Below are 72,089 nucleotides of genomic sequence, written 5' to 3' on the forward strand. Positions count from 1 at the left end.
AAGGGTTCCCTTCTTGGGGACAATAATAGACTCCTTAGAAATGAGGATTTTTCTGACAGAGGCCAGAAAAACAAAACTTCTAGACTCTTGTCGGATACTTCATTCCGTTCCTCTTCCTTCCATAGCGCAGTGCATGGAAGTGATAGGTTTGATGGTAGCGGCAATGGACATAGTTCCTTTTGCGCGCATTCATCTAAGACCATTACAACTGTGCATGCTCAGTCAGTGGAATGGGGACTATACAAACTTGTCTCCGAGGATACAAGTAAATCAGAGGACCAGAGACTCACTCCGTTGGTGGCTGTCCCTGGACAACCTGTCACAAGGGATGACCTTCCGCAGACCAGAGTGGGTCATTGTCACGACCGACGCCAGTCTGATGGGCTGGGGCGCGGTCTGGGGATCCCTGAAAGCTCAGGGTCTTTGGTCTCGGGAAGAATCTCTTCTACCGATAAATATTCTGGAACTGAGAGCGATATTCAATGCTCTCAAGGCTTGGCCTCAGCTAGCGAGGGCCAAGTTCATACGGTTTCAATCAGACAACATGACAACTGTTGCGTACATCAACCATCAGGGGGGAACAAGGAGTTCCCTGGCGATGGAAGAAGTGACCAAAATCATTCGATGGGCGGAGTCTCACTCCTGCCACCTGTCTGCTATCCACATCCCAGGAGTGGAAAATTGGGAAGCGGATTTTCTGAGTCGTCAGACATTGCATCCGGGGGAGTGGGAACTCCATCCGGAAATCTTTGCCCAAGTCACTCAACTGTGGGGCATTCCAGACATGGATCTGATGGCCTCTCGTCAGAACTTCAAAGTTCCTTGCTACGGGTCCAGATCCAGGGATCCCAAGGCGGCTCTAGTGGATGCACTAGTAGCACCTTGGACCTTCAAACTAGCTTATGTATTCCCGCCGTTTCCTCTCATCCCCAGGCTGGTAGCCAGGATCAATCAGGAAAGGGCGTCGGTGATCTTGATAGCTCCTGCGTGGCCACGCAGGACTTGGTATGCAGATCTGGTGAATATGTCATCGGCTCCACCATGGAAGCTACCTTTGAGACGAGACCTTCTTGTTCAAGGTCCGTTCGAACATCCGAATCTGGTCTCACTCCAGCTGACTGCTTGGAGATTGAACGCTTGATCTTATCGAAGCGAGGGTTCTCAGATTCTGTTATCGATACTCTTGTTCAGGCCAGAAAGCCTGTAACTAGAAAGATTTACCACAAAATTTGGAAAAAATATATCTGTTGGTGTGAATCTAAAGGATTCCCTTGGGACAAGGTTAAGATTCCTAAGATTCTATCCTTCCTTCAAGAAGGATTGGAAAAAGGATTATCTGCAAGTTCCCTGAAGGGACAGATTTCTGCCTTGTCTGTGTTACTTCACAAAAAGCTGGCAGCTGTGCCAGATGTTCAAGCCTTTGTTCAGGCTCTGGTTAGAATCAAGCCTGTTTACAAACCTTTGACTCCTCCTTGGAGTCTCAACTTAGTTCTTTCAGTTCTTCAGGGGGTTCCGTTTGAACCCTTACATTCCGTTGATATTAAGTTATTATCTTGGAAAGTTTTGTTTTTGGTTGCAATTTCTTCTGCTAGAAGAGTTTCAGAATTATCTGCTCTGCAGTGTTCTCCTCCTTATCTGGTGTTCCATGCAGATAAGGTGGTTTTACGTACTAAACCTGGTTTTCTTCCAAAAGTTGTTTCTAACAAAAACATTAACCAGGAGATTATCGTCCCTTCTCTGTGTCCGAAACCAGTTTCGAAGAAGGAACGTCTGTTGCACAATTTGGATGTTGTTCGCGCTCTAAAATTCTATTTAGATGCTACAAAGGATTTTAGACAAACATCTTCCTTGTTTGTTGTTTATTCCGGTAAAAGGAGAGGTCAAAAAGCAACTTCTACCTCTCTCTCTTTTTGGATTAAAAGCATCATCAGATTGGCTTACGAGACTGCCGGACGGCAGCCTCCCGAAAGAATCACAGCTCATTCCACTAGGGCTGTGGCTTCCACATGGGCCTTCAAGAACGAGGCTTCTGTTGATCAGATATGTAGGGCAGCGACTTGGTCTTCACTGCACACTTTTACCAAATTTTACAAGTTTGATACTTTTGCTTCTTCTGAGGCTATTTTTGGGAGAAAGGTTTTGCAAGCCGTGGTGCCTTCCATCTAGGTGACCTGATTTGCTCCCTCCCATCATCCGTGTCCTAAAGCTTTGGTATTGGTTCCCACAAGTAAGGATGACGCCGTGGACCGGACACACCTATGTTGGAGAAAACAGAATTTATGTTTACCTGATAAATTACTTTCTCCACCGGTGTGTCCGGTCCACGGCCCGCCCTGGTTTTTTAATCAGGTCTGATAATTTATTTTCTTTAACTACAGTCACCACGGTATCATATGGTTTCTCCTATGCAAATATTCCTCCTTAACGTCGGTCGAATGACTGGGGTAGGCGGAGCCTAGGAGGGATCATGTGACCAGCTTTGCTGGGCTCTTTGCCATTTCCTGTTGGGGAAGAGAATATCCCACAAGTAAGGATGACGCCGTGGACCGGACACACCGTTGGAGAAAGTAATTTATCAGGTAAACATAAATTCTGTTTTTAAAATTGAAGTGAATTTAAAAGTTTCTTAAAATGACATGCTCTGTCTGAGTCATGCAAGTTTAATTTTGACTTTCCTATCCCTTTTATTGACTTAAAACCATAGACACTTGTGAGCTTGCCTAGGGGCCTTGTTGTAAAGCTCCTGTTTAATGTCTTAGATTCATAGACACTTGTGAGCTTGCCTAGGGGCCTCACTTTAAAGCTCCTGTTTAATGTCTTAGATTCATAGACACTTGTGATCTTGCCTAGGGGCCTTGTTGTAAAGCTCCTGTTTAATGGCTTAGATTCATAGACACTTGTGATCTTGCCTAGGGACCTTGTTGTAAAGCTCTTGTTTAATGACTTAGATTCATAGATACTTGTGAGCTTGCCTAGGGACCTTGTTGTAAAGCTCTTGATTAATGGCTTAGATTCATAGACACTTGTGATCTTGCCTAGGGGCTTTGTTGTAAAGCTCCTGTTTAATGTCTTAGATTCATAGACACTTGTGAGCTTGCCTAGGGGCCCCGTTGTAAAGCTTATGTTTAATGGCTTAGATTCATAGACACTTGTGATCTTGCCTAGGGGCCTTGTTGTAAAGCTCCTGTTTAATGGCTTAGATTCATAGACACTTGTGAGCTTGCCTAGGGGCCTTGTTGTAAAGCTCCTGTTTAATGTCTTAGATTCATAGACACTTGTGAGCTTGCCTAGGGGCTTTGTTGTAAAGCTCCTGTTTAATGTCTTAGATTCATAGACACTTGTGAGCTTGCCTAGGGGCCCCGTTGTAAAGCTTATGTTTAATGGCTTAGATTCATAGACACTTGTGAGATTGCCTAGGGGCCTTGTTGTAAAGCTCCTGTTTAATGGCTTAGATTCATAGACACTTGTGAGCTTGCCTAGGGGCCTTGTTGTAAAGCTCCTGTTTAATGTCTTAGATTCATAGACACTTGTGAGCTTGCCTAGGGGCCTTGTTGTAAAGCTCCTGTTTAATGGCTTAGATTCATAGACACTTGTGAGCTTGCCTATGGGCCTTGTTGTAAAGCTCTTGTTTAATGGCTTAGATTTATAGACACTTGTGAGCTTGCCTAGGGGCCTCATTGTAAAGCTCCTGTTTAATGGCTTAGATTCATAGACACTTGTGAGCTTGCCTAGGGGCCTTGTTGTAAAGCTCTTGTTTAATGGCTTAGATTCATAGACACTTGTGAGCTTGCCTAGGGGCCTTGTTGTAAAGCTCTTGTTTAATGGCTTAGATTCATAGACACTTGTGAGCTTGCCTATGGGCCTTGTTGTAAAGCTCTTGTTTAATGACTTAGATTCATAGACACTTGTGAGCTTGCCTAGGGACCTTGTTGTAAAGCTCTTGATTAATGGCTTAGATTCATAGACACTTGTGATCTTGCCTAGGGGCCTTTTTGTAAAGCTCCTGTTTAATGGCTTAGATTTATAGACACTTGTGAGCTTGCCTAGGGGCCTTGTTGTAAAGCTCCTGTTTAATGGCTTAGATTCATAGACACTTGTGAGCTTGCCTAGGGGCCTTGTTGTAAAGCTCTTGTTTAATGGCTTAGATTTATAGACACTTGTGAGCTTGCCTAGGGGCCTCATTGTAAAGCTCCTGTTTAATGGCTTAGATTCATAGACACTTGTGATCTTGCCTAGGGGCTTTGTTGTAAAGCTCCTGTTTAATGGCTTAGATTCATAGACACTTGTGAGCTTGCCTAGGGGCCTTGTTGTAAAGCTCCTGTTTAATGGCTTAGATTCATAGACACTTGTGAGCTTGCCTAGGGGCCTTGTTGTAAAGCTCCTGTTTAATGGCTTAGATTCATAGACACTTGTGAGCTTGCCTAGGGGCCTTGTTGTAAAGCTCTTGTTTAATGGCTTAGATTCATAGACACTTGTGAGCTTGCCTATGGGCCTTGTTGTAAAGCTCTTGTTTAATGACTTAGATTCATAGACACTTGTGAGCTTGCCTAGGGACCTTGTTGTAAAGCTCTTGATTAATGGCTTAGATTCATAGACACTTGTGATCTTGCCTAGGGGCCTTTTTGTAAAGCTCTTGTTTAATGGCTTAGATTCAGAGACACTTGTGAGATTGCCTAGGGGCCTTGTTGTAAAGCTCCTGTTTAATGGCTTAGATTCATAGACACTTGTGAGCTTGCCTAGGGGCCTTGTTGTAAAGCTCCTGTTTAATGGCTTAGATTCATAGACACTTGTGAGCTTGCCTAGGGGCCTTGTTGTAAAGCTCTTGTTTAATGGCTTAGATTTATAGACACTTGTGAGCTTGCCTAGGGGCCTCATTGTAAAGCTCCTGTTTAATGGCTTAGATTCATAGACACTTGTGAGCTTGCCTAGGGGCCTTGTTGTAAAGCTCCTGTTTAATGGCTTAGATTCATAGACACTTGTGAGCTTGCCTAGGGGCCTTGTTGTAAAGCTCCTGTTTAATGGCTTAGATTCATAGACACTTGTGAGCTTGCCTAGGGGCCTTGTTGTAAAGCTCTTGTTTAATGGCTTAGATTCATAGACACTTGTGAGCTTGCCTAGGGGCCTTGTTGTAAAGCTCCTGTTTAATGGCTTAGATTCATAGACACTTGTGAGCTTGCCTAGGGGCCTTGTTGTAAAGCTCTTGTTTAATGGCTTAGATTCATAGACACTTGTGAGCTTGCCTAGGGGCCTTGTTGTAAAGCTCTTGTTTAATGGATTAGATTAATAGACACTTGTGAGCTTGCCTAGGGGCTTCATTGTAAAGCTTATGTTTAATGACTTAGATTTATAGACACGTGAGCTTGCCTAGGGGCCTTGTTGTAAAGCTCTTGTTTAATGGCTTAGATTCATAGACACTTGTGAGCTTGCCTAGGGGCTTCATTGTAAAGCTTATGTTTAATGGCTTAGATTCATAGAAACTTTTTTTTTATTTTCTGACATTTACTTAGCAGATGTTCCTGACATTTACATCTATAGTTGCATGAGGGGCTTATTACATGACATCACACTCATCAAGTAGTCTAGCTAGGTAGAACAAAAGTTGTCTTTGGGGGCTGCTTGTGGGCATTCCAGGCAGTCTAGATTGTGTGGATTTTTTACATAAACTTATGTCCAAAATTAAGGACTTATTAACACTCCATTGCCCTTTAAAGTGGCTCACCTCGTGGTTGTGTGTCTCTCAAACCCAACAAAGTAATCTTGTTTTTGTTTTTTGTTTTATTTCTTGTTAAAGGGATAGTAAAGTCAAAATTAAACTTTCATGATTCAGATAGAGCATGCAACTTTAAGCAACTTTCTAATTTACTCCCATTATAAATAGTTCTTCGGTCTATTGGTATCTTTATTTGAAATGCAGGAATGTAAGCTTAGGAGCCAGACCATTTTTGGTTAAAATTGCGTGCTCTATCTGAATCATGAAAGAAAAAAATGTGTTTCATATCCCTTTAAGTTTAAATGACTGGATTGAGTATTCAATTTTAAATTACATTTTAAAGGGCCACTAAACCCCAAATTTTTCTTACATGAGTTCAGATAGAGAATACAATTTTAAACAACATTCCAATTCACTTCCATTATCTAATTTGCTGCAATCTTTAGATATCCTTTGTTAAAGAAATAGCAATGCACATTGGTGAGCCAATCACACGAGGCATCTATGTTCAGCCACCAATCAGAAGCTACTGAGCCTATCTAGATATGCTTTTTAGGAAAGAATATCAAGAGAATGAAGCAAATTAGATAATAGAAGTAAATTAGAAAGTTGTTTAAAATGGTATTCTCTATCTGAATCATGAAAGAAAGAATTGGGTTTAATGTCCCTTTAAACTCAAGAACGTGCACGTGTGCCATCTGGCAGCAGTGTTTGCAACATTGTTTATTGCAGTGTTATACACAGTTGCAAACACTGCTGCCATAGACTTCTAAACACACGTGTCTGCTACTATTAGCCTACCAAGCTTCACTCATCAACAAAGAATGCACAGGGAACTAAGCAAATTGGGTAATCAAAGCAAATTGGAAACCTGATTAAATTTGCATTTTCTATCTGAGGTCGCGTTCGCATTGCACCTAACTTGTAATATCAGCACACAATTGCGTGCGCTGGTATTACAAAGTGGAGCGAAAATATAGTTTTAGCGAAAGCAATATTTTGTGCTCCACTTGTAATCTGGCCCTAAATTTGCTGAAATTCTACCTCCCAAATGCAAAAAAATAACCCTTGACCAAACAACCTACTTGGCAGTAAAGAATTATATATTACATTTCAACTGAACACACGTCATGATAAATACATACTGGTATAGTTTGAATCTGCTAGGTCTGCGACAAAAAGAAAAAAAAAGTCTATATAGTTTGTGTAACTTTCTCACTAATAAATATATTCTCAAATTTACGCTCTTACATGTACTTTAGATGCATACAAATATAAACTTGTACACCTAAAAATGCGATCATTCTCACACACCAATATAACATAACACTCATTCACATACAAACATGCAATTGCACATGTGCCAATGTGCACCCGTAGTCGTACACATGTGATTACATAAACATCTACTTGTGAAACAGTAACTTGTTACCAACTTGTGATCTTTAGTGATATTTTTCAAACGTTGCATGAATATACAAAACCAACCTGATACATAAACTGACATGTACCGGTATACATACACTAAATGATCTAATACAAAATAATATTCATACATACTCATATACTTAAATACATACTGGTCACCCCTAAGGCAGAGCCTGCTGTGATCTGAGATGTCATCCCAGAAAATGTAGCATGTGTGCAGAAAGAACATGCAGCTCGTCTCCAAATCAGTCTGTTTTCTTCAAGCAGTGCTGTGCTCTGGTGGCACCAGGTAAGTTTTCCTTAACACAGTGCAGCCAGAGTGAATCACTGTTGGAAGAGAATGGTCAAATATGGATCAAAATTACAAAGCGGCAGCCCACTGATTGATGACTGGCTCACAGGGATTTTTTAAGCTGCCCTCTAGCGTTTTTCAGTCTGCAAAGTTGTGACTCCTGAATGTAAGACGTTCTTGTGAGTAATGAACCTTTTTATTAACTACATTTTGACCTTATAATTATGTGATGTTCGACCAAGAGCAAGGTAAACAAATTTATTCAAGAGACATTTTAAAAACTTTAAAAATGTAATATTGATTTTCGGTTCAAAACGACCTGCAGAAAACTTTTCACCAAAACAAAAAACAACAAACAAAAAAAATCATTGCAGAAAGTGAAAAACAATTCTGCCTCTGGGCTGATCACTGCGTTACATGTGAGTGCAGATTGCTATGATTTGTGAAGGGAGCTATTTTTCTGTGTTTGTCGGTTACTAGGTGTGCAGCAAGGAGACTGAGATAGGGATTATCCCCCAGTTTATGGGCACAGAACAACACCTGTTTATCTATGGGTTCAGATTAGCATCAGATTCTCTGTGCACACTCACATGTAAATGTACATGATGTTTGTTTCTGTTGGCAGAGCGTTTGCTGTGGGCATTGTGTACAGCCCTATTAATAGCCTATATAGGGCCAGATTACAGGTTGAGCGCAAAATATTGCTTCTGCAAAAGTGATATTTGCGCTCAGCTGAGTAATATCAGTACACGCAAATGTGTACTGGTATTACGAGTTAGGTCACGTTCGCATTGCACTCACGAATGGCTGGATATTTATTGAGCGCCCGCAAATGGGCGTATTTGCAGGTGTGGAATATTTTGGGCTCCACTCGTAATCTAGCCCTTAGTGTGTCTCTTTGCAAAGAAGTGCTGTAAAATGTACTGACTATGCACTGAACTCCTGATGTCAAGCATGTACATACCCTCATAAACTTCATTGGAAAAACTGAAAGTCCCTTAAAACATGTCAAACACTGCCATAAAATGCACTATTTGATTTCAATATAAAAATATGTTATAGCAAAACCCTCCTACGTTAAAAATGTACTGATAATTTTTAGTTAAATTAGGTCCTTTACCCCATTGCTTTGTGGGTAGGTACAGCTGGCAAAGAATTCTAAAGGAGCCTTCAATGATTAAGCATTATTTTATGGAGCTGATATTTAGGTAGCGTCTTAATCTTAGTGAATCACCTTCACTGGGTAACATAAGAAGAGTTTTTTTGTTTTACTGCTTCAGCTGTACTAACATTGAAGGACATTTGCAAATAAATGATATTAATAGTGGTCAGTTTTATGAATACTTAGGCAAAGCTAGGTCAGTGTGTTCCCCCATTGAAGTGTTTGTGTGCTTCTTTTCTATTCTGTAGACAGACCACGTGTTACTTGTTCTTTATTGTGTGCCCCATGTGTGTCTACAATTCCATCACATTTTCTCTTTGGGTACAGTCTCTGACCCCTATGTCTCTGTGTGCACGTAGTGCATAGCTAGCAAGGTACATTATAAGCCTGTGACGTTAACACATTACCATGTTCATGGCTAGAAACGGAGCCCCTAGGTGGAGACCCCCTCCCTCAGCCCTTGCTCCTGTACCCATCAGGTGGAGGCAGCCAGCTGCCCAGCCACAGTTAGAGAGGCAGGGAGATGCAGGGGAGGAGTGGTTACTTTCTTATCCTCTCCTTTAATAGCACAGTCCCGCCTTGCAAGTTTGTGAGCTGTTCTTTTTCCTACTCAGAGCATCCCCGGCCAAAGTAATGCCCTCTCCTACCCTGACGTCAAAGAACAGATCACAAGCAAGATTAAGCTTTTTCATTTCTCTTATTGCAGCAATTAGTCGAGGACTGTATAAAAAGGCTTCAGAAATGGGAGGGAAATCTGGGGACAAAAAGAGATAGCTCAGAGAGGCAGAGGGAGAGAGGGACTGAGGGAGCAGAGAGGAGAACAGTGCAATTTGGTTTCCTCCCCTAAAAAAATATTCCACCTGGTCTTTCTGACTAAAGAAACTTTTTACAACTTTTTCACTGGTTCAGCTGCTTATAATGTAGAGCCCTGGCTAACACCTGCCTTTTTAAAAAAAATCTTTTCTAATGCTATTTTACTTTTTTTTTAAAAACAGCATTATTTTATCCTCAATTATTTATCTTATGCTTAAAACTTGTTTTTTTTTTGGTTTTTTTTTTTGTGAATTACTGAATTGATGAGAGGCAGATATTGAAACTTTATGAGAGCAGGTGAACTTAAACTCTGCCGGTATGGGGTTACTGAGCGTGGATTTGCTGATAACCCTTCAGATTTTGCCAGGTTTCTTCTCCAACTGCCTCTTTCTGGCTCTGTATGACTCTGTTGTGTTGGTAAAACACGTGCTTCTACAACTCAACCGTTCCAAATCCAGCCAGAGTCAATGGCGTCGGATGCTGACCCCAGAAGGGATGCGCTGCGTGTGGAACAGCTTCTTATTGGACGCTTACAAGCAGGTATGCCAGGCATGGGATAAGCATTGCTCTTAAAGGCGTCTTCCATTGCTAATACCATCTTAATGGTAGTTTAGTGCTTTCTGCAATGACTGTCACTATGCTTGTTACACTGACAGTTTATAGAGTCAGGAGAACTGGTAAGAGCACAATACTTTTATATTTAACATATCAAAATTACAGATTGCTACAAAATTGTTTTATTTGAAGAGCGAACTTAAATTAGCATCAGATTTATAACTTATCATTATTACTAATTAATATATGGCACTGTATGCCAGCAGTTTGCCTTTTTTTTGCTGTCTCCAGTAGTTCTTACCGTACAAGACAATCTTGATAAATTCCTGCATGAGTTTTTATTTTTTTGCTTTAAGCCTCTGTCTGTTGAAAGTGAAGAATCTGTAAATGTTTAGAAACTTTTCACGTGGTCACTGACAACGAAACATCTGTCGGAGATACATGCTCTGCTCTGTTTAGGTTTCTGAGTCCACACGTGTAGCTAAACATTACACAGCTAAGCCCATGATCTGCTGCAGGGGACACCAGTGAGTGATTTAAACTACAGCTTCAGGAGTGTGCAGCTCTCACACGCTCTAGCAGAGAGCGCGGCTTGCCTAATGTTTGCCAGGGGGAGGAGAGGCACAGACAGCAGGTGATAGTGCTGGGCATTTGTCATAGGGAGATAAATATGGGGATTAAATAACTGTTTTTACTTTGCTTTTACTTATATAAAATCTAGACACAGAGATAAATATGTTACCTAATAAAAATGTTAAACATTTCTTTTTTTTAACTCTCCTTGTTAAATATGCGCTTTGGCACCTTTGTGATGCACAAACATCTGCTTCAGCCTGTGTGTGTGTGTGCATATGTATGGGTGTCCATGTGTATGTGTGCATGCATGTACGTCTGTGTGTGTATGTGTTTGTGCATGTGTGTTTTTGTGTATCGGTGCATGTGTATGTGTGCTTTTGTATATGTGTGCTTTTGTATGTGTGTGTTTATGTGTGTGCCTTTGTATATGTGTGTGTGTGCATGTGTGTGCCTTTGTATATATGTGTGTGTACTTTTGTATATGTGTGTGCATGTGTGCTTTTATGTGTGTGTGCTTTTGTTTATGTATGTGTATGTGTGTATATGTGTGTGTATGTGCATGTGTGCTTTTATGTGTGTGTGCTTTTGTTTATGTATGTGTATGTGTGTGTATGTGCATGTATGTATGTATGTGCATGTATGTATGTATATGTGTGTGTGTGCATGTATGTATGTATATGTGTGTGTGTGTGTGCTTTTGTTTGTGTGTGCATGTGTATGTGTGCTTTTATGTGTGTGTCTGCTTTTGTTTGTGTGCATGTGTATGTGTGCTTTTATGTGTGTGTCTGCTTTTGTTTGTGTGCATGTGTATGTGTGCTTTTATGTGTGTGTGTGCTTTTATTTGTGTGTATGTGTGCTTCTGTGTGTATGTGTGCTTTTATGTGTGTATATGTGCTTATGTATGTGTGCTTTTGTATGTGTATGTATGTGTATGTGTGCTTTTATGTGTGTGTGTGCTTATGTTTATGTGTGTGCATGTGTATGTGTGCTTTTGTATGTGTGTCCCTGTGTGCAGTAAATGAATCCGACTAGTTTGGTTAACATAAATACACCAAGACTTCAGCTGCCAGCAAACCTATTTTGCTCTGTCATCCTGTGTCTCATTCTGTATGACAGGAGTTACAAAGTAACACAAACTTCCTGATGTCGTGCACCTCAGCCTGGTCTTTGTCACCGCCACACGTATTCAGTTCTCATACACAAGACAGTAAGTGGCACTGCCTCCTAATATAAAAATAGTTCAATGCACTTAGTACCAACTCACCTACATCAAGTGCCAGGGGCAAAGTGCCTCAACAGCACTGCCTAGTGGCAGCCCTAATTAATGTCAGTAGCTATAATACCTAACAAATATGTCCTGATTGTGTTTAGCTTCAGTTTAGTAGTATTTATACTTATGAAGCACCATACTAAACAGTCCAGATGAAATCTATAATACATCACAAAATATTTTAATAATGTTACCCAGAATGTTGCATAACATTGAATAGAGTGACTGTATTGCACCGATTTAGATATATGATGTTATGTTATCCTGATATAATAGAATGAGATTGCTATAATTGCAATGTAACCTCAGTGTTTGCAAGCAATATACCAGTAACAGTGCCACCTCAATTGTCATAAATAAAATAGTGTTACCCTTATATAGTATATATTGACATGTAACAATGACAGTTATGTAATATAAAAACATAGTGACAGTTCCCCCTAGTAACGTGACATTGACATGACATCTGTTTCATATCAGTGTGACATTGTTAACCCTATAGTTAAATGGAATAGAACATTCTATAAAAAATTTCAGATTATTATGCAATATGTTAGTGTGACAATTGTAATTCAATTGCTGTATAGTATAGAACAGAGTGACAGCATTATACCCATCGTTATGTAACTTGGAACAAAGTGACAATGTTAAACCGGTTGTTACATCAATGTAAACAGAGTTTCAGAGTTACCCTGACTTACTGTAATGTGTAACAGGACAGCAGTATTACCATGATTGTCCTGTAACGTATAAGAGAGGGAATGCATTACCCCAAATGTTAGAATGTTACATAACAGACTAAAGTGGTAGCGTTTCCCCAGTTGTTACGTAATGTGTAAAAGAGTGACCATGTTACTTCACTGGTTACATAATAAAGCATAATCTGCTGGCATCACCCCAAGTGTTGCATAATATATAACAGAGTGGCTGCTTTAATTTGATTGTTACATTGATATTGTTATAGAACAAACTTACACTATTACCATGACTGTGGCCTCTTATTGAAAGAGCTGGCATTGGTAGAGGGATATTCTAGTGTGTGTAAACATTTAGTCAACAAGTCACAAACAGCACATTCCTGTTGCCTCTCCAAATAAGGGAACGGCCAGTGAGCAAATCAGGGTCAGACATACTTACATATGCTCCAATCACTGGCTGCAGAAGCACATGGGGGTTATACATATAGTAAGAGTTTTGTGAAAAAATAAAATGCCAGGACAGAATGTAGCATTTTACTTTTTCATTAGACTATCTCTTTTCACAGAATATTACATAATATCGAATAAAGAGCCCTTGTTTGTACAGTTGTTACATAATACAGGATAAATTGAGAGTGGGAGCATATTTTCTCCCGGTTAAATAAATATCTGTACGCATCTTAGGACACCAATATAACAGTTACTTATACTAACAACTATATTATAGGCACTTACACACAGATATGCACATATAAATATATATACATGTTTGTAATAGGTTGTGCTGTATAGTGTAAATTCACCCATAGAACTTCTAAACTGACAAAATATACCAGAGGTTTTGACATTTCAAAGCATTACATATCCAGTATTGCAGCCCTCGTGGTAAACTGACAGCTAAATTACGAGTTATGCGCGCTATAGGGAAATTAACAAACGCATTTAACCCCCTATAGCACAGCCATTACGTTACACATTAAGTTTTCAAACAGATGGCTTGTGCGTGCGATATGGGGGTTTTAAGCTCCATACCGCACACAATTTAAGCGCTGTTTTGACGTGCTTGTACACGCTTTCCCCATAGACATCATTGGGGAGAAGGTGATCGCAAAATGAAAAGCTCTGTAACGCAGCCCCATTGATGTCTATGGGGGGAAAAAATAACATTTAATCCTAACATAAACCCTAAGTCTAAACACCCCTAATCTGCTGCCCCCGACATCGCTGACACCTACCTACAATTATTAACCCCTAATCTGCAGCTCCCGATATTGCCACTACTATATTAGTTATTAACCCCTATTCCGCTGCTCCACAACATCGCCGCCACTATATTAAAGTTATTAACACCTATTCTGCCGCACCCCAACATCGTTGCCACTATATTAAAGTTATTAACCCCTATTCCGCCGCACCCCAACATCGCCGCCACTAAACCTCTGTCCTCCCACATCACTACTACTAAATAAACCTATTAACCCCTAAACCGCCAGCCACATCACAACAACCTAAATTAAACTATATTAACCCCTAAACCTAACACCCCCTAACTTTAACATAATTAAGATAGAGCTAAACTAAAGTAACAATTATTAACTAAGTAATACTAAGTAAAACTAAATACTTACCTGTGAAATAAAACCTAAGCTAGCTACAATATAACTAATAGTTATATTGTAGCTAGCTTGAGTTTTATTTTTATTTCACAGGTAAGTTTGTATTTATTTTAACTAGGTAGACTAGTTAGTAAATAGTTATTAACTATTTAATAACTACCTAGTTAAAATAAATACAAACTTACCTGTGAAATAAAACCTAAACTGCCTTACACTAAAACCTAAGCAGGTTATGTTTTATTTCACAGGTAAATAACTATTTACTAACTATCAAGTTAAAATATTTACAAAAAATAAAAAATTACAAAAAATAAAAAAACCTACCATTACAAAAAAATAACAAACAAAATTATACAAAACAATAAAAATTATTCCTATTCTAATACCCTTAAAAAAAAAAACACCCCAAAATAAAAAAAAAACCTAATCTATAATAAACTACCAAGGGCCTTTTGGAGACCTAAAGTTAACAGCTCTTTTGCTACAAAACAAACACACCCTAACAGTATACAAACCCCCAAACCCACAAAATAAAAATAAAGTAAAATTTAATCTACCCATTGCCCTGAAAAGGGCATTTGTATGGGAATTGCCCTTAAAAGGGCATTTAGCTCTTTTGCTGCCCAAGCCCTAATCTAAAAATAAAAACCCACCCCAAAACTAAAAAAATACATTACACAAAATAACATACAAATTATCAAAAATAATAAAAATGATTCCTATTCTAATACCAGTTTAAAAAATAAATAAAAAACCTAATCTAGAATAAACTACCAATATGGTATGTATGACAGGTGTATTAATTTAAATAATCAAATAGAATAAGAGCTGCTTAAATCCTATTGGCTGATTTGAACAGCCAATAGGATTTTAGCAGCTCTAATTCCTATTGGCTGATTAAAAATTTTCAGCCAATGGGAATGCAAGGGACGCCATTTTGAAACGGCTCCCTTGCATTGAAGATTTAGTGTACGGCGGCGACCGTGTGAAGAGGATGCTCCGCGACGGATGTCTTCAGGATGGACCCGCTCCAAGATAGACGATGCCACCTGGATGAAGATAGAAGAGGCCGTCTGGATGAAGACTTCTCGCCTCCTAGCTGAAGATAGAAGAGGCCGTCTGGATGAAGACTTCTCGCCTCCTAGCTGAAGATAGAAGAGGCCGTCTGGATGAAGACTTCTCGCCGCCTGGATGAAGATCATTCAAGCGAGACTTTAAAAACTGTGAATGGATCGTCATGGGTTAGTGTTTAAGGGTTTTTTTTAAGGGTTTTTTGGGTGGTTTTTTTTTTTAAGATTAGGGTTTGGGCAGCAAAAGAGCTAAATGCCCAATACAAATGCCCTTTTCAGTGCAATGGGTAGATTAGGTTTTTCTTTCCTAAGATATGGTGAGTCCACGGAATCATCAATTACTAGTGGGAATATCACTCCTGCCCAGCAGGAGGAGGCAAAGTGCACCACAGCAAAGCTGCTATATATGTCACTTCCCTTACCCATAACTTCCAGTCATTCTCTTTGCCTGTGGTGCAAGGAGGAGGTGAAGTTTTGGTGTCTGATCTACAATCAAGATTTTTTTTATTTTAAAGCAGAGTAGGTTTGCTCTGATCTTTCTAAAGGGTCTAGCCTTAGCCCATGTCAGTCTCTTCAGTACTTGTGGGGAACAATCCTCACTGCGTTTTACCAAAACATTTTGCTGCCCTATTTAGATAGTCTGAGTAAGTTTACTCAGTCTTTCTGTATTTCCACAGGTCCATGTGAGGGATGGCATCCTCTCAAACCAGGTCATCTGTCCTGCTGCCGGAAAGATAAATATTGAGGTAAGTGCCACTTTCATTTTTCTTTGTAGCAGGGAAAAATGTGTCACTTATTCAGCTTATTATTCCTTATTATTCCTGTCAGGGTGCAGTTTTTTATGGCAGTTTTTGCACTGTTAGTGTGAGGAGTTATTAATTTTATTGATGGCTCAGTGAGGATCCGTTTTTAGTAACAGATTATGTACTTTTTTTTTGGGGGGGGGGAGTTTGTTTGTTTTTAAGCCTGTTTTTCAAGAAAGTTGTTGTAAAAAAAAAGGCTTTTTTTTGTCAGCCTTTTAGGGAGGTTCTGATTCTGTGATGTCACTTCCTGTAAGAGTGAGGTGCCCATATTTCAGATGGCTCTGCTGTTTAGAAGGCTTCTTGCTGTTTTTGCTTCTCTGGATTTCCGGGTTGTAAAAGGGATCGTTTTTTTCCTCAGTTTGCTGCGGGTTGCAGGACAGGTAGGGCACCTCAGTAATTCTGCTGAGGTGTAGAGTGTTGCCTGGGGTATGCTTTCTTGATTTGGTAAATTTAAAGGGAACATTTATTTAAGAACATTTTTTTGGTTCTGTATTATATCCTTTGTTAAAAGATGATAAACAAAAAAAAAGTTATTTTATTTTTTTATTTTTTTTATTTGCTTCTTTTTGTATTATGGATCCATTAGTAATTAAGATGATCCGTGGACTTATTGGCCTCTACTTATCAACGTGTCTACTTTACCTGCCTTCGCCGGCCCAATACACCCGCCTAAGCTTGCCTACCATTGCCGCCGCGGAATTGAAAAATCTCGCCAAAGTTATCAATAAATCTGTCAAAAAGCCGCGCACAAAGGATGGGGCGATGAGCAGCGCACTGTGAAAGTTATCACTCATCCGATCTCGCTGCTCTAAGGCTTTTTGACAGCTTTATTGACAAGATGTCACTAAGCACCCACACTAACTACACTATTCTACCCCCTATACCGGCGCCCCCGGAGCCCCCGCAACTAAATAAAGCTGTTCCGATCAGCCAATAGAATGCAAGCTCAATCTGATTGGCTGATTAAATCAGCCAATCAGATTTTTCCTACCTTAATTCCGATTGGCTGATAGAATCCTATCAGCCAATCGGAATTGAAGGGACTCCATCTTGGATGACGTCACTTAAAGGTACCGTTATTTGTCGTTAGTCTTCGGGAAGAAGAGGATGGCTCCGCGTCGGCACGTCTTAAGATGGCTCCGCTCCGGATGGATGAAGATTGAAGATGCCGCTTGGATGAAGACTTCAATCGGATGGAAGAACTCTTCAGCGCCCCTTGGATGATGACTTCTGCCGCTCCGGATCTCTTCTTCAGTTCCATCGGTGGGTCGGCTGGCTGAAGACGGCTAAAGGTAGGATGATCTTCAGGGGGGTAGTGTTAGGTTTATTTAAGGGGGGTTTGGGTTAGAGTAGGGGTATGTGGGTGGTGGGTTTTAATGTTGGGGGGGGTTGTATTTTTATTTTACAGACAAAAGAGCTGTTTTCTTTGGGGCATGCCCCGCAAAAGGCCCTTTTAAGGGCTGGTAAGGTAATAGAGCTGGTAACTTTTTAATGTAGAATAGGGTAGGGAATTTTTTATTTTAAGGGGCTTTGTTATTATATTAGGGGGCTTAGATTAGGTGTAAGTAGCTTAAAATTGTAATATTTTTGAAATGTTTGTAACTTATTTTTTTATTTTTTTGTACTTTAGTTAGTTTATTTAATTGTATTTAATTGTAGTTATTTTTAGGTAATTTATTTAATTAATTTAATGATAGTGTAGTGTTAGGTTTAATTGTAACTTTAAGTTAGGATTTATTTTACAAGTAATTTTGTATTTCTTTTAGCTAGGTAGTTATTAAATGGTTAATAACTATTTAATAACTATTCTAACTAGCTAAAATAAATACAAAGTTACCTGTAAAATAAATATAAATCCTAAAATAGCTACAATGTAATTATTAATTACACTGTAGCTATCTTAGGGTTTATTTTACAGGTAAGTATTTAGTTATAAATAGGAATAATTTATTTAAGTATAGTGTAGTGTTAGGTGTAATTGTAACTTAGTTTAGTTTTTATTTTACAGGTAAATTTCTCTTTATTTTAACTAGGTAGCTATTAAATAGTTAATAACTATTTAATAACTATTGTACCTAGTTAAAATAAATTGAAAGTTGCCTGTAAAATAAAAATAAATCCTAAGATAGCTACAATATAATTATTATTTATATTGTAGCTATATTAGGGTTTATTTTAAAGGTAAGTATTTAGTTTTAAATAGGATTAATTTAGTTAATAAGAGAAATATTATTTAGATTTATTTAATTAATATTTTGCGTTAGGGTTAGTGTTAGACTTAGTTTTAGGGGTTAATAAGTTTATTACAGTGGCGGCGGTGTAGGGGGGGCAGGATAGGGGTTAATAAATTTATTATAGGTGGCGACGGTGTAGTGGGGGCAGATTAGGGGTTAATAAATTTAATATAGGTGGCGGCGGGGTCCGGGAGCGGCGGTTTAGGGGTTAAACAATTTATTTAGTTGCGGCGGGGTCCGGGATCGGCAGGATAGGGGTTAATAACTTTATTATAGGGGGCGACGGTGTAGGGGGGGGCAGGATAGGGTTTAATAGGTATTATGTAGGTGGCAACGGGGTCCGGGAGCGGTGGTTTAGGGGTTAATACATATATTATAGTTGTGGCGGGGACCGGGAGGGGCGGTTTAGGGGTTAACATATTTATTATACTGGCGGTGGGCTCCGGGAGCGGAGGTTTAGGGGTTAATCAGTTTATTATAGTTGCGGCCGGGAGCGGCGGTTTATGGGGTTAATAAGTTTATTAGAGTGGCAGTGGGCTCCGGGAGCGGCGGTTTAGGGGGTAATACATTTATTTAGTTGCGGCAGTGTAGGGGGGGACAGATTAGGGGTGTTTAGACTCGTGGTACATGTTAGGGTGTTAGGTGTAGACATCTCCCATAGGAATCAATGGGATGTCTGGCAGCAGCGAACATGAACTTTCGCTATGGTCAGACTCCCATTGATTCCTATGGGATCCGCCGCCTCCAGGGCGGCGGTTTGAAAACCAGGTACGCTGGGCCGGAAAAGTGCAGAGCGTACCTGCTAGTTTTTTGATAACTAGCAAAAGTAGTCAGATTGTGCCGAACTTGTGTGCGGAACATCTGGAGTGACGTAAGAATCGATCTGTGTCGGACTGAGTCCGGCGGATCGAAGCTTACGTCACTAAATTCTACTTTTGCCGGTGTCTAGGGCTTGATAACTAAGGCGAATCGGCCTCGCCACAAATACGCTGCCGAATTCCAGCGTATTTGAGGTTGACGGCTTGATAATTAGGGGCCATTGTGTCAAAAAAGAAATACATTTATCAGGTAAGCATAAATTTTCTTTTCTCCTGTTAAGTGTAGTCAGTCCACGGGTCATCCATTACTTATGGGATTATATCTCCTCCCTAACAGGAAGTGCAAGAGGATCACCCAAGCAGAGCTGCTATATAGCTCCTCCCCTCTACGTCATACCCAGTCATTCTCTTGCACCTAACTAATAGATAGGACGTGTGAGAGGACTGTGGTTATTAAAATTAGTTTTTATATCTTCAATCAAAAGTTTGTTATTTTAAACAGCACCGGAGTGTGTTGTTTTTTCTCAGGCAGCATTAGAAGAAGAATCTACCTGAGTTTGTGTATGATCTTAGCGGTCGTAACTAAGATCCATTTGCTGTTCTCGGCCATTCTGAGGAGTGAGGTAACTTCAGAACAGGGGACAGCGGGCAGGGTTCACCTGCAAGGAGGTATGTTGCAGTATATTATTTTCTAAGGAATGGAATTGACTGAGAAAATACTGCTAATACCCATATAATGTAAGTGCAGCCTTAAATGCAGTAGTAGCGACTGGTATCAGGCTGAGATGTATGTATGTTACACTGAGGTATTTCTGGGGAATGGAACTTCACTAAGAAAATACTGTATACATTTAACTTATATTTGAGCCCCCACTGCAGTGAAAGCGACTAGCAGCAGGCTTATTAGTATTATTTCATAATTTTATTTTAAAACGTTTTACTGGCATGTTAATCCTTTTTTTCTGAGGTACTTGGTGATAAAAAATTTTGGGCATTATTTTTCCACATGGCTGTCGTTTATTTATGAATAAATTCAGTTTACTGAGCTTCCCCACTGTTATAATATGAGTGGGAGGGGCCTATTTTGGCGCTTTCTTGCGCAGTAAGAATTCAGTCACAGTCTTCCTATTCCTTCCTCCATGATCCAGGACGTCTCTACAGAGCCCAGGGGTCTCCAAAACTAGTTTTGAGGGAGGTAATCACTCACAGCAGACCTGTGAGACTGTGCTTTTGACTGTGATAAAACGTTTATATTCTGTTATCCGTTTTTTGGGTATTAAGGGGTTAATCATCCATTTGCTGGTGGGTGCAATCCTTTGCTAACTTAATGCATTTACTGTGAAAATTTGGTTGCTATAACAAATTTGGTTCATTGTGATTTCAACTGTGACAGTTTATTGGTGCTTCTTAAAGGCACAGTAACGTTTTTTATATTGCTTGTAAATTTATTTCAAAAGTATTTTCCAAGCTTGCTAGTTTCATTGCTAGTCTGTTAAACATGTCTGACACAGAGGAAACTCTTTGTGCAATATGTTTAAAGGCCAATGTGGAGCCCAATAGAAATTTGTGAACTAATTGCATTGATGCTACTTTAAATAAAAGTGTACATGTAAAGAAAATTTCACCAGACAACGAGGGGGAAGTTATGCCGACTAACTCTCCTCACGTGTCAGTACCTTCGTCTCCCGCTCAGGAGGTGCGTGATATTGTGGCGCCAAGTACATCAGGGCGGCCCATACAAATCACTTTGCAAGACATGGCTAATGTTATGACTGAAGTATTATCTAAATTGCCAGAATTTAGGGGTAAACGCGACCACTCTGGGGTGAGAACAGAGTGCGCTGATAATATTAGAGCCATGTCTGATACTGCGTCACAATTTGCAGAACAGGAGGACGGAGAGCTTCATTCTGTGGGTGACGGATCTGATCCAAGTAAACTGGACTCAGACATTTCAAATTTTAAATTTAAGCTTGAGAACCTCCGTGTATTGCTAGGGGAGGTATTAGCGGCTCTGAATGATTGTAACACGGTTGCAATTCCAGAGAAAATGTGTAGGCTGGATAAATATTTTGCGGTACCGACGTGTACTGACGTTTTTCCTATTCCTAAAAGGCTTACAGAAATTATTAACAAGGAGTGGGATAGACCTGGTGTGCCCTTTTCTCCCCCTCCTATATTTAGAAAAATGTTTCCAATAGACGCCACCACACGGGACTTATGGCAGACGGTCCCTAAGGTGGAGGGAGCAGTTTCTACTCTGGCTAAGCGCACCACTATCCCGGTGGAGGATAGCTGTGCTTTTTCAGATCCAATGGATAAAAAGTTAGAGGGTTACCTTAAGAAAATGTTTGTTCAACAAGGTTTTATATTACAACCCCTTGCATGCATTGCGCCTGTCACGGCTGCGGCGGCATTCTGGTTTGAGTCTCTGGAAGAGACCATTAACTCAGTTACATTGGATGAGATTACAGACAAGCTTAGAGTCCTTAAGCTAGCTAATTCATTTATTTCCGATGCCGTAGTACACTTAACTAAACTTATGGCTAAGAATTCAGGATTCGCCATTCAAGCGCGCAGAGCGCTGTGGCTTAAATCTTGGTCAGCCGATGTGACTTCTAAATCTAAATTGCTTAACATACCTTTCAAAGGGCAGACATTATTCGGGCCCGGTTTGAAAGAAATTATCGCTGACATTACTGGAGGTAAGGGCCATGCCCTGCCTCAAGACAGAGCCAAACCAAGGGCTAGACAGTCTAATTTTCGTGCCTTTCGTAACTTCAAGGCAGGAGCAGCATCAACTTCCTCAGCTCCAAAACAGGAAGGAACTGTTGCTCGCTACAGACAGGGCTGGAAACCTAACCAGTCCTGGAACAAGGGCAAGCAGGCCAGAAAACCTGCTGCTGCCCCTAAGACAGCATGAAGTGAGGGCCCCCGATCCGGAAACGGATCTAGTGGGGGGCAGACTTTCTCTCTTCGCCCAGGCTTGGGCAAGAGATGTCCAGGATCCCTGGGTGTTAGAGATCATATCTCAGGGATATCTTCTGGACTTCAAAGCTTCTCCTCCAAAAGGGAGATTTCATCTTTCAAGGTTGTCAGCAAACCAGTTAAAGAGAGAAGCGTTTCTACGCTGTGTACAAGACCTTTTACTAATGGGAGTGATCCATCCAGTTCCGCGGTCGGAACACGGACAAGGGTTTTACTCAAATCTGTTTGTGGTTCCCAAAAAAGAGGGAACCTTCAGACCAATTTTGGACTTAAAGATCCTAAACAAATTCCTAAGAGTTCCATCGTTCAAAATGGAAACTATTCGGACAATCTTACCTATGATCCAAAGGGGTCAATACATGACCACAGTGGATTTAAAGGATGCCTACCTTCACATACCGATTCACAAGGATCATTATCGGTACCTAAGGTTTGCCTTCCTGAACAGGCATTACCAGTTTGTAGCTCTTCCCTTCGGGTTAGCCACGGCTCCAAGAATCTTTACAAAGGTTCTGGGCTCTCTTCTGGCGGTACTAAGACCGCGAGGAATTTCGGTAGCTCCGTACCTAGACGACATTCTGATACAAGCGTCAAGTTTCCAGACTGCCAAGTCTCATACAGAGTTGGTTCTGGCATTTCTAAGGTCGCATGGGTGGAAGGTGAACGTAGAAAAGAGTTCTCTATTGCCACTCACAAGAGTTCCCTTCTTGGGGACTCTTATAGATTCTGTAGAAATGAAAATTTACCTGACAGAAGACAGGTTAACGAAACTTCTAAATGCTTGCCGTGTCCTTCATTCCATTCAACACCCGTCAGTGGCTCAATGCATGGAGGTAATCGGCTTAATGGTAGCGGCAATGGACATAGTACCTTTTGCACGCCTGCATCTCAGACCACTACAATTGTGCATGCTAAGTCAGTGGAATGGGGTTTACTCAGATTTGTCCCCTATGCTGAATCTAGAACAAGAGACCAGAGATTCTCTTCTATGGTGGCTTTCTCGGCCACATCTGTCCAGGGGGATGCCCTTCAGCAGGCCAGACTGGACAATTGTAACAACAGACGCCAGCCTACTAGGTTGGGCGCTGTCTGGAATTCCCTGAAGGCTCAGGGATCATGGTCTCAGGAGGAGAGTCTCCTTCCAATAAACATTCTGGAATTAAGAGCAGTTCTCAATGCTCTTCTGGCTTGGCCTCAGCTAGCAACTCTGAGGTTCATCAGGTTCCAGTCGGACAACATCACGACTGTGGCTTACATCAACCATCAGGGAGGGACAAGGAGTTCCCTAGCGATGATGGAAGTCTCAAAGATAATTCGCTGGGCAGAGTCTCACTCTTGCCACCTGTCAGCGATCCACATCCCAGGCGTGGAGAACTGGGAGGCGGATTTCCTAAGTCGCCAGACTTTTCATCCGGGGGAGTGGGAACTTCACCCGGAGGTAATTGCACAACTGCTTCGGCGTTGGGGCAAACCAGATCTGGATCTCATGGCGTCTCGCCAGAACGCCAAGTTTCCTTGTTACGGATCAAGGTCCAGGGACCCGGGAGCGGTTCTGATAGATGCTCTGACAGCACCTTGGGTCTTCAAAATGGCTTATGTGTTTCCACCCTTCCCGATACTTCCTCGACTGATTGCCAGGATCAAACAGGAGAGAGCATCGGTGATTCTAATAGTGCCTGCGTGGCCACGCAGGACCTGGTATGCAGATCTAGTGGACATGTCGTCCTGTCCACCATGGTCTCTGCCTCTGAGACAGGACCTTCTGGTTCAGGGTCCTTTCAAACATCCAAATCTAATTTCTCTGAGGCTGACTGCATGGAGATTGAACGCTTGATTCTATCAAAGCGTGGATTCTCAGAGTCAGTGATTGATACCTTAATACAGGCTAGGAAACCTGTTACCAGGAAAATTTACCATAAAATATGGCGTAAATACTTACATTGGTGCGAATCCAAGAGTTACTCATGGAGTAAGGTTAGGATTCCTAGGATATTGTCTTTTCTACAAGAAGGCTTAGAAAAGGGTTTATCTGCTAGTTCGTTAAAGGGACAGATCTCAGCTCTGTCCATTCTTTTACACAAGCGTCTGTCAGAAGTTCCAGACGTTCAGGCTTTTTGTCAGGCTTTGGCCAGGATTAAGCCTGTGTTTAAATCTGTTGCTCCGCTATGGAGCTTAAACTTAGTTCTTAACATTTTACAGGGTGTTCCGTTTGAACCCCTTCATTCCATTGATATCAAGCTGTTATCTTGGAAAGTTCTGTTTCTAATGGCTATTTCCTCGGCTCGAAGAGTCTCTGAGTTATCAGCCTTACATTGTGATTCTCCTTATCTGATTTTTCATTCAGACAAGGTAGTTCTGCATACTAAACCTGGGTTCTTACCTAAGGTAGTCACTAACAAGAATATCAATCAAGAGATTGTTGTTCCTTCATTGTGCCCTAATCCTTCCTCAAAGAAGGAACGACTTCTGCACAATCTGGACGTCGTCGTGCCCTGAAATTCTATTTACAGGCAACTAAAGATTTTCGACAAACTTCTTCCCTGTTTGTCGTTTATTCTGGACAGAGGAGAGGTCAAAAGGCTTCGGCTACCTCTCTCTCCTTCTGGCTTCGTAGCATAATACGTTTAGCCTATGAGACTGCTGGACAGCAGCCTCCTGAAAGAATTACAGCTCATTCTACCAGAGCTGTGGCTTCCACTTGGGCCTTTAAAAATGAGGCCTCTGTTGAACAGATTTGCAAGGCTGCAACTTGGTCTTCACTTCACACCTTTTCAAAATTTTACAAATTTGACACTTTTGCTTCTTCGGAGGCTGTTTTTGGGAGAAAGGTTCTTCAGGCAGTGGTTCCTTCCGTGTAAAGGTCCTGCCTGTCCCTCCCGTCATCCGTGTACTTTTAGCTTTGGTATTGGTATACCATAAGTAATGGATGACCCGTGGACTGACTACACTTAACAGGAGAAAACATAAATTATGCTTACCTGATAAATTCCTTTCTCCTGTAGTGTAGTCAGTCCACGGCCCGCCCTGTTTTTACGGCAGGTCTAAATTTTAAATTAAACTCCAGTCACCACTGCACCCTATAGTTTCTCCTTTCTCGTTTGGTTTCGGTCGAATGACTGGGTATGACGTAGAGGGGAGGAGCTATATAGCAGCTCTGCTTGGGTGATCCTCTTGCACTTCCTGTTAGGGAGGAGATATAATCCCATAAGTAATGGATGACCCGTGGACTGACTACACTACAGGAGAAAGGAATTTATCAGGTAAGCATAAATTATGTTTTTTACGTGTGCGGGACTGACGTTGCGTTACAGGCTAAAAGGCTTGCGGTACAGCTATAGCGACAAGACTTGTAATGGCTGCGGTGCTGTTTTAACGCTGAAATTACCATTTTTTCAGCGTTAAAACACGAACACACAACTCGTAATCTAGGTGTGAATGTTTGGAAGGCTGAGTAAAAAATGCAACCCTTGCTAACAGTGATTTTGTTTGGGGTTTTTTGTCTTGTTTTCTCTTTTTGTTTTATTGTTTGGGTTATTATTGTTTTGTTTTATTTCCTGACGTAGTTAATAGTTAACATTTAGGCCCCCCATTTATCAAGCTGCGTAGGGAGCTCCGGGGGCTAATCACTGCAGGCTTGCATGAACCTGCAGCCAAAAGTTAGGAAGTAGTGGTCAACAAACCACAGTTTCCCAACAAGTACGCCCCAGGATTGGGCTAGCTCAGGCATGGGGCAGCATTGCACAAGCAAACCCATTCTGTGATCCAGGGCAGACAGGTTCGCATGAGCCTTACAGTTTTTGTGGTCAGATTTTTTTCAGTCCTGTTCTTTCGAGGACATATCAACTAGTCCCAAGTAATAGAATAGGAAAGCCAGTTATAATTAGAAGGATTGACTAGAAGACTAGGCATCAGAAACTGTAAGTCAACTTTTAACACACGCAAGTTAGCACGTATATTACAAGTTGAAAATAAATTGTTTGCGCACTAGTAAAAGCTGATGCGCACTAACTTCAGATATCGCGACCATGTTACCTTCTTCCCATTGACTTTAGTGTAGCTCGCAAGCTAAAAAATCATAGCACTTATCTCTTGCACAATAACCCGACGTGCAATAGACCAACTACGGTAACCCCAAGGTAGTTATATAAGTATTTTACATGCCTGTTCTTTACATATAGAAAATGTTCTATTTATTTAAAAAAAATATATATATACTGTATATATGTATACACAGTATATGTTGTATTTTTTTGTAAAATATATATTTATACCTATTTTTATCTATACTATATTCACGTTTGTAACGTGTCCGTCGGTGTTGCCAGTTGCACACGCATCCTCAAAGGAATGTTGGCTGCGTGAGTCAGCCAAAAGAATTCACCTGGATGCAGCGAAGCAGCATCCCGGTGGATTCCGAAAATAACAGGGTGGTGAAAGAATCCACCATTTAAAATCAGCTCTTTTTCAAGCCCAAAAAAACCCTAATCTTAAAAAAAAAAACACCCAAAAAATTAAAATAAAAAAGCCTTAACCTAAGCCCAAAATAGGTACTCGCTGTTCCTGAAGTCCGGCGGAGAAGGTTTTCTTCCAATGGCTCCATCATCTTCTATCTTCAACCGGAGCGAAGGTAGCGCAGAGGTGCGGAGCTGTCTTCCGGATCCTCAGCAGCGGTCCTCAACGGCGGCGGTCCTCAGCAGCGTGGAGGCTCCTCTTCAAGCGATCGCCCGTCGCACACTGAAGATTGAATGCAAGGTACCACATATTTATTTGGGTACCTTGCATTCCTATTGGCTGAAATTTTTAAATTGGACTATAGGATGAGAGCTACTGAAATCTTATAAATCTGATTTGAACAGCCAATAGGATTTCAGTAGTTCTAATCCTATTGACTGATTTCTGAATTTCAGCCAATAGGAATGCAAGATACCCCAAATTGATTGCGGTACCTTGCATTCAATCTTTAGTGTACGATGGACATCAGATGAAGAGGAGCCCCCATGCCGCTGAGGATCCATGTGTCGGGGAAGACACCTCCGCTGAGGATCCACAGCTCCACATCTTCACTCCGCGCCGCCTTCGCTCCGGATGAAGATAGAAGATGATGGAGCCGCCTGGAAAATGACCTACGCCAGACTTCAGGAATGGTGAGTACCTATTATGGGGTTAGTGTTAGGATTTTTTTTGGGGGGGGGGGCGGTTATTTTTAAGATTAGGGATTTAATGGGCAGTAAAAGAGCTGAATGCCATTTTAAGGGCAATTCCCATACAATGTTTTTTTTATTTTGTGGGGTTTGGTGGGTGGGGGTTTTTTACTGTTAGGGGGTAATTGGTCATTTGTTTAGGTAAAGGAGCTGTTTAACTTAGGGCAATGCCCTACAAAAGCCCTTTTACGGGCTATTGGTAGTTTAGCATTAGATTAGGGGGTGTTTTTATTTTGGGGGGGATTTTTTATTTTTATAGCGGTATTAGTTTAGGTTTACATTTTTTTTATTTTGGATAGCTTTGTTTATTTTTTTCTGTAATTTTACTTTTTTTTTTTTTTTTATAGGCTTCAGTAATTTATTATTTATTGTCCATTGACCAATCAGCCTTTCTACCGCTGTAACTTACCTCTCTATGGGAATGGGTTTTTTTTGTTTTTTTTTTATATAAACAATTTTATTGAAACAGTAAAACATTGCACATGTTACATATCATTATGAAAAAAATACAGCCATAAAAAGACATTTCAATTTGAAGGGATCTGATGCAGAAGACATACAGTGGCAATCTAGATTAACATCATGAAAAGATCCCTACGCTGTGTGGCTCCAGTAGTCACAAATTATTACTGGTTGCAGTCCTGTTTCGGAGGGTATCGATAACAGGTATCCATTCTTTGTTTTAGTATCATTAGTAGGTAATGGTCAGGGCTCAGGGTATCTCTCTGGTTAGGATATGAGGCGTGTTCAAGATAGTACAAAAGGTGCTAATGAGGTGACTGTGCTATAAAGGGGGGGGGGGGGATATAGGATGGGTGTTCTAGTCTTTAAGCGAGTGTAGATATTCCTCCCAAATGTAATTTTACATTTTTTATTTTTTGTAATTTTAGCTTTGGGGTAAATATACATTTGTATACAGGTAGCCCTCAGTTTACGCCAGGGTTAGGTTCAAGGAGGAATGGTTGTAACTCGAAACCGTTGTAAATTGAAACCAAGTTTATAATGGAAGTCAATGGGAAGTGAGGGGGTTAGGTTCCAGGCCCCTCTCAAAATTGTCATAAGTAACACCTAATACATTATTTTTAGAGCTTTGAAATTAAGACTTTAAATGCTAAACAGCATTATAAACCTAATATAGATTGTATCATCATCAGACTAAGTTTAATGAACAAATACATTTGCTAACTGCACCTAATTAAATAATCACACAACAGACTACATCATCATCAAACTAAGTTTAATAAACAAAAACGTTTTTTTTTTACTTGCATTTTTCTGCAATCAGTTCTCTGCATTGTTAGCATGTTAGATAATATTGGGTCTGCACCTATTCTATGCATTTCAATCTGCAGTGATTGTGGCTGCTAAAACTCGTTGCTCGATAGCTAATGTCTGCTCTGTGTATACAGATCAATTTCAGGCTGTTAAGTTGCATAACTTTTCTGCAAAACAAGTGGACAGCTCCACGTACTAGCTATTTTAATTAGTGAACTTTGCTTTCCAAAGCTTTTCAATAGCAGTCACATGACTGAAAAAAGGTTTCTATTCTGAAACGGCGCAAATTGAACCAGCGTAAACCGAGGGTCATCTGTATATGTATATACATGTATATATGTGTTTATATGTGTAGTAAATATTAATAGCATTTATTAAAACTTTTACTTCCACAGTGGGTCAAATGGAATCAACTCTACAGAAAGGAAAATGGTCTATGTGACCGTGTGGCATTATATGTGTATCACTGGCGGCAGTTAATATCATGCAAAAAGAGAACCTGATAACTGCCTATACTAAATGACTAAACTGAACTGCTTGTCTACAGTGTGTAATACAGTAATGAACAACTAGTATTGCTCACAGGACCACACATGTTAACCCTGACAAGGATATTTATCAAGCCTTAAACCGCAAATACGCTGGAATTTCGCAGCATTATTGTGGCGAGCTTGATTCGACCCATTTATCAAAGCCTACAGACCGGCAAAAGTTGAAATTTGTGACGTAACATACGATCCGCCGGTCTCAATCCGACACAGATCGATGCTTACATTATTACAGATGTTTTCCGAATACAAATTCGGCACTATCTGACAACTTTTGCCATTTATCAAACTTCTAACCGGTACGCTCGCCACTATTCCGGCCCAGCGTGCCTGGTTTTCAATCCGCCACCCTGGAGGCCGCGGATGCCATAGGAATCAATGGTAGTCTGAAAGCAGCGAAAGCTTATGTTTGATGCTGCCAGCTATCCCATTGATTTCTATGGTAAAAAACAAATTACGTTTACACCTAACACCCTAAAATAAACCCTGAGTCTAAACACCCCTAATCCGCCGCCCCGACTTCGCTGCCACCTTCATAATGTTATTAACCCCTATCCCGCCACTCCCGAACCCCACCGCAACCTAAAAAAATGTATTAACCCCTGTTCTGCCGCTCCTGGAAGCCCACCGCAACTAAATAAATATATTAACCCCTATCCCACCACTCCCGGAGCCCACCGCAACTAAATAAATGCATTAACCCCTATCCCGCCACTCCCGGATCCCACCACAACTAAATAAATGTATTAACCCCTATCCCGCCGCTCCCGGACCCCGCTACAACTAAATAAATGTATTAACCCCTATCCCGCCGCTCCCGGACCCCACCGCAACTGTAATAAAATTATTAACCACTAAACCGCGAGCCCCCAACATCGCCATAAACTAAATTAAGCTATAGCAACTAAGTTACAAAAAATAAAAAACACTAAGTTACACAAAAGGAAAAAGAAATCATCAAATATTTAAACTAATTACACCTAATCTAATAGCCCTATCAAATAAAAAAAAACCTAGCCTACAATAAACTACCAATGGCCCTTAAAAGGGCCTTTTGCGGGGCATTGCCCCAAAGAAATCAGCTCTTTTACCTGTAAAAATAAAATACAAACACCCCCCCCCAACAGTATAACCCACACAACCAACCCCCCCAAATAAAACCATTTTTTTAAAAAACCTAAACTCCCCATTGCCCTGAAAAGGGCATTTGTATGGGCATTGCCCTTAAAAGGGCATTTAGCTCTTTTACTGCCCAAAGTCCCTAAGCAAAAAGGAAAACCCACCCAATAAAACCTTAAAAAAACCTAACACTAAACCCCCAGGATCCACTTACAGTTTTCGAAGATCGGACATCCATCCTCATCCAAGCGGCAGAATTCTTCATCCAATCGGGCAGAAGTCTTCATCCATCCGGCGCGGAGCGGGTCCATCTTCAAGACATCCGGCGCGGAGCATCCTCTTCTTACGACGTCTCTTGAAGAATGAAGTTTCCCTTTAAATGACATCATCCAAGATGGCGTCCCTTACATTCCGATTGGCTGATATAATTCTATCAGCACCAATAAACAAGTGCTGTCCATGGTTCTCAACCCAAAATTTGCTGGCTCTTTAGCTTAGATGCCTTCTTTTTCAAATAAAGATAGCAAGAGTATGAAGAAAAATTAGAAAAGAAAGTTGCTTAAAATTACATGCTCTATCTGAATCATGAAAGAAAAAAATTTGGGTTCAGTGTACCTTTAAACTTGCATGATTCAGACAGAGCATGTAAATTTAAGACATTTTTAAATTCACTTCTATTTTCAAATGTGCTTTGTTCTCTTGATATCCCTTGTTGGAAAATAATATGCACATATCCTACACTGGTGGGAGCTAGTAGCTGATTGGTGCCTGCACACATTTGTCTCTTGTGATTGGCTAAATAGATGTGTTCAGCTTCCTGTCAGTAGCGCAATGCTCTTCCTTCAGCAAATGATATAAAAGGGAAAAAGGCAAATTTGATAATAGAAGTAAATTGGAAAGTTGTTTAAAATTGTATGTTCTATCCAAATAATGAGAGAAAATGTTGTGGTTTTCTGTCTCTTTAAACTAACATCTGTATTTCAGAGGGCACCTAATACCAACCCCTTATGGACGCTAAAGTCTACAATTAATTATGCTAGTCAGTTAGTAGTATATAGCAAACACTATACAGTTTTGGTTATAGCTGAGTGATGTACACATAGGTAATTAGCAATAGCACAATAACACTTTCACCATGGGCCCTCTGAGTGAGACGTTTGTAACCTTTCTGTAACAAAGGCTCACACGTGACAATGTTTTTGCTTTGCTGAGCATAAGTGACGCATGCTGTACGCTAATGACAGGCATTTTGTTGTTGATTGCTTGTGCTAAGAATACACTAAAGTGACATCATTTTCAGATAAAACATCTCTTACACAATAACACAAAATAGTGCATGATCAGGTCTTGTGTCCTAGGAGACAGCTCTAGAGCTATTTTAGCTATCAGCAAATCTCAGTTATGAGGCAATGTAAAATATGAAAAAGTGCATCATTTTGTAATGCAACAGCTTTGCAGGTTTATGGGGGTTATGGTAGGCTCAGTTAGATGCACTTACTGGCATTAAACATTGTTATTACCAGAACACCCCATGCCCACCTATCTCTGTCCTGTGACAGCTGCTCACCCACTGAGAGGAAAACTCGGTCTGGACCAGGAGAGAAGCAAATCCCACTGCTCTGTTTCTAGGGAGAAACCACTTGTATGTATTATGTATCTAACCCCTTAAAGGGTCACAAAACCCTACATTTAGCCACCAATCAGCAGGCGCTACCCAGGTGCTGAACAAAAATGGGCCAGCTCCTATGCTTACATTCCTGCTTTTTCAAATAAAGATAGCAAGAGAACAAAGAAAAAATTATAATAGGAGTAAATTAGAAAGTTACTTAAAATTGCTGCTCTATCTGAATCATGAAAGAAAATGTTTTGGGGTTTCTGTCCCTTTAAATGCAGACGATGATATGCTCTGGGAGCTAATCCCTGGGGGCTCCAGCATTGCTGGGGATATCCCGGTATGCCAGGAACATCACCACACACACCCTGGAAACCCAGAAGTGACGGCCATCAACACAGAGCTTGATTGGACAGTAAAGTCAAATCTTTATTAATAGTATAGAGCATGTCATCTTAAACAACGTTCCAGTTTACTTCTGTTCTGTTATTTGCTTTGTTCTCTTGCCATCCTGTGTTAAAGAGCATACCTAGGTAGGCTTAGCAGCACACTACAGGATGCTATCGGCTTACTGGTTGCTGCACATATATCCCTCTTGGCATTGGCTCACTGAATGTGTTCAGCTAGCTCCCAGAATTGTTGCTCCTTCAACAATTGATACCAAGAAAATGAAGCAAATATGATAATAAAAGTAATCGGAAACGTGTTTATAATTGTATTCACTATGTGAATCATGAAAGAGAAAAATGTTAGGTTTGATATCTCGAACGGTTTCCATGCTACAGCGAATCATGTCCGCTCGACATCGCTAAAATTATCATTGCACCAAAATTTCTAGTACAATGCTTGTGCAATCCGCCCCCTGCTCACAGGCGGCCAATTAGCCGCTAGCATGGGCTGTCAATCATCCTGATTAGATTGGGATGATTTCAATCCGCCACCTAAAAGGTCTTATGACTACTGCTTCTTAACTTCCGTTTCAGGCGAGCCTGAAACTATGGGCCTCTGAAGTGGCATCCGCTGCTTTATAAATGGAGCCCTATAAATTAATCTTCCTTACTGTGAAGTGGTTTCGCAAATTACTTCTGAACTCATACCCTTCAGCTCAATATCATGACCCCTTGTTCTTGAATTCTTCTTTTTATTTCTTTATTCTTTATTTATCACTAGTTGGTAAGCCTGCCCAGAGGGCAGTATGTGTTGTTAATTTAAAAAAAAAAAATTGAACTAAAGAAAAAAATAAACAAATTATCAAAAATAAAAAAATTAAACCTAATCCCTATGAAAATAAAAAATCCCCCCCAAAATAAAAACACCCCCTAATCTAATGCTAAGCTACCAATAGGCTAAGTTAAACAGCTCTTTTGCAGTTACCAAAAAAGTCCCCCCTAACAGTAAAACCCACAAACCCACCAAACCCCCCCAAAATAAATAAACCTAACACTAAAAAACCTAAACTATCCATTGCCCTGAAAAGGGCATTTGTATGGGCATTCAGCTCTTTTGCTGCCCATCCCTAATCTAAAAAATAAAATTAAAAAACTAACACTAAAGCCCCAAATAGATATTCACGGATCCTGAAGTCCGGCGGAGAAGGTCCTCTTCCATGCGGTGAAGTCTTCTTCAAAGCGGCCGACATCTTCTTTTTCTGTTTAAATCAGCCAATAGGATTTCAGTAGCTGTCATCCTATTGGCTGATTTGAATTTGAAGAATCAAATCAGCCAATAGGAATTCAAGGGACACCATCTTTGATCGCGTACCTTGAATACACTATTCAGTGTACGGCGGCAATGTGAAGATAATCCTCCACGCTCCATGGCTCGGTCGTCAGTTCCAGGGTCGCCGGTCTTCAGCTCTGCGGTCATCGGGCTTCAGCTCCACGCTCCGTGCCGGATTGTTCCTGGAAGAAGAAAGAAGAGGTCGCCACTTGGAAGAAGACTTCACCGCATTAGACAGGAGCTTCTCCGCCGGACTTCAGGAGCGGTGAGTATTAACCTGGGGGTTAGACTTAGAGTTTTTTTTTTATTTATTTTTTTTATTTAGATTAGGGTGGGGAATTCCTAAAAGAGCTAAATGCCCTTTTAAGGGCATTGCCTAAACAAATGCCCTTTTCAGGGCAATGGGTAGTTTAGGTTTTTTAGTGTTAGGTTCTTTTATTTTGGGCAGTTTGGTGGGTGGGGGGGGGAGTTATTGTTAGGGGGAATTTAGACTTTTTTCTTCTGCAAAAGAGCTGTTTATCTTGGGGCAATGCCCTGCAAAAAGCCCTTTTAAGGGCTACTGGAAGTTTATTCTTTGATTAGGGGGTGTTTTTATTTTGGGGGGCTTTTTTATTTTCATAGAAATTAGGTTTTATTTTGTAAGCTTTGGTAATTTGTTTTTTTATGTTCTGTAATGTTAGCCTTTTTTTATTTTTTGTAACTTAAGTATTTTTTAGTTTAGGTAATTTATGTTAATTTAGGGGGTGTTAGGTTAGGAGGTGTTAGGTTAGGGGGCTTAGTAATTTAATTAGTTATTTGCATTGTGGGTTTTGGCAGTTTAAAGGGTTAATAAGTTAGGTTTATTGCAATGTGGGGGTTTGCGGTTTAGGGTTTAATAGGGAAAATAGGTTTATTGCGATGTGGGGTTTTTGTGGTTTATGGGTTAATAGGTTAATTATGCTTATTGCGATGTGGGAGTTTTACTGTTATGGGGTTAATAGGGTAATTAGGTTTATTGCGATATGGGGGTTTTGCGGTTAAGGGGTTAATAGGTTAATTATGTTTATTGCGATGTGCGGGTTTTGCAGTTTAGGGGTTAATAGGGTAATTTATGTTTATTGCGATGTGGGTTGTTGACGGTTAAGGGGTTAATTACTTTATTATTTTGCGATGTGTGGGTTTGCGGTGTATGTGTTAATACTTTGTGTGGGAGGTTCTGATTTATTTATTTTTATACTTTGTGCGGGTGATGTTTTTTTTGTTTTGTAATACTCCGTTTGTCTTCGCTGCATCCCGGTGGTTTCCGAAAATGGCAGGGTGGCAACACCCTGCCATTTTCGGAATCCACCGGGATGCAGCACCACCCTGCCATTTTCGGAATCCACCTGGATGCAGAATTCTTTTGTCTCGCCTGAATTGTTTTGCCTCGCGCTGCCAATATTCCATTGAGGATGCATGCGCAACTGCCGACAGCGACGGACATTACAAACGCAATTATAGTATAGATTAGTTGTAACTTTAACCAGCTTTCAGAATGCTGGTAATTTTAAGTACATTCACTACTGTAGGTGCTGCTCTCTGGAATAGTAGATACAAGTAAATGAAGTCTTGTATAATATGCCTCTGCTTTAAATTCTTCCTTTAATAGATAAAATTACCTCCGTAACCCCAAATGCGCTAAGATGACCTTATTCATAATAAATATAGCTTGCACAGTCTGCAAATATGTGGTGCCACACAATTTTATTGGAATATGTTGACGTGGGACAATAACAGAACAGATGTAAGGGCCTTACATACATTAATTAGTCTGAACAATTCTGCTTAAAAAAGGACAGTTTACCATCTTTGGCTTAGGCATAGCAGTTACTGTACAAAACTGAAATCTGGAGAGCTGCTTGGGAGCAAACTTTGGCTTCATCTCATAATTTTCTTGGACACACAAGATCCAATTGTTTTTAAGTGAAAAGACAGCCGGTTTGGTTTGGAAGCAACCGTCCCTTACTCATGCGGAAAAACAGAGTCAATATAATAACTCTTAACCCATTTTATAGTGCAGCGGTTCTCACTTATGTGCAAGGGCAAAATTTAACCAATTCCATGCCTCTGGGGTTAAGTTGAGCACCATATGGATGCAGAGGAACATTGCATAAGCAGGAAAATATGAGCCTGAAATGTATAATGCCAATGGCTCTGGTGTTTATGATACCATAAACTTTTAAGTGCTTTTCTCACAAAAGTTTTCCAAAGCCCGTGTGGAGCGTGAGAACAGAGTAGTGCTCGCACGCCAAGAAAGCAGTCAGATGGAAATGGTTTGGATGCGGCGCAAGGTCAGGAACCGAACAGCTGAAAATTGAATCATGTTGGGCAGAGCTAGAAGCTCACTCACCGACCCAGATCCCAGTATCCAGAGAGCAATTATAAGCCCGGCAAAATATCACAAACTTACAAGTAACACTTGCCAAAAGCAATCAACAATAGTTAGCACCTTGGAGATTGTTGGGTAAGTTTAGTGATATGTGATATGTACTTTGCAATAAAATTTGCACACAAGCTTAATTTTCAATATACTTAAGATTTTTGCTGGCTCTGTGATTTAATTCCTCAGCATAAAACATAAAAAGCTGGAATTGCTGTGTCTGTCTAATAATGCAGGGGAAAAAAAACGTTGAACGTACTCTGTTTTTTTAAAACATCTAATGTGAGTTTGAGCTTCTTGTGTACTTTGCTGTGTTATATCACCTCTCACATTTGTGGTGTTCACTAATGTACCTCATTATGAAAGGGACAAGTTAAGAGAAAACTACCTTGGCATTCACGCTGCAGGCAAATTGGAGCCTGACTACAATAACCACCATGTGAAACTTCACTGTAATGAAATAAAACATGGCAAACAAAATGTGTGTTTTAGTTAGAGGTACTTGCTGCATTATGCAACCCGTAACATTAGCAAGTTTCCAAGTACTATTAATAAAAGACATTGACGTTGCAGTGTTAGACTGAAGATGAGTGTGGGCTCTGAAATTTTCATTCAAAGTTTAAAGGGGCTTACTGAACATTTTTTATCGGCATTATAAAAGAACAGCATGAGTGTTAGCCAATGACCATGGTTAGGAAGTACATATCAGCCAATGAGCATCAATAGGAAGTATGTAACTACTTCGCATTTTTCAGGCAAAGAAAAAATGTTTTAACATGGGTAATGTTTTTTTTTTATATTAATGATAGACATTATCAGAGTACAATCCCCCTTTAAGTAGTATTGATCTATATGTTGCTTGGACTTACACATTCTCAGAAATATTCACACATAATAAATATACTATATGTCCGAATCACATGGACACGCCTACAAATTATTTAAGTTGGGTGTTTTGGCCACACCATTGCTAACAGGTGCATAAAATCCACTCATAGCCATGAAATCTTCATAGACGTATTGGAAGTACAATGGGTCATATTAAAGAGATCAGTGACTTTGAACCTGGCATTGTCACCTTTGCCACAAATCAATTAATTAAATTTCTTCCCTGCTATATCGGCTTCCAATCATGAAGTGGAAGCTTCTAGGAGCAACAGCCCAGGCCCAAAACTTAGCGTGTAAAATCTGTCATGTGTTGCATCAATCACTATAGAAATCCAAACTGCCTCTGGGAGCAACCTCAGTACAAGAACTGTGCATTGGGAGGTACATGATATGGGTTTCAGCTATACACAACCAACTTCCACTATCTGGCCGTCTGATGAAAGAATCTGGGTGTAGAATGCTACTGACCGCAATGCTTAGTGCCAACTTTAAAGTTTCTTAAGGAAGGATAATGGTCTGGGACTTTTTTAAGGGTTTAGACTAGGCTCCTTAGTTCCAATGAAGAGTAAACGTAATACTACAGGATAGAAAGGCATTTTACACAATTGGGTGTTTCCAAGTCTGTGGCAATAGTTTGGGGACAGCCCTTTCCTGTTCCAGCATGAATGTGCCCCTGTACACAAAGCGAGGCCAATAAAAACATGGTCTGTTGAGTTTGGTGTGCAGGTACTTGAATCTGATGGAAAGCCTACCCATAAAAGTGGTGGCTGTTATAAACAAGGGGAGGGGGCAACTTGATATTAATGATCATGGTTTTGGGATGGGATATCTAACATGCTCATATAGGTGTGATGGCCAGGTGTCCACCTACTTTTGGCCATATCGTGTATCTCCAAGTTAAATAGTCCACCTAGCAGTAAAGTCAGCCACTTTAATAATCGTGCTTATCGTTTGGCTGCTTGACAGGGCTGCTAATAATGTCTGTTTCTTTCATGAAAAGAAAGTCTGGTTACTAGAGTACCTGCAATGAATAAACCTTGTTCCATAGAAACTAAATAGGGTTGATGAACCTATGGCATGAGTCTCCAAGGCTGGCGCTCCAACTCTAGGCTACCATACTGCTGAATTTCATAGACTACAATTGTTGTACATTAATACATTTAGGGGTCAATTTATCAAGCTCCGTATGAGGCTTGATGCCCACTTGTTTATGAAGTTATGAAGCAGCGGCCTTTGTCCGCCTGCTCTGAGGCCATGAAAAGAAATCAACCCGATCGAATACGATCGGGTTGATTGACACCCCCTCCTAGTGGCCGTAAATCTGCAGGGGGTGGCATTGCACCAGCAGTTCACAAGAACTGCTGGTGCAATGATAAATGCCAACAGCGTATGCTGTCGGCATTTTATCGATGTGTGGCGGACATGATACGCTATATCGTATCATATCCACTCACACATTAATAAATATACCCCTTAGTATAATGTAAAATCACCTGGGTTGTGCAAATAGCGCTGCTGATTGGATTAGCAGTTGTTTCTGCTTGATACCAGCAGTGCTTCACGGGTCCCGAGCAGCACTTCAACTATGTGTTTAACCCCTTTGCAGGGTTTAATCACACAGTAGTATAGGGTCTAACAGAGCATGTTATTCTTCAACTATCATGCGGCTAGATTACGAGTTTTGCGTTATGAGGGGTGCGGTACTAACTTGCACGTTATTGTCACCGCTCACTTAACTACAGCGCTGGTATTACAGGTTTTTCTAAAACCGGCGTTAAAAGACAAGAAGTGAGCGTAGAGCAAAATTGGGCTCCATACCGTACTCCATACCAGCGCCGCTTAAGTCAGCGGTGAGCTGGTTTTACGTGCTCGTGCACAATTTCCCCATTGACATCAATGGGGAGAGCCGGCCCGAAAAAAAGCTTAACACCTGAAAAAAAGCAGAGTAAAGATCCGTAACGCAGCCCCATTGATTCCTATGGGGAAACTACATTTATGTTTACACCCTAACATGAACCCCGAGTCTAAACACCCCTAATCTTACACTTATTAACCCCTAATCTGCTGTCCCCGACATCGCCGACACCTACATTATATTTATTAACCCCAAATCTCCCTCCCCCAATGTCGCCGCAACCTACCTACATTTATTAACCCCTAATCTGCCGTCCCCAACGTCACTGCCACTATAATAAACATATTAACCCCTAAACTGCCGCACTCCCGCCTCGCAAACTGTTAAATATTATTAACCCCTAATCTGCTGCCCCTTACATCGTCGCCACCTACCTACAATTATTAACCCCTAATCTGCCGCCCCCAACGTCGCCGCCACAATATTATATTTATTAACCACTAAACCTAAGTCTAACCCTAACACCCCCTAACTTAAATATAATTAAAATAAATCTAATTAAAACCTACAATTAATAACTAAATAATTCCTATTTAAAACTAAATACTCACCTGTAAAATAAACCCTAAACTAGCTACAATATAACTAAGAGTTACATTGTAGCTAGCTTAGGGTTTATTTTAATTTTACAGGCAAGTTTGTATTTATTTTAACTAGGTAGAATAGTTACTAAATAGTTATTAACTATTTAATAACTACCTAGCTAAAATAAATACAAATGTACCTGTAAAATAAAACCTAACCTAAGTTACACTAACACTACACTACAATTAAATAAATTACCTAAATTAAATACAATTACAAAAAAACAAACACTAAATTACACAAAATAAAAAACAAATTACAAGATATTTAAACTAATTACACCTAATCTAATAGCCCTATCAAATTAAAAAAAAACTAGCCTAAACTAAACTACCAATAGCACTTAAAAGGGCCTTTTGCGGGGCATTGCCCCAAAGAAATCAGCGCTTTTACCTGAAAAAATATACAAACAACCCCCCCAACAGTAAAACCTACCACCCACACAACCAACCCCCCAAATAAAACCCTAACTAAAAAAAACATAAGTTCCCCATTGCCCTGAAAAGGTCATTTGGATGGGCATTGCACTAAAAATGGCATTTAGCTCTATTGCAGCCCAAAGCCCTAACCTAAGAATAAAACCCACCCAATAAACCCTTAAAAAAAAACTAACACTAACCCCCTGTAGAACCACTTACAGTTTTGAAGATCCAACATCCACCCTCAACGTAGCCCGGAGAAGTCTTCATCCAAGCCGGGAGAAGTGGTCCTCCAGACGGGCAGAAGTCTTCATCCAGACAACATCTTCTATCCTCATCCATCTGGAGCGGAGTGGGTCCATCTTCAAGACATCCGGCGCGGAGCATCTTCTTCGAACGACGTCTTCTTCCCGAATGAAGGTTCCTTTAAATGACGTCATCCAAGATGGCATCCCTTAGATTACGAATCGGAATTAAGGTTGAAAAAATCCTATTGGCTGATTGGATCAGCCAATAGGATTGAAGTGCAAGCCTATTGGCTGATCCAATCAGCCAATAGGATTGATCTTGCATTCTATTGGCTGATTGGAACAGCTCTGGATGAAGACTTCTGCCCGTCTGGAGGACCACTTCTCCCGGCTTGGATGAAGACTTCTCCCGGCTTCGATGAAGACATCTCCCGGCTTCGTTGAGGATGGATGTCAGATCTTCAAAACTGTAAGTGGATCTTCAGGGGGTTAGTGTTAGTTTTTTTAAGGGTTTATTGGGTGGGTTTTATTTTTAGGTTAGGGCTTTGGGCTGCAATAGAGCTAAATGCCCTTTTAAGGGCAATGCCCATCCAAATGCCCTTTTCAGGGCAATGGGGAGCTTAGGTTTTTTTAGTTAGGGTTTTATTTGGAGGCTTGGTTGTAGCTAGCTATTGTAGCTAGCTTAGGGTTTATTTTACAGGTAAGTGTTTATTTTTAAATAGGAATTATTTAGTTATTAATTGTAGGTTTTAATTATATTTATTTTAATTATATTTAAGTTAGGGGGTGTTAGGGTTAGACTTAGGTTTAGGGGTTAATAAATATAATATTGTGGCGGCGACGTTGGGGGTGGCAGATTAAGGGTTAATAAATGTAGATAGGTGGTGGCGATGTTAGGGACAGCAGATTAGGGGTTAATAATATTTAACTAGTGTTTGTAAGGCGGTTTAGGGGTTAATATGTTTATTTTAGTGGCGGTGATGTCCTGAGCAGCAGATTAGGGGTTAATAATTTTATTTTAGTGTTTGCGACGCGGGAGGGCCTCGGTTTAGGGGTTAATAGGTAGTTTTTGGGTGTTTAGTGTACTTTTTAACACTTTAGTTATGAGTTTTATGCTACGGCTTTGCAGTATAAAACTCATAACTACTGACTTTAGAATGAGTTACGAATCTTGCGGGATAGGCTGTACCGCTCACTTTTTGGCCAAAAAAAAAAAAAGCTTGTAATACCGGCGCTATGGAAGTCCCATTGAAAAAAGACTTTACGCAAATTGTGTAAGTTGATTCGCGGTAAGGCAAAAAAAGTGTGCGGGACAGCTGTACTTACAAGACTCGTAATAGCAGCGGTAGTAAAAAAGCAGCGTTATGAGTCTTAGCGCTGCTTTTTTACTCATAACGCAAGACTCGTAATCTAGCCGATGGTGTTTTAATGTTTCATTGATATTGTACTTTTAGACTGAATTATATATATATATATATATATATATATATATATATATATATATATATATATATATATATATATATATATATATATATATAGTGTTTTATGTCCCTTTTAATATTGTAACATTAAGGGGTCGATTTATCAGGCTGCGGCTGATAGGCGCCCCTGTCCGCTGCAGCTCGCTTCTTGGGGGCTGAATTCCGCTGCGTTATTTTGCACAATCCAGGCCCCCTGACCGGGCACAGCCAATCACGCGGAGGCAGGAGCTGTTAATCTCCCCAGTCGGACGAGTCTAATGACCGCTGCTTCATAAATACGGACTGCAGGTTCATTTGTGAGAACCTGCAGCCGTAGATTGCGAAGAGGTTGATAAATCAACCCCATAGTGCTGTTTTTGTACTAGGCTTATTTGTTTCTATTTGGGCTCAGATATTCTACTTTCTATCTGTACATTTCTGACAAAATATGGATTGGAAATATGTGCATTGTTTAAAGAAGAAAAGAAGCCGTCTGTTTTGTTAACATGAGAGCAACATTTCCAGTCCTCTCATTGGCTACATAAATCAGAGTTATGAAACTGTGAACTAAAAGGAATATATTGGCCTCAGCATGTGGATTGAACCAAGTGGTTTGAATTTGCCTTTTACAGTTGCATTAATGAATCACAGACATTCTGTTTTGTGTTCATCCTTCTTTCTCTAAAAAGTTGTCAGTGCATCATGTGCAAAGTTTTTTCTTAATAAGTGTGTAATTGCATTCCATAAGCAATAAAATAAATATATCCATACTTTCAAAGAGAAACATGCACTCACATGATAAGGATGCAAACATCAGGCTGAGGGACAACGTTTATTGGTTGCTCATTGCAGTTTTTGCAGCAGCAAAGGGTTAACAGCACTAGTTAATCTGATGCAGCATTTGTAAGCAAGAAACTATATTTATGAATTGGCTTGAACTTCTGTGTGGGGAGAGGAATAACCACACAATACGTTGCATAATTAACATTAACCCCTTTATAACTGTTACATCGCTGCCATTCAGACAGTCCTATACGTCTTCCTACTTATGTACTTAACCTTTAAAGCAGAAAAAAACTCAGTTTGCTGTGCCTTGCACCCATGGCTAGATTTACAATGTCAGCAGCCTTGCAAAATGCGCAAATTCATTTTAATACATCTGAACTCACGTGCACTCACTATCTCCAGCACACACGCATATAACTTGGTTCTCAAACTTAGAATAAATAATTTAATTCTTTCTAAATGAAGTAATTAATGGGGGGAACATATTTTAAACTAAAATGAGACTAGCTGAAAGACCAATGATTTATAGGGGTGGATTTATTAATGCTGCAGCGAATCATGTCTGCTCGACCTCGCTAAATGCCAACAGCATACCCTGTAGGCATTTAACATTACACAAGCAGTTCTGGTGAAATGCTTGTGCAATGTCGCCCCCTGCTCACTGGTGGCTGCTAGAAGGTGCCGTCAATCATCTGGATCGGGGTGATTTCAGTCTGCCACCTAAAAGGTGGTGGAGAAGTTAAGGAGCAGCGATCTTACGACCGCTGCTTCTTTACTTCTGTTTCAGGCGAACCTGAAACAATGGGGCTTCGATGCAGCATCTGCTGCTTAATAAATCGACCCCTTAGTATTCTCTGGCAACCAATGGGTTAAAAATCCGTCTATAACCTATATGAGAAACTAAAAAAAAAACAATTTCTTGATTTCTACACTGTTATCTGAGACAAATAACAGTACTATATTAATTGTGGCCATTAATGAAATAAATGATCACCTAAGGCCTTGCTGAGATGAGGTGTACATATCAATAATTAGCTACCTTTTAATACATAGTCAATTTTCACTTTTTAAACAAGTCATTTTAGGCGAGAGGTCATCTGTGTTGGGGTTTTGAAGCAATAGAGGCTTGGGTAAACATCATAAAATATCATCAGCAAGGTTGGAAAAGAAGCACAAAGTATGCCCTATAGGTAGATACTGAAAAGAGGAGGACAACTGTAGATCAGGATTTAGCAAAGAATAAGAACTATTAGGTTGAAAGGATGAGAATTAATGAACTTGAAATCTCACTAAGGACCCGATATTCAAAACCTCACCTCTCAGGTGAGATGTTCTAAGTCTCGTCGGTTCGGCGAGGCCCTTAAAAAAAACTGTAGAAACACAAATTTTATGTTATGTAGTGTTCTTTATGTAAAACAGAGACTCCTACATTACAATAGAAGGTCTAAAAAAAATACCAAAGATTTTGCTTGATTTTTCTCCATCCCGGGGAGGTTTTTGAATATCAGGTCCTAGGTCTAAGGGTGCTCAGACCAGCTGGAAAGCCAGGATTAGCCTTGCATGTTGAAAAGAACTAAAGCTGAATATTTTTCTCCCAAGTGACTGACCTTGAATAGAAACCTGCTTGGGATAAACCTGAGGCCGCAAGTAGTTTTAAGAAGCCTGTCGTTTTCACTAATGATGTGAATTTATTACCTGATACTTCTGGCTTCATTTCAGTAATTCTGTATTAACCTTTCCAGGGACTGAATGAGTTGAACCATACTGCTTTGCTGTAAGACTGAGATTTCCTGACTATTTAAAGAACTTAGGGCTATCTAAAAAACATAGTCACAAACATACAAAGCGAAAAAACCTCATAAACATTTCAGTACAAAACACAATCAACCCATGCAATCTCCGACAGCTGCAGCTCCCCAGTAGGAAGAAAATTTAAAAATATTAATATTTTCCAGATACAGAGGTGCACCAAAAAGGAAGAGACTAAGCAAGACTTTAAAATTTAAAAAAAGATTCCATTTTCCTATACAGCATTTATGTGCAAGTGTTATAGATATTTCCCTTTTGTGTTCTTTTCTGCATGTTCTATAGTAGTAGAACTAAAAAATACAGCTTACCTTTCTTGCTGAATATGATTTCTATATACAGGTGGCCCTCGGTTTACAGCGGTTCAATTTGCACCGTTTCAGAATAACAACCTTTTTTTTCAGTCATGTGACTGTTATTGAAAAGCATTGAGAAGCAGTGCATTAATTAAAATAGCCAGTAGGTGGAGCTGTCTTCTTGTGTTGCAGCAAAGATATGCAAGCCAAGCACACAAGCAGGCTGAAATTAATCAGTGTAGCTAGCTAGACCTGAGCTATCGAGCAGCTTTCAAAGGAACAAGATCTTCCTGTCTATAAATCCGTCCAGATTGGAATGCATAGAAAGAACTGTTTGCAAAAAAATGCAAGTAAAGTCTGTGTTGTGTGATTTTTTTTATTAGGTTTATAATGCTGTTTTAGCAAATGTTTTTGTTCATTTAACTTAGTTTAATTATATATTCTGTGTCTAATGCTGTTTAGCATTTAAAGTCTTTATTTCAAAGCTTTAAAAATAATGTATTAGGTGTTACTTATGACAATTTTGAGAGGGGCCTGGAACCTAACTCCCTCACTTCCCATTGACTTACATTATAAACTGGGTTTCAATTTACAACGGTTTCGATTTACAACCATTCCTTCTGGAACCTAACCCCGGCGTAAACTGAGGGCTACCTGTATTTCTTTTGCAGTATAAAAACCCCACATTTAATATACAATTTTCTGCTTCTTTCAGTACAACTGAGAATTGATTAAATTCCTCAAGGCATCATTTTGTAGCAGATCTAGGACTGTCATCAATGCCAAAACATGACTTTTTTTCATGTTAAATGTAAATTTAGATTTAATAGCAAAGAAGCAAGCAGGTGAGGATTTAATATAACTATAATATCTAATGGCCATTAATAAAATAAAAAAAGAGAGCATGATCTAAAAATATATATGAAATATAGGAAGTCTTGGTGGGAGCAGCCAGGAATCATAGTAAGACAGTGTTTGTGCACACATATGTGATCTGATTGTGTGATGTCACCAAACTAAAAGTTGCCAAACCACTTGGCAGCACTGGTCTCTCAGGACTGAAAATGAATAAGAGATGTAATATAAATGACTTGTTAGGGAATGAAGCCAAGCAAAAGGAACTTCAGGTGCTTAAGTCAATTCAGACGCTAAGCTGGGAATGTGTTCAGATTCAGTGGCTAAAAGATTATAGTTAAAGTTGATAACTTAGAAAGCAGCAAGGTACTAGGAGAATTGAGGAATTTCATCAAGTGATTGACAGGACTGATGATATAGCGAACCAGCATCAGGAAAATGTCACTAAAAATGTTTGATCTGTGTATTTATTTGTTGCTTATCTTTATTTGCTGTAATGTTAACATGGCGTCAGATATAATGTGTAACATACCGTCTCTCTTTTTCCCTAGGTAAAACTTGGAGGATATGCTCCCAACTCTAGTGTTTTCCATGTGTCCAACAACAGAAGTTGTAGAAATCCAATCAGAACACTTGGGCAGCAATGCCATCTCCTAGACTTTGCAAATACAGAGCGCCCCTTAGTTGTCAACTTTGGTTCGGCTACCTGACCCCCCTTTATAAGCCAGTTGCCGGCCTTCAGCAGAATGGTGGAGGAGTTCTCTAATGTGGCTGATTTTCTGTTGGTCTACATTGATGAGGCTCACCCTTCAGATGGCTGGGCTGCTCCTGCAATTACCTCCTCTTTTGAAGTGAAAAAACACAGGAGCCAGGAAGATCGTTGTGCTGCAGCCAACAGACTCCTACAACACTTCTCCCTCCCCCCTCAGTGCCAAGTAGTTGCTGACTGCATGGACAATAATGCCAATGTGGCATATGGTGTCTCCTTTGAGAGAGTGTGCATCATACAGAGTCAAAAGATTGTATACCTTGGAGGCAAAGGTCCATTTTTTTATAATATCCAAGAAGTTCACCAATGGCTGGAACACAATTTTGGGAAGAGATGAACACTGGGGTGACTGATGTGCCATATATTTGTCTAAAAAAATCATAGGCACAAGGACAAGTATATAAATTTGAGCCATTTTTTTAAGATTAAGTTGGACTTCTGTGGAGTGAAGCAAAATGCAAAAATGAATTGCAATATGAAGAAAGACAACATACAATTCAATACACAAACAGTTTAGTGAAGGAATAAATAGATGTGAAATAAAATTTCTGTGACCTTTTATCTGTGACCAAACTTAATCACTCTCCATCAGCCTCAAAACTCAACAGAATAGACGATGAATCATTAGAACCTTAACAGAACTTTAAACAAGAATCCTGAAAGACTTTACAAAGACTATCAGAATTGTTTCACTCAGCCATTCTTAGAATGGCAAAAACATTCTATTTAACAGGTATCCAAATATTCAAGCGCCTACTCAGGTCTATATCCCTGAGAAAAGTTTTTTTTTTTTTTTGGAGAAATATAGGAAAGAGCATAGCAATATTGGCATTGATGGTGAATAATTCCTTTCATGAATTTATCACTGAGTATTCAAACTTTGCAGTTATCAGGTATATCTCATGTTACATTTTTTAACATAATTTATTTTGTTACCATAAGTCTATGGTGTGTTTAATACTGAGGATCCTTTAATTACACAGTTACCTCATTGGAAGAACAGAAGCATCATGCAACCAATGCTCTGCTCTTCGGCGACAAATGTTCTGCAGTTTTCTGTAGAATCAGGGCATTGTTAATACATTCTTATTATCTTCATAAGTTGAAACCCATAGGAAAACAAATTCAGTCATAAATAACCTCTTGCATTTTTCTTCTACCACCATCGAGAGCTCAGGTATCAATTAGATTCCAGCTTTAGGCTTATTTCTGACAGATGATATATAAGACGCAGAAAAAGAATCCATTCTTCTAATGTAAAAATATAAAGTCTTGTGCCCTATTAATGGTCTGAGGCTGGGCCTGGGGTAGTCAGCTTCATAATCCTCAATCTCTGTCCTTTCATTTTGTGCATTGCTGATATGAGACAATGCAGCACTGGAGTAACAGTAATATATTCCTCCCAAATAAGAGCGGTAGCAACACAACATTTTCTATATGAGGTCACTGGGATTTCTGTAGTTACATCCCAGTTTAAGACAAAATTGTAATTTCACAATTTGTCACAATCCATTGAGAAATACAACTGAAACTTCAGTATTCATTTCTTTGATAATACAGATTTGCAATGCACCCTAAGTACCATATATCATGGTTATTTCAGATTCTCCCTTTAAGGGATCATTGTTATGGTTAACTTAGATTTGCAGCATAAGTGCCCAATGTCATTGTTAGTACAGATTTACCATGTACTCTAGAGTCGGTACGCCTATTCTCATGGTTAACCATGTCTTTTAAGTGCCCATTTTCATTTTTAATCCAAATTAAGCATGCACCCTATCTGTCACAGATTTGCCATGTACTCTAGGTGACCATTGTCATGGTCAGTCCAGAGTCGGCACGCCTATTCTCATGGTTAGTACATTAGCCATGTCTTATAAATGCCCATTTTCGTGGTTAATACAAATTAAGCATGCACCCTATCTGTCTCAGATTTGCCATGCACCATAAATTACTTTGTCATGGTTAGCCTAGATTTGCCATACGCCATAAATGCCTTTGTCATGATTAGTCCAGATTTGCCATGAACCCAAAGTGCCCAAATGTATAGTTGTTTTTGGTTTCCCATGAACAAGTGCCAATGTCATGATCAGTTCATGCACCTTACTTGGTCAGGGCCAGTAAAGACTCCTTTTATACCTCTAGTGTTTATCATAATAGCAAAGGCTGCCCATATCATGGTTCAGCTTATACCACTAGGACTCACAGTGGCTATACCATAATTCCCATATACCTCCAGGACCATGCCATGGTCTAACCTTGCCTCCAAATGTAGCTAATGCCATGCAGACCATACTGTGCCATCACAATACAGTGCTTCAGACTACTTAGTGTGCAGTAAGTCACAGTAACATCAGGCATTTACTATAAACATATATCTAAAAACCTCAGAAGGATCCTCAGATGTTAAACCCACATAGTCTTCACACACCACACCTCGTTGAAAAAGACAATTTCTCTTCAAACGTTTAGTCTAACTGGATTTTCTTACATCAATGCTCTACTTCACCCTTGTTCTGCATTTTCTCATCCAAGATGATGGCTTGGCTATCATTTCCAGCCAATACCTGTCAAGCAGAAAAGAGTTAAAATGAGCAGTCTTTAAACAGATTCTCCACTGAAAGCCGCACAGTTTAATCTTTCATGTCTTGAGCATTATTGACATTCTGTACTATATATTATGTACTGTATTGATATTCTGTCGTACTGTAGGATTATAATGTCTCAAAATCTTATAGATAAACTCAACTTTTTCCACCTCTGTAACCGTTTAATAATGTCCAGTTTATCATCATGTGCAAAACTACCATCAACACCGCAAATGCTTTGTAAATGTCTTCACATTACCTCTTATATCATGATGTGGATGTGAATATTATTGTGTCAATATTTACATCATCCTGGTTCAGAAAGTGTCCTTTCCACACATGGAGAATGCTTTAATTCTACCCATTTCCCAGCGAAGAAAGTAAAGTTATTATTTTTACCTCTGGGAGCATATATAGAGTTGTACATTTTGTTACAGTTTTGTAATCTTTTCTGATGCCACAATAGTGTAAGCCTAATAGACTAGAGGTGTGCTCTTGCTTTGTAGCCATAGGTAGAGACTGTATCCTGACTCCATCTTTGGCCATAGAAGCCACCTCTTAATTTTACATATATCCAAAGCATACGTTTATCTTTGTCATTTTATATTTCTCTTTTTACCATTTTTTTTTTACTCTAGATATGAAGTAGAACACTTCTTGGTCCATTGTTTACTATATCTTGTATTTAAACAAAGTACCACTAATTGTTTCCTAAAGCACCAGAACTATGTACCACCGGCAAGCAGAATACACTTGTTAAAGGCTCTGTGTGGCTCTTACGTAGCCAGTGAACATGTTATATGTAACTTTAAATAGGGGAAAAGGAAACATCTGAATATATATATATATATATATATATATATATATATATATATATATATATATATATATATATATATATATATATATTTACAAAGCAGCTAGCATGTGAAGCAGCAGACCTCTGTTGTCCCCACTGGTTATTTGACCAGAACTCTGGTGGACAAAGCTTCCAGACAAGGTAATCACTGGAAGTCATCATAGGCCTTGCCAGAATTATCCCGGTGGGCACCGGCTGTACATCATGTAACAGCATCGCTCAGGAAAGCCACACCCACATGGAGGGCGGAGGATTTCTCACGTGGATATGAAGGGCCCCATTGAAAGAGGTTTATTCTCTGTTGGAGTCTGGATGCTGTCACGTCAGATCTAGTCTCTGCTGTCCATTTAAAGTGTGACTGTAACCGCATTTTTCTGCATCACAATAAATTTCCATTTGTCAAAAAAATAAAAAAGGAAAATATATAACTTATCCTGTACATGGTGCTTTTATCACAGAATTAGCAAATGTTTTTGATTGTATTTTAATAAAAACATTGAATATAAAATCTTTTTTTTTGGCAACATATTTTCTTGACTTATGAATACCAGAGTATCTGTACACAAAGGAATCTGCCGAGCAAGCAAAAACTTGTCATGAGTAACATTTAATTAAGCTGCAAATCAGCTTTTGTTAGTACCAAATGTGTTATGGAGAGGACAGTATGTCATTGTGTCACTGTGTCACACTGAAGAGGGAGTGGGAGAAGCATAGGCTTACAGGTGTCATGTCATAATATCACCTCTCACTTGCATGGACAGATGCTATCTCACTTGGATCTACAAGCTGCTAATGAATTAATAGTTTGATATCTCCTTGCAAAGCCCAGCAGCTGTTGGAAGCGTCTGGTTGCTAAGTTTAGAACAGATCTCTACATCAGAGGGCCCATTCTTCACACACCTGCACCCACCTCCTCAGCTGTCTGAACCATTAAGAATTAGCTAACAGCACACAAGAGAAGCTTCCTAAAGGAGAGCAGAGAACTTTACAAATCTTCAATGTAACGCAATCTTATCTAGAAATTTCACTGACTTCCAGAAACTGTATTTTATTTCATGTTGGAGGGAGACCCAAGCAGAGAAAGAAGTGATTGCTGAAGGGCTGTTGTATTTTAGGTACAAAGGGGGTTAGCAAGAGGGAAAGTAGGGCATGATTGTGCATATTTTTAAATAGTGTAAAATTATCTAGGTTATTGAATTTCAAATTAGAGAGAAGAAGATTGAGGTAGGTCCTGCACAAGTTGCTTAAGAATAGCAGATCACATGCCACCTCTTACTCTTCAGTGACCGAGCACTATTTGCAGGTCACTAAATAGTAATTACCTGATGGCTGGATATAGAGATGGGCTGTCACGTACCGCTGCTCTTTATTTCAATATTTCTGAGCCCATTCAGTATAACATGGGTAACTATGCCTAGATTACTGGTATTGTGTTGCGGCTTTTAACGCTAAAAAAAATTGGCAATTTCAGAGTAAAAACAGGAACGCACTATTGGGAGTCGTGTCAGTATAGCTATACCACAAGTATTTTAGCCTGTAACACAACGTCAATCACGCACTCAAAAAATGACGTTTTGTGTGGTGTTTACATAGCGCCGATATTACAGGTTGTGATGTGAGGCTAAAATGCTTGCGTTACAGCCTATACTGACACAAACTCTATTTAAATATATTAAACCCTATTCCGCCGCTCCCCGTCAACGCCACCACCAAATAAAGTTATTAACCCCTAAACCTCCGGCCTTCCACATCTCTGCCACTAAATAAACCTATTAACCCCTAAACTGCCAGCCCCCCACATCCCAAAACACTAAATTAAACGATTAACCCCTAAACCTAACACCCCCTAACTTTAAATTAAAATTACAATATAACTACATAAATAAAAACATACCTGTGAAATAAAAAAAAATGTAATATTAAACTATATATTAATACTTTGAGTGCTAATGCGGCTCTAAGCCGTCGCAAATTTTCCTAGTCAAGTGCTGACGACGGCTCAGAGCCGTCGCTAGCACTCGTAGTAAGAAGTGAATACAGCGCCAACAAGAGGCCAAGGGATAAATATACTCACAGAGAGATAAAAGAAGATTATTTAATGAACCATGTTAAAAAGCATCAGTAATAAAAGACTATATATAAAAAATGTAAAAAGCACATATAAATAAAATTACAAATACAGGAATATCTTACAGAAGCTGCTCAAAGGGCCAAAGCTGATAATTACAATAAAAACAGAGGTAATAACAGGTGATCAGTGTGAGTGGTACACCAGAATAAGAGTGTATACTGATAAAACAGAATTAGCCTAAGTACAACTGTAGCAAGTGCATCAAGCAAAAAACTAATAAACAATAATACAAACAATAGTGTTCAAAATTAGTGTTACAAAAATAGTGTTCCAAAAAATAAAAAAAATGCACTGCAGTGCAAAAAAAGGGGGGTAGCAAAATAATTGTATAGATACAATCAAATAGTGAGTGAGTGCAAATGGATATAAAAATGCTAGCTACTTAATCCAGTGAGGTTAAGATATAATTAAATAAAATACACAATATGCAATAACATAAAAAATAAAATACACAATATGCAATAACATAAAATATAAAATATAATCCAAAAAAGTGTTCAAAAAGTTGATCAACAAATGTTAGTGAAGAACAAAAATAAGTCAATCAAAACTAAAAAATGGGAGGTGAAAGTGAGGAAATTGATTCCTTCCAATGTTAGTTACTTTAACAGATCCAAATTCCTGAGTGTGGTTGCTGAAGTAGCTGATTGGATCCTAGCACAAGTCAGCTGCTCCTATGGTATCCTAAAAAGTGTCCCTGTAAAAAAAGAAATTCACAACATAGTGTATCCAATATGAGAATGAAGTAAAGATTAAAGTAATGCTTACCAATATGTCAACGCGTTTCTGCCCTCAAAAAAGGGCCTTTCTCAAGACTAGAATATTGGTAATGGCAGCTGGCCTTATATACAGTTTAGAAGTAGCCTATATGGTAGTTTAATTGATTAATTGTATTGTTTGGGCGCCAAATCCCTCCACTTCCTGTGTAACATCTAAAAGATTCCCCCATAAAGTGTAGCATCACTTCCTGTGTAACATCTAAAAGATTCCCCTCCACTTCCTGTGTAACATCTAAAAGATTCCCCCATAAAGTGTAGCATCACTTCCTGTGTAACATCTAAAAGATTCCCCTCCACTTCCTGTGTAACATCTAAAAGATTCCCCCATAAAGTGTAGTATCACTTCCTGTGTAACATCTAAAAGATTCCCCTCCACTTCCTGTGTAACATCTAAAAGATTCCCCCATAAAGTGTAGCATCACTTCCTGTGTAACATCTAAAAGATTCCCCCATATGGCAAACCGGAAGTATATAAATTTTCCCGGATTAATTTTATACATATCTAAATATATAGGTAATTCAAAAGGCATGTATATGGCCTTAGATTTATCCAGTTGTTTCTTTCTCAATTGCCGGTATCTTTGTTTTGGCTTACCAGTTTCAAGCCCAATATCGGAGCTACCCGGTAGTGACGTAACCGTTGACGTCACTTCCGGTCCGGCGATATTACATAGACAAGCCGCTAGCAACATTAGCATGCTGTACAATGCTAATATATGCGGCTGTCAGTTACGCCTCCCATCTAGTATATTAAATCCTTAGAGAGCCCTGGGGATAAAGATGTCAGAACAATGCCCACCAATGTGTCAATAAAGGGGATAAGTGTCAAGGCACTATTGGCCCCCAAACGTTATAACGATAGATAAAGGCTATGTAATCACAAACATTGAGATTTACAAAAAACTAACACATATTTTATGTCAGTGGGACAAAGGAAACAATAAAAACAATAACGGCAAGTATTTTTGGAAATTAAATAACGGTTTTGTTATCTATTTCTCTTAAGTCCAAAGGGGTCAGATAATATTTTCTTTCTATAGCCATATTTTATATATCCATCATTATACTAGTAGATGGATTGAATGATCTCAAATATTATAATATGTGTTAACATATTGTCAAAGTGTGTTTAAGATACACTGGTAGTGGATTAAGTGATCTTAAATATTATAATATGTGTTAACATATTGTTAAAATATTTTGAGATATGTTTGACATTTCATAAAGAGAAGAGAAGTTGTATATACTTTTATGGATCCTTCAATGTCATTGAGCCATGCTCAGATGGTAAGATCTCGCATATTTATAAGAAATAAAGTTATTTTAATTTATTTTATAAAAGATCAGAATCATAGTGAGAGGAGGAAGAAATTAACATGTGATGAATTATTTACAGAGGGCAAACTGCTTAGTTATTTAAAAAGTCCTAGAATGTATTTATATATATATATATCTCGTTTGCTCCAAAATTTGAGCATAGAGAATACAAAGTCCCAATAGAAACAATTTGGACTTAGTTGTCCATCTATCTGATATGTAAAATTAGTTATATGTATATAAAGATATAGATAAAACAAGGACATGGTATCTCATATTTAGCGAGAAATAAAAGGGATATGTACCTGATTCTGGTCGCATAAATATATTAGATTACAACGCCATCATAGTAATTTAATAAGGAAACTAGTGATAGCTGGACAAGTCCAGTGAATAAATTTCTATGTCAGAGAAAGAAACATTCAAGTGTATGCTCATGAATGTAATTAAGGGTATATATATAAAAGGGTATATAAATAGGAAACAGTCTACATTTGCTGTTTAATAGTTGAGAACTAGAACAATAGAGGAAAATAGAGGAAAAAGCCTTCTTCTTATGTTAATAGGATAACTGTATAGATGTCCACACTAATTGCTTTGAAGATTGAATCTGCAAAACCTACTTTTAAATCATTCTAACCCACAATTATATAGTATTGTGGAGCTTAGATTTTAATGGTGATCAGAAGATCAAACAGAAGATGGTAAACAAATATGTGGTAGGGTGAAGGGTAACCTTAAGCAGACAAAAATTGATACGCAATTAATGAGTAAAAATGGATGAACTTCTATATATTTGCTGCTGTATTCTGTTATTAATGGTACTGATCTCCAAATGGATCTTCTTATTAGACTGTGTCAACGGTTACGTCACTACCGGGTAGCTCCGATATTGGGCTTGAAACTGGTAAGCCAAAACAAAGATACCGGCAATTGAGAAAGAAACAACTGGATAAATCTAAGGCCATATACATGCCTTTTGAATTACCTATATATTTAGATATGTATAAAATTAATCCGGGAAAATTTATATACTTCCGGTTTGCCATATGGGGGAATCTTTTAGATGTTACACAGGAAGTGATGCTACACTTTATGGGGGAATCTTTTAGATGTTACACAGGAAGTGGAGGGGAATCTTTTAGATGTTACACAGGAAGTGATACTACACTTTATGGGGGAATCTTTTAGATGTTACACAGGAAGTGGAGGGGAATCTTTTAGATGTTACACAGGAAGTGATGCTACACTTTATGGGGGAATCTTTTAGATGTTACACAGGAAGTGGAGGGGAATCTTTTAGATGTTACACAGGAAGTGATGCTACACTTTATGGGGGAATCTTTTAGATGTTATACAGGAAGTGGAGGGATTTGGCGCCCAAACAATACAATTAATCAATTAAACTACCATATAGGCTACTTCTAAACTGTATATAAGGCCAGCTGCCATTACCAATATTCTAGTCTTGAGAAAGGCCCTTTTTTGAGGGCAGAAACGCGTTGACATATTGGTAAGCATTACTTTAATCTTTACTTCATTCTCATATTGGATACACTATGTTGTGAATTTCTTTTTTTACAGGGACACTTTTTAGGATACCATAGGAGCAGCTGACTTGTGCTAGGATCCAATCAGCTACTTCAGCAACCACACTCAGGAATTTGGATCTGTTAAAGTAACTAACATTGGAAGGAATCAATTTCCTCACTTTCACCTTGCTTTTCATCACCCATTTTTTCCATTTTTTAGTTTTGATTGACTTATTTTTGTTCTTCACTAACATTTGTTGATCAACTTTTTGAACACTTTTTTGGATTATATTTTATATTTTATTTTTTATGTTATTGCATATTGTGTATTTTATTTTTTATGTTATTGCATATTGTGTATTTTATTTAATTATATCTTAACCTCACTGGATTAAGTAGCTAGCATTTTTATATCCATTTGCACTCACTCACTATTTGATTGTATCTATACAATTATTTTGCTACCCCCCTTTTTTTGCACTGCAGTGCATTTTTTTATTTTTTGGAACACTATTTTTGTAACACTAATTTTGAACACTATTGTTTGTATTATTGTTTATTAGTTTTTTGCTTGATGCACTTGCTACAGTTGTACTTAGGCTAATTCTGTTTTATCAGTATACACTCTTATTCTGGTGTACCACTCACACTGATCACCTGTTATTACCTCTGTTTTTATTGTAATTATCAGCTTTGGCCCTTTGAGCAGCTTCTGTAAGATATTCCTGTATTTGTAATTTTATTTATATGTGCTTTTTACATTTTTTATATATAGTCTTTTATTACTGATGCTTTTTAACATGGTTCATTAAATAATCTTCTTTTATCTCTCTGTGAGTATATTTATCCCTTGGCCTCTTGTTGGCGCTGTATTCACTTCTTACTACTTGTGCATATTTTTTGGAGGTTGGTTAGGATCTCTGTTTGGATACAGCTTGGGGATTACCTTAGCGCTTGTACACACACCCTTTTTTACCGTCGCTAGCACTCGCCCACCTGTAGGGCAATCTGGGGGCTCTCATTGACTCCCACACCAGCGATCGGGCCTGTATAGTGACAGGCATCGCCAGGGCTTCACGTTTTGCACAGTGACATCATACGTGATGACGTCACTGCGCAACTTTATTGAAAAAATATAATGGACAGTATAGGGAAATGGGGGCATGCTGCTTAGAAGCCTATATCTCAGTCATCTAAGCAGCTTCAGACACCCAAGACCCACCGTTGGAAAGGTAATCGCCTAACCTTTCCAATGGTATAAGTCATTGGGGATCTGAAAAAAAAAAAGTTAAAAATATATATGTATTTAAAAAAATAAAAATCCTCAAATCCAGCTTAGCTCCCAGGTGGAAAATTGCTTAGCACTCAAAGGGTTAAACTAACATCACTATTCTAATAAAAAAAAACTACCAATTAAAATATCTAAATTACTCATTTAAAAAACCTAACACTACGAAAACAATTAAAACATCTAAATTACAACTAAAAAAAAAAACAAATCCTACGGAAAAAAAAATCTAAGTTTACAAAAAATCATAAACACTAAATTCTCGGAAAAAAAAAAAACACTAAGATTACAAAAAAAACGAAATGATCAAAAATAAAAACAATTACACCTAATCTAATAGCTCTATAAATATAAAAAAGCCCCCCAAAATAAAAACACCCCCTAGCCTACAATAAACTACCCACCACCCAACCAACCCCCAAAATAAAAAAACTAACTCTAAAAAAACCTAAGATACCCATTGCCCCTAAATGGGTATTTGTATGGGCATTGCCCTTAAAAGGGCATTTTGCTCTTTTGCATCGCCCTTAAAAGAGCATTTAGCTCTTTTTCAAGAGCCCAAACCCTAATTTAAAAAATAAAAACACCCCAAAAAGAAACCTAACACTAACCCCAGAAGATCTACTCTCGGTTTCTGAAGTCCGGACATCCAGGCGGCGAGATCTTCATCCAGGCTACGAGGTCTTCATCCATCCCGGGGGCATCTTCTATCTTCATCTGGCAACGCGGAGCTATCCTGTATCCCATCCTCCGAGGAGCGTCCTCTTCATGCAGTCGCTGACGTACACTAAAGTTGAATGCAAGGTAGCCGTTTCAAAACGGCATCCCTTGCATTCCTATTGGCTGTGTTGGGATGAGAGCTACTGAAATCTTATTGGCTGATTTGAACAACCAATAGGATTTCAGTAGCACTCATCCTATTGGCTGTTTTGAACAGACAATAGCATTGCCGAATCTCTCATCCTATTGACTGATTTGAATTTGAAGAATCAAATCAGCCAATAAGAATGCAAGAGACGCTATTTAAACAACTTTCCAATTTATCATTAAATTTGCTTTGTGCTCTTGGTATTTTTAGTTGAAAGCTAAACTTAGGTAGGTTCATATGCTAATTTCTAAGCCCATGAAGGCTGCCACTTCTCTAAATGCATTTGACAGTTTTCCACAACTAGAGGGCATTAGTTCATGTGTGCAATATAGATAACATTGTGCTTACGCCCGTGGAGTGACTTATGAAAGGGCACTGATTGGCTAAAATGAAAGTCTGTCAAAAGGACTGAAATAAGGGGGTAGTCTGCAGAGGCTTAGATACAAGGTAATCACACAGGTAAAAAGTATATTAATATAACTGTGTTGGTTATGCACAACTGGGGAATGGGTAATAAAGGGATAATCTATTTTTTTAAACAATAAAAAATCTGGAGTAGAGTAACCCTTTAAGCAATAAATGGTCCTATTACCACACAAAAACTAATTGTAACCCTCTGCTGCAATTATCTCTATCTGCACTGATCCCCCATGAACAGATCTCAATCCTGACCATAACCCCAGACCCACAACAAAAACTGCTGGATGCTGTGGTCTTCTAATAGAATATCAAACTAGATGAGTCTGAACATTTTTATGCTGAAATTGTTTTTCAAAAGCCAAACTTCCCCAGCCACTTGCCTTTTTTTGGAGGAGCCACTCCAGGCTTGTTATTGGAGTAGACATGCTTTTGCTTCTGTCATATTGTTAGAAACGTTTGCACTGCTTTGCAGTTCCTTATTTGATCACCTCTGTAAAGGCCAGTTAGGGACAGATGTGGATCAGGGTTAGGCATTTGTCTGCAGTATTTACTTCCAATTATCAGAATCGGAAAACCCACAAAGGGGCCAAAAATTGCAACATGTTTAACATGTCCCTTTAATTATAATCATGTTGACCTGCATTCCCTCAGTCACAACTAATCATGAACCCACCACAAACCGCCTTTACTCTAACACCCACTTCCAAACAAGACCCACCCTTGTTACAAACACCCCTTATACATGGTTCTCTGCCTACCAGTAAAAAGCCAAGACCTAAGTCCCCAATTTAAATTTGAAAAAATATTAGTAAAAAAAAAATCACTTAAAGGGACAGTCAAGTCCAAAAAAACTTTCATGTTTCAAATAGGGCATGCAATTTTAAAAAACTTTCCAATTTACTTTTATCGCCAATTTTGCTTTGTTCTCTTGGTATTCTTAGTTGAAAGCTAATTTCTTAGACCTTGAAGGCCACCTCTAATCTAAATGCATTTTGATAGTTTTTCACCACTAGAGGGCATTAGTTCATATGTTTCATATAGATAACATTATGATCATGCACGTGAATTTACCATGGAGACAGCTCTGATTGGCTAAAATGCAAGTTTGTCAAAAGAACTTAAATAAGGAGGCAGTCTGCTGAGGCTTAGATACAAGGTAATTACAGAGGTAAAACGTGTATAATTATAACTGTGTTGGTTATGCAAAACTGGGGAATTGGTAATTAAGGGATTATCTATCTTTTAAAACAACACAAATTCTGGTGTTGACTGTCCTTTTAAAAAGTCTACCAACTCTTCTGCAAATAGCAATAGATCCTTCTTACATCCTACTTAACGTTCTCAGTTGTCTTCTAACCATACTTCTTGAGACACTTAGCTTGTGAACAGCTTGAGTATCCTGGCTCACAACCCACTACTGATAGAGACAATCCTGTAACATTTTTGTACAATATCATTATCAGTAGTGAGCCCTATACTCAAAAGCAGATTGCAAACCAAAATAAAAAGTAATGATACATTGGGGTCTATTTATCAAAGCGTCAACTGAAAATACGCTTGAATTCTACATCGTATTTGTCGCGAGATTGATCCGCCGTAGTTATCAAAGTGTCAAAATCGGCAAATGTTGAAATTTGTGATGTAATATACGACAACACAATCTCAATCTAACTTAGATCGATGCTTGCGTCATTACAGATGTTTCAAATTCAGATTCGACTCTATTTTAACCTTTTCCAAATTTATCAAACATTTAACAGATACGCTCGCGTGTATTCCGACGCAGCGTACCTAGTTTTCAATTCCCCACCCTTGAGGTCGCAGATGCCATAGAAGTCAATGGGAGTCTGAAAACACAGAAAGCTTATGTTCGATGCTGCAAGAGAATGAAGTATATTACATAATAAAAGTAAATTAGAAACTATTAAAATTGTATACCCTTTCTAAATCAAACAATATTATTGCTCCACATTTGGTGCACTAGTAGATATAGGGATAAAAATGAAAAATACATTACTACTTATGGATTATACTACAAATTTGTCTCATTACAAAGCAAGGGACAATATTATTTCTACAAATTTGTTGAAAAGTTTTGCCTCAAACTTGTTGCACTAATAGATATAGAGATAAAAATGAACTAAATACACAATATAATATAGCTAACTTCCTTTTTATTTTTTGTGAAAAATCTATGTGCACAATGTTTAAGAAATGTAATACAAGTCACACTCTCCACTTTGCACCAATTTTGACGCAACACTTTTCGCACCAATTATGACGCAAGCTCCTAAACAACCCACACACTAGTGAATTTTTCAACCACTTTTGATTGGAATATGCATAATCACATGATTTATGACATTAGCCAATCTGATTTAAATACACATTGTAAACTATCACTAACAAATCTAAATGCTTGATACTTATGTCATTGATCACTCATCAGAACTTGCAAGTGCCATTTGTTACATTGTGTATTATACTTTGAAAGTATGTATATGTGAAATTAGTATTAAAGATAAACATTGATGCTGACATTAGGACATTAAACTGTCATGATTCAGATACAGCAGACATTAAAATCACCTCTTTACTGTCATGCTATTTTCAGTGTATTTCTTCCTTCTCTTGAATTTCTTTTTCAGTAAGAAATGTCATCTTATATGCCAGCCCATTTTATAACACCTGTGAAGGAGTGGTTTTTAAAACTATATTGCAACCATGAGGGGTTACACAGGTACAGAGAAAAAACTGGCCCAGCTCTTAAAATATCCATTGATTGCAAATAAATACATATGATACTCTGATTACATGTTATATTTGCAATTATTCCTGCTCAGACTAATAATAAATTTACACTATATACATATAGTGATATAAATAAACACAGAGATATGAAAGACAACATTGTTTAGAAAAAAAAAAGGAATTTAGGGACATGTAAATATGTTTGCAAAAGATTTCTGACATAACACACACATATATATATAAATATAATACGACGACATACATTGTATATTTGTTACATTGTCCGTGTGGGTCATCTATAGATGACCTTCGCACTCGTATGGCCAATCATTGTGCTGCCATTAGAGCTGCCATAAACAAAAGGGGTTCTGAACAACCCCTAGCTCGGCATGTTGCTCTTTTTGGCCATACTGTAGCTGATTTACGTTATGTGATCATTGATCACATTCCGCCTATGGTGAGAGGAGGAGATGGGGCAAATTATTGCTACAGTGCGAGTCCAGGGGGGGATCTTCAACCTGGGCACTATTGTGCCTGGTGGGTTGAACACCCACTTGGACTGGCACTGTTTTCTTTAGTAGCATAGAATAGTATTAACCTTTTATGTGTTCTGTGCCTATTGATAGTTAATAGCTAGATAAAGGGTTTGCTCATATTATTGTCTGGTTGTTGTATAAATATATACTGCTGATTAGTGTTGCACAGAGATATAGTGTATCTGGTGACAATATGGCAATATAGCCCTGACTAAATATGCTAGCGATAATCGAATCATGAATGCCAGTAACAATGTACATAATTTAACACTATAGACTGGTTGTATCCTTTTCTACAGAATAATTAATACCCTACAAATTGCAATGCACTTATAATATTCACTTGTGTTTTTTTTGTTTTTTTTGTCTCGCCACGTCTGGTTGCCATAACGATGGACTGAGCATGCACACTTGTGCGGTCAGGACGCCGGTTGACTTCCTGTTCTGTGGTGAGGGTAGTTGGTGCTGGGTACTTAAGAAGACAAGTATGTAAATGTATTTTGTATGGTCTGAGGACGGGATTAAAGTCCCCAAAACGTCACCTTATGGTTAAATAAAGAATATTGATTCTTATGCTTTAAAGACCCGGTGAGTCCTCTTCTTCTTTGGATTTATGTTCGCTTTTGGATGCACCCCGGGCTGCTGCTGAATTGTTTGAGTGTGTGCAGAGTTCTCCGTGGACTGATATATAAGATAAAAGCATATCATGAAGTCTAGAAATACAAATACACATTAATTTATGTGAAAGTATCATATAACAGATTTTTTTGGAAATAACAAATAAATATAACTTTCTATGAGATATTATTGTTTGTTCAGGTATAAATCTAGCTATTTCTTGGACATTAACAGCTGAAAAATAAAAGATTAGTTTTAGAGAAATGTGCTTGTTCATGGGCAGTAATGAAATGGTATAAATAAAGTTTTGAAAAACCTGAATAACCGCAAAACTGATGACTGTTAGTTAACAACAGTCCGATGTCCTTCGCACCATACTTTACACGCGTGTTTTTGACGGCTTTTTTTTTATAAATACAGGTATCGTATTTAGATTCGCATCAGTGATATCTGGCAAGGGTATTGACGCCGGCGAATGCACTGAGATTGACGCTTTGATCAATTGACACCAAAGTATACAGGATCCAGTTATAATGTTATCAGAAGTTGTTTCTCCATGTTTGCAAGATACTAAAGAATATATTGTTTTATTGAGCAGTGACTCCCGTCAGGGCGAACATCCCTGTTTTCCAGAACATGCCCAGACTCTGCCTATGACGTACCCACAGCCTGTTAGGAGGATTAGTCTCATAGTAATAAGGTGATCAGATTTTCTGGAACCCAATTCAGAACACCTTAGACCCAAATTCTGGACACCTAATAAATGTTGAGTATTTTTTATTTTATTTATACTGGCACATTATAATAGTTTACCTACAATGAAAGTCAATAGTAAAAACCATTGCTGTTTCCTTTACTGTAAAATGAAGAAGCTGTATTTTTTTGGTCTTTATCAGAAGCTTCTTAAAAAAACCTCAGCACAAGTTTACTTTAGTCACAAACATTACATTCAGAGTGACCACTCAATGCAGTAGAATTGCATAATTAACACGTGTATCATAAAAAGACAATGCAATAACACTTACTCTGAATTTCACAAAAGCAGTAGATTTTTTTTTCCCTGTCAAATTAATTGTTTTCTGGTCCCCTGTATCATGTGACAGACATCAGCCAATCACAGACTAGTATGCGTATACCCTGTGAGCGTCTTGTTCCCCAGAAAGTGTGACTATAAAAAATTTGATAATTGAAGTAAATTGGAAAGTGTCTTAAAATAGCATGCTTTTTCAGAATGATAAAAGTTTATTTTGACTTGAGTGTCCCTTTAAGCTGCGTTGTCACTGGTCTATCTGCTATTTATGAGGGATATACCATTTCAGTGGCATCACTGGTACACTAGTTATCATGGTTTGTCATCTGCCTTTGTATGCCAGCCCATGCTGTAGTTGTAAGCGATATTTAGCGCTCAGTATTATGAACTGTGGCTATAAGATTTGTAAAGCCGTGCTATAATACATAAGTATAGAACTACCCGTATCAGAGCACACTACCTGGTACTACCTGTATAGCAGCAGCAGACAGGCATTGATCACCAGAGCACTAGGCACTGCCCCAGCCCTTTCACCCTGCTGGTCAGTATAAGCAAGCAGAGGTTCCCAGGAAACAGTGGGCCAGACTCATTCTACTTTCCTCCACCTGCTTCATGCCAGCTATCCACGAGAAGGCACAGAGCGAGGGAACTACCACTTCCTGCTATCACTGGCAATGTAAACTGTGATACTCAACACTGACCCCTGCTGGATTGCAGACAAAACTACAGCTGATTTTCGTGAACGTGATCCTTGTCATTTAGACACAGAGACAGGAAAGCCATTCGTGTACGTTCAGGACAGTCCTTTAAAAAAAAAAATATAGGGATAAACTGTCCAAATTTGGGACTGTCCCCAAAATATAGGGCCACCTTAATATTAGCAAGCCCAGCATTATGATGAATGAATTAGCTGATATGAGAACTTATGGCACAAAACGTTCTTACAAACTAAGCCAAATGTTAAAGGGACAGAAAACACTGTAATTACAAGACATCTGTATTGTATTGCTATAAAATAACCAGCCAAGTCAGCCATTTTTAAACAAATTAACATCCTTTTTAGTGTAATTATTTTTTCAATAGCCAAACTCCACTCACTATTTGCATTATTTGGAGTAGCCAACCACAAACAAGGCTAGCCACTGTTATAAAGCTAGTGTTTTGCCGTTGTTATCTGCTGAAGCCAATTAGGGACAGATATGTAGCAGGGCCAACCTTAGAAGTCAGCTGGGTGCATTTCAAGTTCTGAGAATTTGAGATTGCTCAATTTTTATAGCTAAATTACATGAAAAGCAGACAAAATAAATAATGAAAATATATTGCAAAGTTGTTTAATTATGTATAACTAAACATATAACAATCTCAGGGTGTTTACTGTCCCTGAGGCAGACTAGTTAATACAACAGGTCTTCCTTTAGGCAATAGAAGTATAGTACATGTGAGCAAGCCAAGTAATATGCATGTAAATTCGGTTAGTCATGGGTAGCTGTGCCATAAGCACGTATAATGACATTACATTCTAAAAGCTTCTTTAATGCATTTGGAAGAGATCTATTAAGATGTTACAATATTTTTACATTGAAAAAATGTTAAGTTAAAACTATTTTCTTTGATTTTGCAGCTAACAGGAAGTTCTGGTTCTTAAAGAGACATAATACTCATATGCTAAATCACTTGAAACTGATGCAGTATAACTGTAAAAAGCTGACAGGAAAATATCACCTCAGCATCTCTATGTAAAAAAGGAAGATATTTTACTTCACAATTTCCTCAGCTCACCAGAGTAAGTGCTGTGTAAACAGTTATACTTCTACTGCTGTCCAGCTGCAGGTAAAAAAAAGAAGACATGAACTGCAGCCAATCAACATCAACAGTGCTGAGGTCATTAACTCTTTTACTGTGATCTCATGAGATTTCACTTAACTCTCATGAGAATTTCTTTACAATGGGGTGTGAATACTTAGGACATTTTGAGGTAAAATAACTTTCTTTTTTACATAGAGATGTTCAGGTGATATTTTCTAGTCAGCTTTTTACAGCTATACTGCATCACTTTCAAGTATTTAAACATTTTGGTATCATGGCCCTTTAAGACATGATTGCTCACTGGCTAAAAATCTAATTTCCTCAGTACAGGAACATCCATTTTACAAAATAAATTCATACAAAAAAACCTAAACTATATACATGTTCCTTTAAGAAAAATAAATAATAAAATATTACTCTGCTTCTCTCCTGTTGTTTTCTTGTTAGTTTTTTTCCCTCTGCCATTGAGCCAAATGTTTTGGTTTTCTTATTATCCTTTGTTGAAAAGTAGGAAAGTAAGTTTAGGAGTGTGCTCGTGTCTGCAGTACTATATAGCAGCCGTTATGCAACAATATTATACATTAGCAAGAGCATTAGATGACACTGACAGTGCTATTTCCTGTCATGTAGAGCCCCAGACATGTGTTAGGTACCTGTCTAGATATCTCTTCAACAAAGAATAACAAGAAAATGAAGAAAAAAATGATCATAGAAATAAAATCAGAATTTGCAGTTTAAAGAAGGTTAAAATCCAGTAAAAATATAAAGCTTTATTGATGCACCACAACAAACATTGACTTATTACTGTTTCGGCTATATACAGTTAAAGACCTCAACTATTGTTCAGCTGTGGGGTTTTCTTTCTTTTTATATTTACTTTTATGTAGATATTTGTCCCCCTCCTTTTTTCTCCTCTCTTTTTTTCTTTTCTTTCTTGGGGGGAGGAAGGACTTCAGAGATTTTTAATCATAACAGGTGCTAAAATGTTTGTTTTAATTTTATAGTTTCTTATTTTCAGCCATTTTACCAATATTATACTCAGGTGTAGGGAAGTTCACCCTTTATCCTTTATAAAGATTGTTGCTTATTCGGTTCTATTATGTGAATTGTTCGGTTTATGTTTTACGGTTAAAACAAATCTAAATGTTATGTTTTCATGCAGCTAGCATGCACTCCTCTTTTATTGACAAAATGCATGTATGTCAAATGGACTTGTTTTCTTTTTTGCAAGAGTTATTAGTTTGATTCACAGACTACTTTAATAACTAGGGTGACCATATTGCTGCTTTAAAAAGGGACACATATGAAAAATACATATGTCTGGGCTGTTTAAAGAAATGGTTTGTATAAGAACCCTGACATATGTATTTTTCATATGTGTCCCTTTTTAAAGCGGCAATATGGTCACCCTATTTATTAATAGCTCAATAAGCTACAACGCTGATTATAAATATGTTTACATGTTATTGGTTGATACTTATGCATTTGATACGTGACATATGTATGTATATTGGTGTCTTATGCTAAAACTTAAATAAAACTTAAATAAAAAAATTAAATCTAGTAAAAAAAGATGTTTGCATAGAAACTCGTAAACTCGGAAATAGTAGCCATTTTGTTTTTAGTTCACAAATTCCAAAATGAAAACGGCCATTAACAAGCAATAGAAAAGAATATTGTTTAAAACAATACTTGTGAAATTGAGCATATAGCAATAGAAAAAGATGCATTTAGATGGGTTAGCAGTGACACACACATATATACAGTATACCCCCCAAAGCTAAAATTATAAAAATAAAAATGTAAAATTACAGAAAAAAATAAACAAAGCTACCCAAAATAAAAAATGTAAACCTAAACTAATACCCCTATGAAAATAAAAAATCCCCCCAAAATAAACCCCCCCCCCCTAATCTAATACTAAACTACCAATAGCCCTTAAAATGGCTCTTGTAGGGCATTGCCCTAAGTTAAATAGCTCTTTTACCTAAACAAATTACCAATTACCCCCTAACAGTAAAAACCTCCCACCCACCAAACCCCCCAAAATAAAAAAAAACTAACACTAAAAAAACCTAAACTACCCATTGCCCCTAAAGGGGCATTTGTATGGGCATTGCCCTTAAAAGGGCATTTGGCTCTTTTACTGCCCTTAAAAGGGCAATCAGCTCTTTTTAGCCCATTAAATCCCTAATCTTAAAAAAAAAAAAAAAAAAAAATCCTAACACTAAGCCCTAAATAGGTGCTCACCGTTCTTGAAAGGGATAGTAAACCCCAAAATTTCCTTTTATGATTCAGATAGAACATACAATTTTAAACAACTTTCCAATTTACTTATATTATCAACTTTGCTCAATTCTTTTGTTATCCATTGCTGAAGGGAGAGCATTGCACTACTGGCAGTTAGCTGAACACATCTAGTTGGCCAATCACAAGAGACAAACGTGTGCAGGCACCAATTAGCAGCAGCACCCACTAGTGTATGATATGTGAGTATTCATTTTTAAACAAAGGGATACTAAGAGAACGAAGCTCATTTAAAAATAGAAGTGAATTTAAAGGTGTCTTAAAATTACATGCTCATCCTATCCCTATACTAATAAACCCTAACCTGCCATCATCCATCCCATCACAAGCACCTACACTAATAAACCCTAACCTGCCATCATCCACCCCATCACAAGCACCCTACACTAATAAACCCTAACCTGCCGTCATCTGCCCCATCACAAAGGGGTTTATTAGTTTAGGCTGCTTGTGATGGGACGGATGATGGCAGGTTAGGGTTTATTAGTTTAAGGTACTTGTGATTGGATGGATGATGGCAGGTTAGGGTTTATTAGTGTAGGGTGTTTGTAATTGGATGGATGATGGCAGGTTAGGGTTTATTACTGTAGGTGCTTGTGATGGGACAGATGATGGCAGGTTAGGGTTTATTAGTTTAGGGTGCTTGTGATTGGATGGATGATAACAGGTTAGGGTTTATTAGTGTAGGGTGCATGTGATTGGATGGATGACAGCAGGTTAGGGTTTATTAGTGTAGGTGCTTGTGATGGCACAGATGATGGCAGGTTAGGGTTTATTAATGTAGGGTGCTTGTGATGGATGATGGCAGGTTGCCCCATCACAAGCACCCTACACTAATAAATCCTAACCTGCCATCATCTGCCCCATCACAAGCACCCTACACTAATAAACCCTAACCTGCCATCATCCACCCATCACAAGCAACCTACAATAATAAACCCTAACCTGCCATCATCTATCCTAAGCACCCTAAACTAATAAACCCTAACCTGTCATCATCCACCCCATCACAAGCACCCTACACTAATAAACCTTAACCTGCCATCATCCATCCCATCACAAGCATCCTAAACTAATAAACCCTAACCTGCCATCATCTGCCCCATCACAAGCACCCTAAATTAATAAACCTTACCTTCCATCATCCATCCCATCACAAGCACCCTACACTAATAAACCCTAACCTGCCATCACCTGCCTCATCACAAGCACCCTACACTAATAAACCCTAACCTTCCATAATCTGCCCCATCGCAAGCACCCTACACTAATAAACCCTAACCCGCCATCATCTGTCCCATCATAAGCACCCTACACTAATAAACCCTAACCTGCCATCATCCACCCCATCACAAGCACCCTACACTAATAAACCCTAACCTGCCATCATCAATCCCATCACAAGCAATCTACACTAATAAACCCTAACCTGCCATCATCTGCCTCATCACAAGTACCCTACACTAATAAACCCTAACCTGCCATCATCTGCCTCATCACAAGTACCCTACACTAATAAACCCCAACCTGCCATTATCCACCCATCACAAGCACCCTACACTAATAAACTCCCACCTGCCATCATCCACCCATCACAAGCACCCTACACTAATGAAACCTAACCTGCCATCATCCACTCAATCACAAGCACCCTACACTAATAAACCCCAACCAACCATCATCCATCCCATCACAAGCACCCTACATTAATAAACCCCAACCTGCCATCATCCTTCACAAGCGCCCTACATTAATAAACCCTAACCTGCCATCATCTGTCCCATCACCAGCACCGACACTAATAAATCCTAACCTGCTGTCATCCATCCAATCACAAGCACCCTACACTAATAAACCCTAACCTGCCATCATCCACCCCATTACAAGCACCCTACACTAAGAAACCCTAACCTGCCATTATACGTTCCATCACAAGCACCTACACTAATAAACCCTAACCTGCAGTCAACCATCCAATCACAAGCACCCTTCACTAATTAACCCTAACCTGCCATCATCCATCCAGTCACAAGCACCCTACACTAATAAACCCTAACCTGCCCTCATCCGTCCCATCACAAGCAACTCCATTAATAAACCCCAACCTGTCCTCATCCGTCCCATCACAAGCAAGCTGAACTAATAAACCCTAACCTGCCATCATCCACCCCATCACAAACACCTGCACTAATAAACGCCAACCTGCCATCATCCAGCTAATAAAAAGTAGCCTACACCAATAAACCCTAATCTGTCCTCATTCGTCCTTTAACAAGCACCCTACACTAATAAACCCCAACCTGCCATCATCCACCCATCGGAAGCAACCTACACTAATAAGCAAAAACCTGCCATCATCTGTCCCATCACAAGTACCCTACACTAATAAACCCTAACCTACCATCATCCATCCCATCACAAGCAACCTACACTAATAAACTCTAACCTGCCATAATCCATCCCATCACAAGCACCCTACACTAATAAACCTGTCCTCATCCATTTAATTACAAGCACCCTACACTAATAAACCCTAACCTGTCATCATCGGTCCCATCACAAGTACCCTACCCTAATAAACCCTAACCTGCCATCATCCACCCCATCACAAGCACCATACATTAATAAACCCCATCCTGCCATCATCCATCACAAGCACCCTACATTAATGAACCCTAACCTGCCATCATCTGTCCCATCACCAGCACCTACACTAATAAACCCTAACCTGCTGTCATCCATCCATTCACAGGCACCCTACACGAATAAACCCTAACCTGCCATCATCCATCCAATAACAAGCACCTTAAACTAATAAACCCTAACCTGCCATCATCCATTCCATCACAAGCACCTACATTAATAAACCCTAACCTGCCGTCATCCATCCAATCACAAGCGCCCTACACTAATAAACCCTAACATGTCATCATCCACCCCATCACAAGCACCCTACACTAATAAAGCCTAACCTGCCGTCATCTGCCCCATCACAAAGGGTTTTATTAGTTTAGGCTGCTTGTGATGATGGCAGGTTAGGGTTTATTAGTTTAAGGTGCTTGTGATTGGATGGATGATGGCAGGTTAGGGTTTATTAGTGTAGGGTGTTTGTAATTGGATGTATGATGGCAGGTTAGGGTTTATTAGTGTAGGTGCTTGTGATGGGACGGATGATGGCAGGTTAGGGTTTATTAGTTTAGGGTGCTTGTGATTGGATGGATGACAGCAGGTTAGGGTTTATTAGTGTAGGTGCTTGTGATGGCACAGATGATGGCAGGTGAGGGTTTATTAATGTAGGGTGCTTGTGATGGATGATGGCAGGTTGCCCCATCACAAGCACCCTACACTAATAAACCCTAACCTGCCATCATCTGCCCCATCACAAGCACCCTACACTAATAAACCCTAACCTGCCATCATCTACCCCATCACAAGCACCTTACACTAATAAACCCTAACCTGCCATCATCCACCCCATCACAAGCAACCTACACTAATAAACCCTAACCTGCCATCATCTGTCCCATCCTAAGCACCCTAAACTAATAAACCCTAACCTGTCATCATCCACCCCATCACAAGCATCCTACACTAATAAACCTTAACCTGCCATCCCATCACAAGCAGCCTAAACTAATAAACCCTAACCTGCCATCATCTGCCCCATCACAAGCACCCTAAATTAATAAACCTTACCTTCCATCATCCACCCCATCACAAGCACCCTACACTAATAAACCCTAACCTGCCATCACCTGCCTCATCACAAGCACCCTACACTAATAAACCCTAACCTTCCATAAGCTGCCCCATCGCAAGCACCCTACACTAATAAACCCTAACCTGCCATCATCTGTCCCATCATAAGCACCCTACACTAATAAACCCTAACCTGCCATCATCCACCCCATCACAAGCACCCTACACTAATAAACCCTAACCTGCCATCATCAATCCCATCACAAGCAACCTACACTAATAAACCCTAACCTGCCATCATCTGCCTCATCACAAGTACCCTACACTAATAAACCCTAACCTGCCATCATCTGCCTCATCACAAGTACCCTACACTAATAAACCCCAACCTGCCATTATCCACCCATCACAAGCACCCTACACTAATAAACTCTCACCTGCCATCATCCACCCATCACAAGCACCCTACACTAATAAACCCCAACCAACCATCATCCATCCCATCACATGCACCCTACATTAATAAACCCCAACCTGCCATCATCCATCACAAGCGCCCTACATTAATAAACCCTAACCTGCCATCATCTGTCCCATCACCAGCACCGACACTAATAAACCCTAACCTGCTGTCATCCATCCAATCACATGCACCCTACACTAATAAACCCTAACCTGCCATCAACCATCCAATCACAAGCACCCTACACTAATAAACCCTAACCTGCCATCATCTGTCCCATCACCAGCACCTACACTAATAAACCCTAACCTGCCATCATCCACCCCATTACAAGCACCCTACACTAGGAAACCCTAACCTGCCATTATACGTTCCATCACAAGCACCTACACTAATAAACCCTAACCTGCAGTCAACCATCCAATCACAAGCACTCTTCACTCATTAACCCTAACCTGCCATCATCCATCCCATCACAAGCACCTCCATTAATAAACCCCAACCTGTCCTCATCCGTCCCATCACAAGCAAGCTGAACTAATAAACCCTAACCTGCCATCATCCACCCCATCACAAACACCTGCATTAATAAACGCCAACCTGCCATCATCCAGCTAATAAAAAATAGCCTACACCAATAAACCCTAATCTGTCCTCATGCGTCCCTTAACAAGCACCCTACACTAATAAACCCCAACCTGCCATCATCCACCCATCGGAAGCAACCTACACTAATAAACCCTAACCTGCCATCATCTGTCCCATCACAAGTACCCTACAGTAAAAAAGCCTAACATGTCATCATCCACCCCATCACAAGCACCCTACACTAATAAACCCCAACCTGCCATTATCTATCCCATCACAAGCAACCTACACTAATAAACTCTAACCTGCCATAATCTGTCCCATCACAAGCACCCTACACTAATAAACCTGTCCTCATCCATTTAATTACAAGCACCCTACACTAATAAACCCTAACCTGTCATCATCGGTCCCATCACAAGTACCCTACCCTAATAAACCCTAACCTGCCATCATCCACCCCATCACAAGCACCCTACACTAATAAACCTGTCCTCATCCATTTAATTACAAGCACCCTACACTAATAAACCCTAACCTGTCATCATCGGTCCCATCACAAGTACCCTACCCT

At 39.2% G+C, this 72,089-nt stretch overlaps 1 protein-coding gene across 1 annotated transcript; it reads left to right on the forward strand.

Moving 5' to 3' along the window:
- The first annotated feature begins 9,210 nt into the window (after nucleotides 1-9,210).
- Nucleotides 9,211-49,890, forward strand: DIO2 (iodothyronine deiodinase 2). Its single transcript, XM_053697351.1, has 2 exons — nucleotides 9,211-9,945; nucleotides 45,718-49,890. Exons 1-2 carry the CDS (start codon nucleotides 9,724-9,726, stop codon nucleotides 46,270-46,272), a joined length of 777 nt encoding a protein of 258 aa, XP_053553326.1. The 5' UTR covers nucleotides 9,211-9,723; the 3' UTR covers nucleotides 46,273-49,890.
- The last annotated feature ends 22,199 nt before the right edge of the window (nucleotides 49,891-72,089 follow it).

This window comes from Bombina bombina, chromosome 1 (assembly GCF_027579735.1).
Source record: "Bombina bombina isolate aBomBom1 chromosome 1, aBomBom1.pri, whole genome shotgun sequence".
Classification (NCBI taxonomy): Eukaryota; Metazoa; Chordata; class Amphibia; order Anura; family Bombinatoridae; genus Bombina; species Bombina bombina.